Here is a 72,089-nt window from a genome sequence, read left to right as displayed (position 1 = left end):
TGAGATACCGGTCTGACTAATATCAACACAACTGGCATATTCAAGGGGACCAGTGGCCGATAAACCTAACTCTAGGTCAACACAACTGGCATATACAAGGGTACCAGTGGTCGACTTTATTGAATTTATTCCGGTTGGTCTGATGGTCTGGTCTCAATTTTTTTTTATTTTTTTTTGTGGTATCTCAATCACTCTATTTCACCCTAGCAATGGTAACAACTTGAATCGTGTGCCTCACCAAATCACTTAAAAATAAAAACAGAAGGATTAGAATTCAACGAGATATGGCGAAACTATCATTTTTTTTAATTATTGAGCTCTGTGCTTTTATGAATAGACTCTTTAGATGTTTCCATCTAATCAGATTGGTTCCTCAACTCCTATAACCAAGATGTTCCCATCCACTTAGATTGGTTAGTGCCAACCTTAATAAACATAAATTTCTAGGCTTTGGAGTTTTTTTATTGCAACTAAAAAGTTTCCCCCATACCCCCAAACTTAAATCTAACATTGTCCTCAATGTTCTAAAGATAAAATTAAAAGCATGAACAACGAGAAACTGTTACCACTCGAAGCAAAAGAGTTAAGGAAACATATTACCATGTTGCATGAGATTGGGTTACCTCCCAAGAAGTGCTAAGTTTAAAGTCTTCAGCCATACACCGGAAGGAATTAATCACCTCATAGAATCATAAAGTAGTAGCCGGAATAAATGTGGGTCATCTGGATCAAAAAGTGCTAACCACAAGAAGAGGAAACTACAACAAACCAAGAAGACATCGAACATACCCTTGTTTAAGACAACTACATCTAGTTGTGGTTCAGGTTCAGGCTCAGGCTCTATAAAAGGGTCTAAATAAAAAGATTTCATCGGTTGGATTTCCTCAAAGGCATTCTGAAGATCAGGCTGAAGAGTCTGGAAATACTCAACTAAGAACTTATAAGCGCATAACAAAAGCCTGAATAATTGGGGATCCTCTAAGTCAATCAGATTTGACTCACACAGCTGACCACAATGAAAGAGGTGGTCTTCCTTAAGAAAATGTGTCGACCCTATTTTCCTAAAGTAATTAGGTTTAGTCTCAAAACTTAATAACCGACACATCTGAAAATTATATGTTCCCACAATTGGAAGAAAATTTTTTGGTGGGAAAACAAAGTCAATCTTGGTATCATAGCCTGGGTTAACCACATCAACCAGAGGATGGGTTTCTAACAACTGAGCTCTCTTATGGACACAACTAGGTTCAGTAAAAAGTGTATGAAGATAATCTTGTAAGATGGTTGAGGCACAAATGTCAATTCCTACACGAGGGAACTTTCTAAGAGTTAAAGGTAAGGCACCAGGAAAGTGATAATCACCCTCAAACTTAGAGTTTTCAGTGTCTCTAGGTAGACTAGTCACAATTTCCCTAATTTCTAAATCGTTAGATTCCTGAAAATGGTCAGTTGATTCTTCTAAGTTGTAATCAGGTGCATCCTCACTCATTTTTACGAGTTCACTTTCTTTGTCTAAAACTGTTGTTTCTAAATCGCTAGACTCAAAATAAACTCGTTCCTCTAAACCATCGTTGTCTTCGTAATCAAAAGGAAGTACAACTTCGTCTAAAATGGTATTATCTCTAGTCAAATCCCCGTCCTTTTGAATAGGTGGATAATAATTAAAATTATCGAGATTTAAACCAGAAATATCATTATCATTATCAAGATCAATAGGAGTAACAAATTCCTGATCACCATGCCTAAATACTTCAGATTCTTCATCAACATTGTCCACATCATACTCATCATTATCATAACATGGAAATGGTTGAACCTCATCTACAGAAGGAGTGTCACCAATTCTAACCTCGATATCTTGATTATGCAAATAATTATCCTCATTTTCAAGAGTATTATTGGATACACTATATTGGAAATTCAAGTCATTTCGAGCAATACTTTCGTTCGTCTCTAACTCAAGTCTATGTGTCGACTCAACTATCCTCTCAAGGGTATCTTCTAAAGAAAGCTCCCTAAGTGTTGGATCTAAGTTTTCACTTAACCTATTGAGGATATCTTCCAAAGAAGATTCAGTCGTTGCTGCAGTTCTTTCGTCCATAACTACGTTGTTCACCTCATCTAACTTGTATGTCGATTCAGCTAACTTACGTGATGACTCAGCTAAATTCTTGAGAGACTCTTCTAGATAAGGAATAGGAACTGAAGGATCATAAAAAGGACTACTTTTCAATAGTTTGATTGTATCCTCTAAAGACGAAGAACTAGTATTATAATCTTCTTGCCCGTATGACAGATGCGCGTGTGGATAGTAATTGGGCTCCCCATGGTATGACCCAAAACCTTGAAAAGGTTGGCGTTCCCAACCACTATTCACACTATGATCATAAAAAGAGTAATGTCCATGTTGTTCAATTGGATAATCATTGTATTGGCTATGCCAGTTCGACATCCTAACTGCAAGGGAATTCTAAACAAGCACAAACAAGGCTGATTCGATCACAACAAGCCTATTTTATCTGGTAAAAAAAAATCATGATGGCTCCACTTAGATTGTTTATAGACCAGCTTCTATTCTTTCGAAAAGGAATTCGTTACAATCTGAGCAAACCTCTCTGGAATCAATCCGAGTTAAAGTAAGTTGAATAGAGACGAGGGAATCTCAGTGGAGCTTTGATACCCAAGGCCTCACCGGCGTTACAAGGCGGCGTATTCAACTCACAAAAACCATCATGAACTTCAAAGTATTCTCAAAATAGTAACCAATAGTTTTCGAACGACTTTCCTAATAAGCTTGTTACCCTATCGGTCTCGTTCTAGACCAAATTTTAAGGCTTAGGTTCGCGTAGGTTAGTGTTCCTAAGGCGGGCAAGAAGGAAACGGTGATGAAATCCGAGTCCTTATCATTATTTGGCCAGGCCTTGCCCTTTACTAGAAAAATAAATCCGATTTCAGGTCCTCAACATATATGCATACAAAATCATCCAGTAAATCCGCTGACAGGGGATTCGCGGGTGTTTAGAATTATTACCTCCCGTTCCAGACGGGGGATGAACCGTTGAAGTCGACTCGGGCCACCGACTCCAATGTCAGTGTACGAACCCGAGGGGCTAATCGCCGTCCTTCCCTGTGCAGTTTATATTTAAAACCCTTCCTTAGGGTTTTAAAAATAAAGTCCAATGTTTAATGTCCAAAAGAAAAGAAAAAAATGTCCAAAAATAAAATATTACAAAAATAAAAACCTTAATTACAGTTTCTATTTACGAAATCTTCTTCTTCACTCCTTTTGGATTTCTCTTTTATTTTCTTTTTGGGCTTTTCCTTTCTTTTCAGCACTTTGTCTTTTCCCTTTAGCTTAGCTCCAAATCTGAAAGCAAACAAAAATACTAAAACGCGTAAAAAAGAACAAATAAAATAAAACCTAAAAAAAAAACTATACACAAGTCCGCGTCGGCGGCGCCAAAATGATCAGATTTTTAATTGTTGTTGTAGTAATATAAGATTCGAACTCTAAGATTTCTGAAGACTAAATTTAAAGGTTTAACGAAAATAATAAAAGAGATCTACTGGGACTAGGATTCCAACTAATTCATATCATAAGGATCAATTATTCATTCTCAACAATTATCGCTCAATAAAAATAACATCGACTCTTATTTTGCCAAAGTAGATTCTCAAAATATTAGTTATAAATCGTAAGCATGGGACATAAAACATTTAAGCAAGCATGACCCATCAAATAAAATAATAACTAATTAATTCAAATCATAATTCTATTTTAATTAGTGCAAAAGTCATATAGAAAATAAAATAAATTTACCCATGTATGAAATTCGGCTTCCTCTATCATACCGGTGTTGGGGTTTCGCTCATTAGGTTGGAAACACGCTCAAAAATATAATTCATAGCTCAAAAGGTGTCTTTATTGAAGAAGAGTAGTAATATAGTGAATATACAACACTATATTGGCGTTACAGACGTCACCGTTACAAGAAATTGTTGCAAATTCAAAACAAGCGTGCCAAACTGACTGTTACGAGTAATGTTAATAGACGACAGTTCTCTGCGACAGTCTGTAGGCGTCAAATGTTCTTCTTCTTCTTCTTCTCTGCAGCAGCAGAGAAATCTTCTCTGCAACCCTCTGTTCTTCTCCCCAACTCTCGATGCCCATCTATGACTCCAGTAAACTCATTATATAGTCTCAGCAACACCCAATATCTCTTGTTCAATGCGCAAATATTCTCTCTTTACTCCATTATTCTCCACGGGAATATTTTCCATTATTATCACGCGATTCTAAGTTGTTTGATTCATCCCAAAACCCCTCATTAGACAACCGCAAATATTAAAATAATATCCTACGTAACTTCCTATTATAACTCAGAGAATCAAATCACTTAAACCCGAAAATATCTTCTTTTGACTTCTCTGCCAAATCATGGAGATTTTATTCTCCTTCCCTTTTCTGTTACGTGTATATGAGTTGTTGAACTATCTTCAGGATAATAACAAATCAAAACGGAATATCTTCTTTCCATTTCCTTCCATATAACTCCTCCAATCAATGCAGAATATACTCCCACCGCAAATCTTCTCCAAATCAGCATGTAATAACACAAACAATATCTTCACCTCTATTTTCTTCAAACCGAGAATATATCCTTCCTTTTACAAATCAAAGGCAATCACCGCTCCCGTTTTAATGTTACAGCCCATCAACAATCAATTCCCGTGCCAGAAAACTCCAAGAATCTCGTAAAAATCGTGGCCAAAAATACGCAGTTGAGAACCAAAATTTTCCCTCCAATTTTTGAATTCAAAAGGTTGGAAATGACCTCCCCTTATCCATTCTGGTAGTGCGAATAGCAATTAGGATTCCCCTTAGTAATTGGGTACCCCTTATCCAAAACTGAGAGTCCGAATAACATGTGTCCTCCGGGGTACAAAAATCACTTTTCGAGCAACTTTCTCCATAAGAGCTTATTTCATAAAAACACCTACAAACAAGTTTATTAGTGATAAAATGAGTCCCAGCTAATGTATTTATGGGTGAAAATGCTTCGCACTTTCGTGCTCATCATCAGTCTCGCTGTTTAGCAGACATATCTCCTTATCCAGTTGTTAAGCGAATATAATATTTGTTTTGCTCGAGGACTAGCAAAATATAAGTGTGGGGGTGTTGATAAGCACGTATTTGCTACATTTTATACCAATATTTATATTATCTAGGATTCGAATTTTGGCTAATAACATTATTTTAGTGCTTTTGTAGAAAGTACAACAAAATATGATCATCTGAGCAATAAACCGCTAAATGGAGAGTCATATAACATTTACGACTCAAAACACCAACGCTGCGTCTCATGACCAAAGATAGGAATAAGTATGGACACCTGCTTGGTTAATCAATTACACCACATTTCTTGGTGGCACATCAACAAAAAGAAATCAAGCAGCTAAATCCGATTGTCAGTGGAGAAGTAGGGGTTCTGTATGGGTCTGTATCTCGAGTGAATGAAGAACAGAAGTAGGTCAGTGGTGTACTTAGTTCTCTACAAGAACAAAAGAACAAAGATTGCGGGTTGGATGTATGTGGTTTGTGGATATGTTTCAAGGAGATGGTTGCAGGTGATAAGTTGGCACTGTGGCCGGAAGAGAAAGGTGATGGTCGTGATGACAGTATACAGTGGTCTGAAGTGGAGCTTGTTGTGCAAGCTGGGCAGTGAGATGAAGAAGTTCAGAGAAGATGCATGATTTATCTCGGTGGATTCTATGGTTGTGTTTGGAGCTAAAAACTAATGCAGCCGGTGATGATGGATGTTGTTAGAACTGATGATGAAGGGTGATGACTGAGACGCAACACGGGTTATGTGAGATTCGAAATGGTGAGCAGATAGGAAGACAATGAGTGAAGCTTGGACGTGACTGAAACGTGGATGGAAAAGAATTGTTTTGGTTGTTTTGAATGGTTGAACATCTTCCGGTGGGTGAAGGATTAAGGTATGGATTCAAGCTGAGGAGCCATATGGAAATGGAAGAAAGATGGCAGAATTGTCTCGAGTTGGTGGTAATATTGGTGACAGCAAATAGAAGACGCGAATGGAGATAGAATCTGTGCAGCCGATGGCTGAGAAGAATTGCAGTCATTGCATCGTACCGGAGTTTGCCAGTAGCCTGAAGTCGGGGCTGTTGGTTGGACTGGGCCTGGCAACTGCTAGGTTTTGATTGTTAGTCTTATTTGGACTCTCGCTGCAGTATAAATACAAAACGACGCAGACTTGAACCAGGGGAGATCGACCAGAGAGCCGTGAACTGAGACACCGATAAACTTGAGAAAGTTGGCGGCCGTGGAGGTTATTTTGGAGCAAAGAAGAACCAGGGACGGAGGAGACCCGTCTATATTTCGGTTTAATCCTCTAATTCTCATTTTTATAGATTTTTAAGAAATCTATGCCTATGTCTTGCTAGATTTTTTGTAACTAGGATTCTAAGGAAGAAACTACTTTGAGTTTTAGACCACTTTGGTTTTGAGGATACTATGATTTGAATAAATTAATTATTGATTATTGTTTATCGATTAATTGAAAACATGAGTTGTTGCTTCACGGGTTTTGAAAACCTATGCGCTTAATTTATTGGATTGAAAATATATTTGTCTACTTATTTGATATTTCATACTTGGGTTAAATCCTTTGATGGGATATGCTTAGAATAGCCAGGTATTATTTGAGAACCTAAAATTTAGTTTCGTATTATTTTCTCGCTAACGCAATTTGATGGTGCATGCTTTGGTTTAGTCTTTTGATGTGTCATGCTTAGGGTGTCCCAGCGATATTTGAGATTCTAATACTTATAATAGGTGATGTCGATAGAACGTAGATAAACAAATATTTCAGAGTTATGTTTCATTTCAGTAATTGAATAGAAGTAGTGGGGGACACCATAAAATCCTAGTTAACGGCTTTCCCATTGGATAAGTTTATTAGTTTAGTTTATTATTTGTTTCATTTCCAATTCTTAAAACCCAAAAATATTATTTCTGTTTCGTTTATTAGAGATACTGATTATTTGTATTTCCACCGCTCCCTGTGGGTTCGACCCGTACTTTCCTCTGTCTACTAGTTAGACACCGTGCGATTGCGGTTTATCACATATAGGGTTCTTCCAGAATCCTATCATTATATAATCTAAACTCTCATTTCAATCATTGAAACATTCTCAGAGGACGTTATATAATTGTTATTCACAAACCATTTTTTGTCAGAGCAATTTTCAAAGTGATTGAAACATAACATGACTTTCGTCACTAGGTAAAGATGAACTTGGCTAAAGCGAAAGCTTACCAACACATATTTCGAGAAATAGATAGGCGAGATAAACTCGGCTCGAAATACAAAATGTGTATAATCTAATTCTATATAGCAAAACAACTTTTGTCTCAAGATAGGAGATAAATAGACTTTTTAGTGATAGATGAGTTCAAGTATCCACATACCTTTTAGTCGATGAAGATCCACCAGTTCCTTGAGTATTCCTTCGTCTTATATGATGATTGCCATGGAGTTCTTGAGCTCAACTACACTTTCTATCCTAGTCCGAGACCTTATCTATAGTAGATTAGAAATCAAGACTTACAGTTTTGATCACTAACATTGAAAAACATGCTTGAGATAGCAACACATGCGAGTTCGACCGAGCAATGCTCTAACAATCTCCCCCTTTTTCAATTTTAGTGACAAAACTATCAATACATATGGAATACAAAAAATATATAAATAAACTTTTGTAGCTCTTATTCCACATGCCTAATCTTCAACATTACTCGAAATCTTCGTCACTTCCAAGTACTCCAATGATCCCAAAGGTTGTAAGTTTAGCATCATCGTTGTTTAAAATCCGTAGCTATAACAACGAGAAAACAAGAGTTCTCAATCATTGTTATACAGTGTCATAGTATCATTACACAACTTCAAAGTTCAATTGTATCACAACTTTAACAACAATACTATGGTGATATGTCACTCCCCCTTAGTCAATACTCTATCTCACATGGAAACCACTTCCCCTTACATAATGATCCGAAAACCATATGTATTTGTAGTGTGAACTACATATTAATTCTCCCCCTTTTTGTCAATAAAATTGGCAAAAGTACAAGAACGGGATCCTAATGAAATTTCCGAAAGAGACATTTCATGACCAAAAGAAAGCATATATCATCTTATTTAGATGCAATCATAAAGCCGAAGCTAAATGCATTCATCAAGGAGTCTATAAAAATACAAGATAACCCCTATAATATTCCACAGCCGCACTCCCCACAAAGATTTGGCAATTAAGCACAAGTTCAATTAAGAACTCTCCCCCATAAAATGTCATTCCCGAAAGAATAACAAGAGCGACCTTAATTTCAATAATAAAAGAAGGATTTCTTTGGACATAACAAATCACATACAAGTATGAATTTGAATCCAAAATCTTTAATTAAATTAACCATAAGAGAACCCATGATTAATTTAATCAAACATGCTCAACATAAGTAAACTTATGGAGACTTAAAAACACTCAATTAGATTCATCACAAGAAGTCCCGTAATTAATCTAATCGATATACACAACTAAACTAATCAAAAAAGTAATCAATTTAATTGGTCATGCTCGACACAAAGTATCTCATAGAACAACAACTATGTCAAAACAATGACTCAGTCGATGGAGCTCAACATAAGACACTTTATGGAACAACACAGTATGTACACAAAAATATGGATCACGAAAGATCAATACTGCGGAATACACAAGGATTCATTCTATTTTCCATCACTATTTTCATAACGACATTCAATAGACATAATCCTTGTAAACAAAATATTCTAACCTATCTTCCATCAAAAATTGACATAATAGGCTTAACTTTTGTATTTTTCAAAAGTCCATTCATTCTTTTATCAATACATGCATATCAATTCATGAAAGACTTTACTTTTGACAAAGTATGGGACAATCAAGTTCACGGACGCAAACATACATATCCCATAACAATATTGCAATATATAAAACCATAAAGATTAATACTGAAAAAATCATCTTCCAAGTAATTTTATAATTAAACCAATAAATCTAAAAACATGAAGATGAAAACGTTGGACATAGCTATGTGTAATCACAATAATGGATATTCCAAACTCTAGTTATTCTTCTAAACAAAACAAGAAAAATAGAAGATTTACTAGGCACTGTAGATCTTTCTCAGAGCATCTACCGAGAATTCCTTCTCATTGTTGAAAAACCCATTGATTATGGGATCATTCAATTCCTCCAACTTTTCAGAAATATCAGTCAACTCACTAAGTTCTCTTTTTAGCTCACACAAGGTGTTCTTGGTTAGAGACAACATTTGTTCATAGTGAGTTATTTTCTCCAAAGAAGAAACGATTTGAGATTTTAAATCATAATGACAAAAAGACAAGAGACAGTTAGAGGGAGAACTGAAAAAGAGGGGATCTAACAACACCACCCAATATTTCGCTTAGCAATCTGTATGGACAAACTCGAATATACTTTTAAGAGAATCAACAAGTCTCAATCAACTAAAAGTATATCAACGAGTTTATATCTCTCTTCTTGATTTGATTTACTCGAGCAGGAACTGCGAGTTCTAATCAAATGCAAGGAATAACTTGGATGGTACCAAAAACCAATATCCAAGGATCAATCAATGACAATCAACAACCAAAGGTTAGATTACTCTAATTGATGATCTAATGCACAACCTGTATTATTTCAATTATAAAGACAAAACAATATAATGCGGAAATTGAAATAACACAGACACCAGAAATTTTGTTAACGAGGAAACCGCAAATGCAGAAAAACCCCGGGACCTAGTCCAAATTGAACACACACTGTATTAAGCCGCTACAGAAACTAGCCTACTCCAAGCTAACTTCGGACTGGACTATAGTTGAACCCCAATCAGTTTCCCACTGATCCAAGGTACAGTTGTACTCCCTACGCCTCTAATCCCAGCAGGATACTGCGCACCTGATTCCCTTAGCTGATATCACCCACAACTAAGAGTTGCTACGACCCAAAATCGTAGGCTTTGACAATAAACAAATCTATCTCACACAGACAAGTCTATCAAAGGATCAATCTGTCTCCCAAAGATAAACCCTAAAGGTTTTGTTCCGTATTTTGATAATAATCAAGGCGAACAGGAACCAATTGGTAATCCGGTCTTATATTCCCGAAGAACAGCCTAGAGTTATCAATCACCGCACAACAATCTTAATCGTATGGTAGCGAAACAATATGTTGAGGAATCACAAACAATGAGACGAAGATGTTTGTGACTACTTTTGTATCTTTCCTATCGGAGATATCAATCTCAATCCAATCAATCTGATTGTACTCGTACGATAGAAGATGCAAGATCAGATCACACAACTACGATAAAAGTAGTATCGGTCTGGCTTCACAATCCCAATGAAGTATTTAAGTCGTTAACCTGGTTTTAGAAGAAGAAAACCAAAGGTTAAAGGATAATCGACTCTAGCACGCAAACTAGTATCACACATAAGGTATGGGGATTAGTTTTGCACAATACTAGATGTCTATTTTATATAGTCTTTCAAATCAGGGTTTGCAATCAATGTTAGCTTAGTAACAAAGCATTCAATAATCATCGTTAGATGAAAACCTGATTTAGATTCAAGATAATATTTCTCAACCGTTAGATCGAAAACATAGCTTGTTACACACACTTGATAATGCACGCTTCTAGGTTTGTTAACCGTACACAAACGTATGCACTTGTTGGTTCAACAATAGTTAACCAAATGGTTAGCCATATGAGAATTTCATATCAACCATGTTATTCTTCACCATAACTAGTTCAAATGACTTCAAATGAACAAGTTAGAGAGTTTTTCAATTGCAAGGAAATCTTATGTACTACACAAGACAGAATTGAAGCAAAGATGATTTGATTCACTTGAATCGGTTCATGAACTTTTATAGCCACGGTTTGCAAACTGCATTCCTTAGTCTTTTTAAGTTTACGTTCAGAAATCATCTTCAAATATATAACCTTCTCAAGTTCGCAGACTAGGTTCGCGGACTTAAGTTACCGGGCAGAGTTCACAAACTCCAGCAGAAATTCTCGGGTATGAGAACTTCGCCGGTTCGCGGACTGGGTTCGTGGACTGAGTTCGTGGACTTAGCTTCACGCAAGTAGTTTGTCAACTCCAACAGAAATTCTCGGGTTTGAGAACTTCGACAGTTCGCGGACTTGTCTCACGCCATTCTTCCGGTTCTCTTGATCAACAAAGTTCACAAACTTTGGTTCAAGGAATAAGACTTATACATAAATGTGTTTCCCCAACAATGCTTATGTCCACCATTGGTTATGTAATCTAAAATCTCATTTCAATCATTTAAACATTCTTAGAGGACGTTATATAGTTGTTACACCATTTCTCATCAAAGAAATTTTCAAGATGATTGAAACATATTATGACTTTCGTCACATGGTAAAGATAAACTTGATCGAAGCGAACAGCTTACCAACACATATTTCGAGATATAGATAGGCGAGGTATACTCGACTCTAAATACCAAATGTGTATAATCCAAGTCTATATATAACATACGACTTCTTGTCTCAAAGAGTAGGAGATATAGTAGATAGACTTTTGAGTGATAGATAAGTTCAAGTCTTCACATACCTTTTTGTTGAGAAGTTCCACCGGTTCCTTGAGTAGTTCTTCTACTTGTATGATGAATCTCCATGAAGTCCTTGAGCTCAACTACACTTTCTATCCTAGTCCGAGACTTAGATATAATAGACTAGAAATCAAGACTTATAGTTTTGATCACTAACATTGACAAACATGCTTGAGATAGCAACGCATGCGAGTTCGACCAATCAATGCTCTAAAAATCTCCCTCTTTGTCAATTTTAGTGACAAAACTATCAATATATATGGAATACAAAAATGATAAAGAAACTTTAGTAGCTCTTATTCCACATGTCTAATCTTCAACATTCCTCGAAATCTTCGTCACTTCCAAGTACTCCTATGATCCCAAAGGTTGTAAGTTTAGCATCACCGCTGTTGAAGATCTGTAGCTATAACAATGAGAAAACATAGTTCTCGATCATTGTTATACAATGTCATAGTATTATTACACAGCGTCAAAGTTAAATTTATTACAACTTCAACAATAATACTATGGTGATATGTATCACTCCCCCTTAGTCAATACTCCATCTCACATGGAAACCACTCCCCCTTACACAATGATCCAAAAACCATATGTATTTGTAGTATGAACTTCATATTAATTCTCCCCCTTTTTGTCAATAAAATTGGCAAAGGTACAAGAACAGGATCATATTGAAATTTCCGAGAGAGACATTTCATGACAAAAGAAAAAAAAATACATATCAACTAATTTAGATGCAATCATAAAGCCGAAGCTAAATACATTCATCAAGGAGTTTAAAGATACAAGATAACCCCTCTAAAATTCCACAGCCGCACACCCCTCAAGATATGACCATTAAGCACAAGTTCAAAAGAAATCTCCCCTATTTGACGTCATTCCCGAAAGAACAACAAGAGCGAGCTTAATTTCAAAAGAAAAGAAGGATTTTTATTGGACACCAAAAACCATAAGAATGATTTTCTATATCCAAAAAAAACTCAATCAAATTAATCACAAGTAAACCCATGATTAATTTAATCGGAATACGCAATCAAATTAACGACAAGAGGTGATCAATTCAATTGATTGTTCTCAACATAAGAGAACTTATGGAGACACGAAAGTACTCAACTAGATTAATTAAAAGAGAACCCATAATTAATCTAATTTGAATATAACCAAACTAATCACAAAAGTATTCAATTTAATTGTCATTTGTTTTGCTCGACATAAGAAAACTTACGGAGCAATAACTAAATTACCAAACAAGATGATTAATTTAATTCAATATGCTCGACATAACATATCTCACGGAATACCAACTAAGCTAATAAATCAACTTTGTTGTATAGTGCTCAACATAAGATACATTACAGAGCCTCACAGTAATACATAAAAATATGGATCAGGGATGATCAATACTGCAGAATACACAAGAATTCATTATACCTTCAATCACTATTTGATAACTACAATTAATAGACATAATCCTTGAAAACAAAAGATTTTAACCTACCTTCCATCAAAATATTTGAAAATATAGGCTTAACTTTTGTAATTGTCAAAAGTCCATTCATTATTTTACCAGTACGTGAATACCGAACACGAACGACTTTACTTTTGATAAAGCATGGGACAAACATAATTCACAGACGTAGATACCAATATCCCATAACAAATTGCAATATATCAAATCATAAAGATTAACACTGCAAAAACACCATCCTCCAAAAATTTTTTAGAATTTAATACCAATAAACCTAAAAAAAAGATGAAAAATAATAGCTATGTGTAGTCACAAACATTGCTATTCAAAGCACTAGTTATTCTTCCAACTAAACCAAAAAGAATACATACTAGGAAACAAATAAAACAAGCTAAAGGAAAACAGACTCCAGTAATATTCTGAACACGAACTAGGATCATATGGACGGTTCAGAAACCTCATGAGACAACTGGTCTTTGAGCTTGTGATTGTCAGCATCCATTGCATCATCGGAGAGGTGATTCTCTTTACGAAAATCATTGATGTGAGATTTTATGAGATCAAGGTCAGAGGTAACCTTTTCCAACTCAGTTTTCAGCGTATCAACACTTTTCAGAGTAACAATAATCTCTTGTTTTGCTTCCCCAAAGTACTTAAGAAAGTCATGAACAACTTCAGCAGAAATCATATCATCCCTTTTCAGCATCCTCATGAATATAGGCAAAATAACATGAAGCATTAGGATGATCTTCATCTACAAAGGTTCTTTTCTTCTTGGACTCAACAACACCTTTGCCAAGGAATCCTCCTGCAAAACTACGATAGCAAGATGAAGAAGAAGACATTCTTGACAACCCAGAAACCAACCTAGAGTATGCGTACGTGACTTTTGCAACTCAATAGGTAAGTATATAAGGGTTTCCCGAGGAAGGGATATTAGGGTTTAAACAGTTGACTCGTGCCAGAACATGGATACATGTTCGAGTGCAACATTACCCAGAAAATAAAGGCCCACAAACAAAACTTTTGCTACAAAAACAAGGTTTGAAAAACTCCATAGCACAGAAAATCACTTTTGAGCATAGTTATAGCAAGAAAAAAGATTCAAAATAAGACTTCTTAAAGATGATGAGAAGACACCTTAGACACAAACAATACTTTAAGCACAGTAAGTCTGCAATCAAGAAGCTTAGCTATGGACGATAAGAAGATAGCTCAACTCAACAGACGCAGATGCCAAATGTATACCTGATTATTAGCACATCTTACTCAACAGGGTTTTTATGAGTAAGCTCTTCAAACCTTGTGATTAATTGGCACAAGTATGAGCTACATGCTCATCAAGATATTTGTGTTTATGGACAAGTCTATTTTCCCTCCTGAATCTAGAGAAGGATCCCTTTTTTTGTGAGAAATTATCATAAAACTTACTGTCATCAAAATACGAGACATAGTTTGAGTTCTTACCAGAAGAATTTTGGTTTTAGGAGGAAGACAACCTGTTGACGAATTCTTTATACCCTTCAATTATCTTTTTCAGATTATCTCTTATTTCATCAATTTTTCATCTTTCTTCTGAACTTCCTTTCTCAACAGGAGCAGCGTTATTTCCAGGGACCACGACACGATCTTCCTTTAGACGATGTTTATTAAGACTTTTGTTTTTGTTCTTGAGTGTTCGAGGAACTCATTGAACTTACTTTCCTGGTAACATACACAGAGTAGGTACGAAAACCAATTGGTTTAGTCATACGAATGTCAGTTACACCTTTAAGAATTAAATCTAAGGTGTGTTGAAGTTTAACCAAGGAGTTTTTCTTCAACTTAGAGGTTCCCTTTCGTTTGATAGAACTCTTTGTCTCACAGACAAGACATACTTTCTGATCATCAGAATGATTAGATAGTACAGTCTTAATATCATCGTTAGAAGATTTCTTCCCTCCATTTCATGTGCAACATCCTTGAGTGATGGTGACTTCAGTCACATCTGTTTTACTAGAAGGGCTTCCGTTTGTACTTCTGAGCATGAACCATCTTTAGTTGTGTCATAAGTACTTGGCATATTAGATTGCTATGAGCATCCTTGAATAGAGAGCTTACTCAAGCGATGTTCAATTTCCAAGGCATCTCTTCTAAGGCTAGATTCAAGAGACGTACACGGAGAATGAACTTTAGTATTACTTTTGGGTTTGCAATATCTTATTACACCAAGTAAAACATTGACATGGTGCTTCAACCGATTGAATCTATCAGCTTGGATTCTAACAATATTTAGAATCAATTCACCCTCTTCAGCTGAATCCCGTTCATTAATAGAGAGGCTCACATTTGAAGGGTAATCGGAAGGACACATGTCAGTGTTAGTCTGTCTCGTCAGTACAAAAGTTTCATCTATATTCGAGATTGTAGAACCCTTCTCTTTAATAGAGTTAGACGAGATATACTTTTATTTCTAGTAAAGCGTTTATCAGAGATAGTACTCTTGTCCATAGAGTCAGATCGCTACAAACACAGACTTGTAAGGTCTTAAACGTGTTTGCCTTCTCTGATACCAAGTGAAAAAGCGGGGATCTAACAACACCACCCAATATTTCGCTTAGCAATCTGTATGGACAAACTCGAATATACTTTTAAGAGAATCAACAAGACTCAATCAATTAAAAGTATATCAACGATTTTATATCTCTCTTCTTGATTTGATTTACTCAAGCAGGAACTGCGAGTTCTAATCAAATGCGAGGAATAACTTGGATGGTACCAAAGACCAATATCCAAGGATCAATCAATGACAATCAACAACCAAAGGTTGGATTAATCTAATTGATGATCTAACACATAACCTGTATTATTTCAATTATAAAGATAAAACAATATAATGCGGAAATTGAAATAACACAAACACCTGAAATTTTGTTAACGAGGAAACCGCAAATGCTGAAAAACCCCGGGACCTAGTTCAGATCGAACACACACTGTATTAAGCCGCTAAAAACACTAGCCTACTCCAAGCTAACTTCGGACTGGACTGTAGTTGAACCCCAATCAGTCTCTCACTGATCCAAGGTACAGTTGTACTCCCTACGCCTCTGATCCCAGCAGGATACTGCACACTTGATTCCCTTAGCTGATCTCACCCATAACTAAGAGTTGCTACGACCAAAAATCGTAGGCTTTGACAATAAACAAATCTGTCTCCCACAGACAAGTCTATCAAAGGATCAATTTGTCTCCCACAGATAAACCTTAAAGGTTTTGTTCCGTCTTTTGATAATAATCAAGGTGAACAGGAACCAATTGATAATCCGGTCTTATATTCCCGAAGAACAACCTAGAGTTATCAATCACCTCACAACAATATTAATCGTATGGTAGCGAAACAAGATGTTGTGGAATCACAAAAATTAGACGAAGATGTTTGTGATTACTTTTTATATCTTGCCTATCGGATATATCAATATCAAGCCAATCAATCTGATTGTACTCGTACGATAAAAGTAGTATCGGTATGGCTTCACAATCTCAATGAAGTCTTTAAGTCGTTAACCTGGTTTTAGAAGAAGAAAACCAAAGGTTAAAGGAGAATCGGCTCTAGCACACAAACTAGTATCACACGTAAGGTGTGGGGATTAGTTTTGCACAATACTAGATGTCTCCTTTATATAGTCTTTCAAATGAGGGTTTGCAAAATGTTAGCTTAGTAACAAAACATTCAATATTCACCTTTAGATGAAAACCTGATTTAGATTCAAGCTAATATTTCTCAACCGTTAGATCGAAAACTTAGCTTGTTATACACACTTGATAATGCACGCTTCTAGGTTTTCTAACCGTACCTAAACGTATGCACTTGTTGGTTCAACAATAGTTAACCAAATGGTTAGCCATATGAGCATTTCATATAAACCATGTTCTTCTTCACCATAACTAGTTCAAATGACTTCAAATGAACTAGTTAGAGAGTTGTTCAATTGCAAGGAAATCTTATGTACTACACAAGACACAATTGAAGCAAAGATGATTTGATTCACTTGAATCGGTTCATGAACTTTTATAGCCACGGTTCTCAAACTGCATTCCTTAGTCTTTTTAAGTTTAAGTTCAGAAATCATCTTCAGATATATAACCTTATCAAGTTCGCAGACTAGGTTCGCGGACTTAAGTTACCGGGCAGAGTTTACAAACTCCAGCAGAAATTCTCGGTATGAGAACTTCGCCGGTTCGCGGACTGAGTTCGCGGACTTATCTTTATGCAAGTAGTTTTTCAACTCCATCAGAAATTCTCGGGTTTGAGAACTTCGGCAGTTCGCGGGCTGAGTTCGCGGACTTGGCTCATGCCATTCTTCCGGTTCTCTTGATCAACAAAGTTCGCAAACTTTGGTTCAAGGAATATGACTTATACATAAATGTGTTTCCACAACAATGTTTATGTCCACCATTGGTTATGTAATGTAAACTCTCATTTCAATCATTGAAACATTCTTAGAGGACTTTATACAGTTGTTACACCATTTCTCGTCAAAGTAATTTTCAAGATGATTGAAACATATCATGAATTTCGTCACATGGTAATGATTAACTTGATCGAAGCGAAAAGATTACCAACACATATTTCGAGATATATATAGGCGAGGTATACTCGGCTCGAAATACCAAATGTGTATAATCCAAGTCTATATATATAGCATACGACAGAGTAGGAGACAGAGTAGATAGAATTTTGAGTGATAGATAAGTTCAAGTCTTCACATACCTTTTTATCGAGAAGTTCCACCGGTTCCTTGAGTAGTTCTTCTACTTATATGATGAATCGCCATGAAGTCCTTGAGCTCAACTACACTTTCTATCCTAGTCCGAGACTTAGCTATAATAGACTAGAAATCAAGACTTGTAGTTTTGATCACTAACATTGACAAACATGCTTGAGATACCAACGCATGCGATTTCGACCGAGCAATGCTCTAACAAGATCCTTCTTCATTGATTGTTGACTTTGCTTTCTTTACTCTTGAGGAAGAGATTCCTTCACAAAGATATACATCAACTGCTTCAACTGCATCTCTTTTTTTGATTCCTCTGGTTATAAGAGCCATGAGTATGTATCTTTTGAACAGGAATTAGAAAGAGAACACACAAGAATAAAAGCATATTTATGAACCCACAAACCCTAGAGACATTGAATAAGTCTTTCAGGATTTGTTATTTACCTTCCCATCTTTTTAGGAGAGTATTTTCTTAACAAACATAAGAAAAAGTTTTACAAAAATGACTTGGGCCATTTTTAGTGCAAACCTCATTTTTCCCAAGCTAAACAATGAGGATTCGAACGTCTCTGAAACTAGACAGTGACGTTGTGATCCAAACGCTCCCTTTGTTTATCACATGGTGATTTACCAAGGTTTGTCGTATAAACAGACATCCTACCTCTTCTGATTCTGGAAGCATTGGTTTTATGAGACCCATGTTGATTTTCCAGAATCATCTTTTGCATGTTTCTTTGCAGTCTGGAAATTATTTTGTTGTTCCTCTTGAATCTCCAACACGTGCTTTGAACATGATTTGCATTTCCACAAAACGAATAAATCAAGGGTCCTCTGTCTTGTTGAAGTTCCTTCTGTTTATCACAACCTTTATTTTTCCAAGACAAGTAGAAACAACACGGTTGACAATGTCTACAGTCTTGTTTTTAAATCCTAAACCATTTGTATTTCCAAAGGATTTCTGACCAAATAACATTGTTGAGATTTTGTCAGAGCTTCCTGATAATCTTTGTAGATCATCCTTGAGAGTATTAGTCTCTTTTTCCTTCAGAGCAATGATTCTGGTGAGTTTATCATTAAGACAGTCTATCACAAGATCTTTCACCTGGATTAATGATTCTAGTCTCTTGAAATGAAGCTTTTAATTGAAGATTTTCTTGAAGAACCTCTTTATTCAAGAATTCAAAAATCTCCGTGTTAGACTCAACTTCTGAATCAGATTTTGAGTATATGGATGTTTCTGCTGCATGAGCTGAGAGTTCATCACATCCATCAGACGTATTCAAAACGTTGACACATAAGGATTTTTCTTTCTTAGAATTATTAGCAGCACAAGCTGACAGTGGATGTTTATCACATCTAATGCTCCTTTTTAAAAATTCATTGATCCTTTCTGTTATTAATGGTTTATCAAACCAATCACCATTTGAGCAACACTCATCTTCCCAAGACAAGTTAGAGCTTTCACTTGCGTCGGAACAACATTGAATGCAAAGGTTTTAGAAATTTGATCAAGAACTTTTACCTTTCCAAGAGGAGCATTTTTGGAGAGAGAGTTGAGGTTATTTCCTCCATAGATGGCATGCTTCTTAGAAACGTATCTATTGTCTTCAAATACAGTTTCTAAGATATCCCAGACATTTTTAGACTTAGTGCAAGTAGACACATAGTGCTGAAAGTCTGGGGCAATGGCCTGTCTGATAGCATTTAATCCTTCAGAGTTTTGCATCGCTGCAAAGAATTCTTCAGGAATGTAACTACCAACATCCTTAGGTAGAGCTACATCGCCTTCTGTATTAACCGAAGGATCATAGCCATTAACAACACGTACCCAGGTTCTAAAATCACGTGCTTGAAGGAAAGCACACATAGCAATTTTGCACCATGGGTAGTTTGAGCCATCGAAGGCTGGTGGTACGTTTATAGAGATAGCATCTCTGTCCATAGAGTCAGATCGCTACAAACACAGACTTGTAAGGTCTTAAACGTGTTTGTCTGCTCTGATACCAATTGAAAAAACGGGGGTCTAACAACCACACCCAATCTTTCGCTTAGAAATCTTTATGGACAAACTCCAATATACTTTCTAGAGAATCAACTAGATAGTCAGACTCAATATAGGGGTGTAAATTCGGGCAGGCCGGGCCGCCCGGCCCAAAAACTAAGACAGGTCGGGCAGGCCAGACTTAATATTTATAAGCCCGTAAACAATTTCAGGCCGGGCAGGCCGGGCAAAAGTAGATAATTTGCTACCCAAAGACCGCCCAAAGCCCGCTTTTTATACGGGCAGGCCAGATCGGGCCGGACATGCCACTATTTTTTTTTTTCAGTTTAAATTTTCAAATGAACGATATTAAATTTATTTACTTTTGATACGATATCCTTTCCTTTCTAACATTGCATACCGTAAGTGATAGTATTATTTTATATTTAAATTACAATGACAAATTTTAAATCTTAGCCTATAATAATTAATTAATTAGAGTACAGTAAACTTTCTATAATAAGAAAATATATTACCATTAATGTTTTGAAAAGGTTAATTATAAGTAAAAACAATTATATACTTTATTTTTCTTGACACAAAATTGACAATTATAAAATTGTAACGTTTAAGTCTTTTTAAGAGGATATCAAATGATTAATGGCACATAGAAGGCTTTCAGGCCGGGTACCAGGCCGGGCATCATAATTAATTGCAAAGCGCGGGACCGCCCAATAAATTAATCCAGGCCAGGCCGGGTGGCCCATGACGGGACATAACAGGCTTTGGGCTACTTCGGGTACAGGCGGGCTCGGGCGGGTACAGGCAGGCTGAGTATTTTCGGGTATTACTTACACCCCTAACTCAATATAGATACAAGTACATCAAAGAGTTTTGTATCTCAATCTTTCGATTTGATCTATACTCAAGTAAATAGAAATCTGCGAGTCTTTATCAAAGAGAGATAACTTGGATGGTACCAAAACACAATATCCAAGTGTCAATCAATTTAAATCCACAACCAAAAGGTCGGATATTCTAATTGATTGAACAACACACAACCTGTGATATTTCAATCATATAAAAAAATATATTGCGGAAAAGAAATAACACAGACACCAGAATTTTTTTAACGAGGAAACCGCAAATGCAGAAAAACCCCGGGACCTAGTCCAGATTGAACACACACTGTATTAAGCCGCTACAGACACTAGCCTACTCCAAACTAACTTCGGTCTGGACTATAGTTGAACCCCAACCAATCTCACACTGATCCAAGGTACAGTTATGCTCCTACGTCTCTGATCCCAGCAGGATACTACGTACTTGATTCCCTTAGCTGATCTCACCCATAACCAAGAGTTGCTACGACCCAAAGTCGAAGACTTTAATAAACAAATATGTATCACACAGAAAAGTCTACAGTAATAGATAAATCTGTCTCCCACGAATATACCTACTAGTTTTGTTCCGTCTTTTGATAAATCAAGGTGAACATGAACCAATTGATAATCCGGATTTATATTCCCGAAGAACAGCCTAGTATTATCAATCACCTCACAATAGTCTTAATCGACGCAACGAAAAAAGATATTGTGGAATCACAAACGATGAGACGAAGATGTTTGTGATTACTTTTTATCTTGCATATCGGAGATAGAAATCTCAAGCCAATTATTACGATTGTACTCGTACGGTATAAACAGCAAGATCATATCACACAACTACAAGAAAGTAGTATCGGTCTGGCTTTACAATCCCAATGAAGTCTTTAAGTCGTTAACCTGGTTTAGAAGAAGAAACCAAAGGTTAAAGGAGAATTGACTCTAGCTTAGCACAACTAATATCATACAGAATATGTGGGGATTAGGTTTCCCAGTTGCTAGAGTTCTCCCTTATATAGTCTTTCAAATCAGGGTTTGCAATCAATGTTAGCTTGGTAACAAAGCATTAAATATTCACCCTTAGATGAAAACCTGATTATATTCAAGCTAATATTTATCAACCGTTAAATCGAAAACATAGCTTGTTATACACAAACGAAATGCACGTTTCCAGGCTTGTGTAACCGTACCCAAACTTGTACATTAGTTGGTTCAACAATAGTTAACCAAATGGTTAGCCATATGATCACTTTCATATCAACCATATTCTTCTTCACCATAACTAGTTCAAATGACTCAAATGAACTAGTTAGATAGTTGTTCAATTGCAAGGAAATCTTATATACTACACAAGACACATTGAAGCAAAAACGATGTGATTCACTTGAATAGGTTCATGAAATATATAGCCAGGCTTCGCAATTGCATTCCTTAGTTAATATGAATAAGTTCACAAACATAGCTTTTAGATATAACCTACTCAAGTTCGCGGAATGAGTTCGCGGACTTAGCTCAGGCGCTACTCCGGTTCACTTGATCAACAAAGTTCGCAAACTTTGGTTCAAGGAATAAGGACTTATACATATATGTGTTTCCACAATAATGCTTATATCCTCCAATGGTTATATAATCTAAACTCTCATTTCAATCACTGAAACATTCTCAGAGGACGTTATATAATTGTTATTCACAAACCATTTTTTGTCACAGCAATTTTCAAAGTGATTGAAACATAACATGACTTAAGTCTCCACATACCTTTTGTCGATGAAGTTCCACAAGCTCTCCTTAGTAGTTCTTCGTCTTAAAGTGATAAACTCCATGAAGTCTAAGCTCAACTACACAAACTATGTCCTAGTCGGAGACATCTATAAATAGGCTAGAAATAAAGACTTATAGTTTTGATCACTAACATTGACAGTCATGCTTGAGATAGCAACGCATGCGAGTTCGACCGAGCAGTGCTCTAACAATCTCCCCCTTAGTCAATTTTAGTGACAAAACTATCAATACATATGGATTACAAAATAAATAAAAATTGTAGTTTCTCATCCAAATGCTTGATCTCCTTGGCATCTTCAACGCGACTCGAAATCTTCGTCACTTCCAAGTACTCCATGATCATAAAGGTTGTAAGTTCAGCATCACAATTGTTGAAGATCCGTAGCGATAACAATGAGAAAACAAAGTGATCTCAAACATTGTTATACAGTGTCATGGTATTATTACACAACATCAAAGTTCAGTTGTATCACAACTTTGACAACAATACTATGTTGATATGTATCGCTCCCCCTTAGTCAATACTTCATCTCGACATGAAAACCACTCCCCCTTACATAATGATCCGTAAGCCATATGTATTTTTAGTATCATACTACACATTAATTCTCCCCCTTTTTGTCAATATAAATTGGAAAAGGTACGAAAACTAGTGGGATCCTCATGAAATTTTCATAGAGATACTTCATGACCAAAAGAGAATACCATATCAATTTATTTAGATGCCATCATAAAGCGGAAGCTAAATGCATTCATCAAGGAGTTTATAAAAATACAATATAACCCCTATAATATTCCACAGCCGCACTCCCCACAAAAATTTGGCAATTAAGCACAAGTTCAAAAAGAACTCTTCCCCATAAAATGTCATTCCCGAAAGAACAACAAAGGCGACCTTACTTTCACAAGAAAAAAAGGATTTCTTTGGACATAACCAAATCACATGAAAACATGAATTTGAATCCAAGGTATTCAATTGAATTAACCACAAAAGAATCCATGATTAATCCAATCGAAATGCACAATTAAATTAACCACAAGAAAACTCATGATTAATTCAATCGGAATTATACAACTAAATTAACCACAAGAAAGTGATCAATTCAATTGGCCATGCTCAACATAAGAGAACTTACGGAGCAACACAGTATATGCACAAGAATGTGGATCAGAGACGACCAATATTGCGGAATAAACAAGCATTCATTATATTTTTCATCACTATTTGCAAAATGACATATAATAGACTTAATCCTTGTAAACAAAAGTTTTATCCTTTCTTTTATCAAAATAATGACATAAAAGGCTTTTAATTTTTGTTTGTCAAAAGTTCATTCTATCTTTTTTCAATACTTTCATATCGACATAATAGAGATAACTTTTGAACAAGTACGGGACAGTCACAGGTTCACAGACGCAAACAACATATCCATAACAATTTGCAATATATAAAATCATAAAGATTAAAATTGCAAAAATCACCTTCCAAAAACCTTAGAATTTAAATAAATAAATCTAAAAACATTGAAGATGAAAACGTTGGACATAGCTATGTGTACTCACAATATTGGATATTCCAAACCCTAGTTATCCTTCTTAAAAACACAAGAATAAATTCTCGTAAGAAGTTTCCTAGACAAAATCAAGAGATACTCGTAATGCACATACAAGATGATTTGTCCTTACGGGGTAGAATCAATCTCGCACGGATTTACACCAAGAATAGCTACCAAAGGCGTATAAAAAGATTTTCTTAACAAATAAGAATATACAAAGTCATTAACGACCATGCATGCACCATAGTTCACATAAGATGATTGTGAACATTCAAGAATCCCATAGGAATGTGTACTACTGCCCATCCTTGAACTTCCTTCTTTGTGATTCACCAACAACATTCTTGTAAAAGCTACAAATGAGCTTAGAAGAGTAGTACTCCACGAATCCAAGTTCCCAAGTCCAAGAGAAGTGGAACAAGTGCGACAAAATGGAGCAAAATACTCAAAAACAAAAGATGGGACAAATACCAATCTTAACTCATCCAAATTCAAGAATTCTCATCTCCATTTTGAAGAGAATTCAAAAAGAATGAGGCCGTTCCGAGTTCGGACGAAGAAAGTACGGCCAAAACAGGTTTACCGAATATCGACGTCTACAGGCAAGTACGCATACGGGTATGCAAACGGATTTTCAGTATGAAAAGTGGTATGCAAACGAATTTCCCTGGATTTTATTACAAAAACTCATTTGTAAACTGGTATGCATACCTGAAGTGTACCATGAAGGCCAAAACATCCCGAACAACTTTTTGAACCGGAACATTTAAGAACCTTAAATAAAAATCAAGTTAGGTAAACATGAAGGAGACTCAAGGTACATAGATCATCATAAAACTTGCTCAAGTATAGGGACATACCTTTTTAGAAGAATCCGATCGAATTCTACAACGTTACCAAACATTCAAAATCATACCCAACATAATCTGTCTCACACAAAAAAGTATATAGGATTGAATAAATCTGTCTCCCACAGAAATACCCAAGAGTTTTTGTTCTGTCTTTTGATAAATCAAGGTGAACATGAACCAATTGATAAACCAAACTTATATTCCCGAAGAACAGCCTAGTATTATCAATCACCTCACAATAAAATTAATCGACTAGCGGAACAAGTTATTGCGGAATCACAAACGATGAGACGAAGGTGTTTGTTACTACTATTCTATCTTTCCTATCGAAGATATAAATCTCAAACCAATTTTACAATTGCACTCAATCACTATAGAAACAACAAGATCATATCACACAACTACTAAGAAAACAGTTGGGTCTGGCTTCACAATCCCAATGAAGTCTTCAAGTCGTTAACCTACAGGGTCTCGAGAAGAAACCTAAGGTTAAAGGAGAATCGACTCTAGTTATGCAACTAGTAACACACAGGAGGTGTGGGGATTAGGTTTCCCAGTTGCTAGAGTTCTTCTTTATATAGTTTTTAAATCAGGATTTGCAATCCAAGTTACCTTGGTAACAAAGCATTCAATATTCACCGTTAGATGAAAAATCTTATTCAACCAAGCTAATATCTTTCAACCGTTAGATCGAACTTAGCTTGTTACACACAAATGAAATGTACCCTCATTTAGGTTATGTAATCGTACCCAAACATGTACACCATGTTGGTTCACAAATAGTTAACCAAGGTTAGCCATATGATTACTCTCATATCAACCTTATTTATCTTAACCATAACTAGTTCAAATGACTTAAAATGAAACTAGTTAAAGAGTTTTTCAATTTTTATATTCTCATGGATTTATACAAGAACACAACTGAATCAAAATCGGTTTGATTCACTCGAATCAATATATGAAAATTATAGCCACGGTTTGCAAAGATTGCACTCCTTATTGGTAAATGTTTTAGATTCATGTACAACCGATTTTATACAGTAACCTACTTAAGTATGCGTACGGGTATGCGTACTTAAGTAACCATATTTGAGTTTGTTTTAGTTTTCAAACTCAGCAGAAATTCAGGGACGTGAACTTTCCGCCAGTATGCGTACGGGTACGCGTACTTTAGGTAACCGGGTGAGTTTGGTTTTGGTTTTCAAATTCAGCAGAAATTCACGGACGTGAACTTCCGTCAGTATGCGTATGGGTACGCATACTTACCCAGTCTCCTACAACCTTTTTGTATACACACAAGTACTTATACACTAACGTGCGAACACACTATGCTTATATCCAAAGATGGTTACAAGATTCTAAACTATTTATTTCAATCATTGAAACATTCGTCTATAATGACAATAGCATTTTTCACACAATATTAGCATCAAAACAATTTTGAAGATATTGAAATAATCATTATCGAAACATTCCAAGTCTTACACCAAATGATTGTATCACACAAACCATGTAAGATGTTACTCGGCAATTTTCTCATGATATAAGATGAACTTGGTCGAAGCGAAAGCTTACCAACACATATTTCGAGAAATATGTAAGCGAGGTATATTCAGCTCGAAATCTCAAATGTGTATCGAGAAAACTATATCGTAGCACGAATTATGTCTCAATATAGGAGATAGAGTAGAATTAGACTTTCCAAGTGATAGATGAGTTTAAGTCTCCACATACCTTTTTTCGATGAAGTTCCACAGGCTCTCCTTAGTAGTTCTTCGTCTTCAAGTGATAAACGCCGTGAAGTCTAAACTCAACTACACAAACTATGTCCTAGTCGGAGACATCTATAAATAGTCTAGAAATCAAGACTTATAGTTTTGATCACTAACATTGAAAAAAATGCTTGAGATAGAAACGCATGTGATTTCGACCGAGCAGTGCTCTAACAACTTGATTATTTACTAGAGTCAACTTCGTATAGGCTAGCTTGAAATTATTAGGATATGAGACATTACAAGTATTACATGAAAACTTGAAGAATGTGAAGAAGTAAGGAGCTACAACGACGACATAATCCTTACACTTGAGGTTAGTAATATTTGACTTGAACTGTTTCATTCCCTAATGTATCTTTCGTGACTGCGAAGCTGTAAATGATTATACTCTAGTTAGACGTAGTATTAATATAATACGAAGTATAACGCTTATCTTTTGAACTTAGTATATAAGACATCGACGTAATCGTTCGAGTGCTATTGTGATTATGTATGGGTATGAGGTGAAGATTTTATCCTAGGAAACAATGTTTTACGTTCGTTTAAAGGAAGTACATTCATAAACTTGTTTTGTGAATCGAAAGGGAAATCGCTAGGCTTATTGGTATTTGTTATTCATTGCAAATCTTTTGAATTACCAATATGTATGTTTAGTATAACCGCTCATGACTTGCTTATGTTCTTGGTAAAACTATTTACAAGGCCCGACTTATGTATTGGTATAACTTTTATTAGTGAAATCGATCTTAAGTAATCACCTGAGATGGTATGATCGATTTATTATAATTGGTATGACCAACTCTAGTCATTGGGGAACCGATCCTAGTAAGAGGTGCAACCGATCACAAAAGGGGAACCGATCCTTGTAAGAGGTGCAATAAGTTTTTAATTATTGGGAACCGATCCTATGAACATGTGCAACACGTTTTTAGTTATTGGGAAACGATCCTATGGACATGTGCACCAAATATAAGTTAGATACCATATATATATAGGAACCGATCCTAGTACCTAGTCAACCAAGTTTTGGTAACTAGCCTGACTAATTTCAGTACCCACATGGAGGTAGACCCGAAACTTGTTTTGGTAGAACCGTGAAACCCATGTTTGGTGATTTGATAGGATAATCAATCACATAGTTCTTGGAAGTCAGATGAACCAATTCTAAACTCGTTTTGGAAGTGTGGCAGATCGATTCCAAGATAGTAAATATGAAAAAAGATTTACTAAGTAAAGATGTCGACATACTTTGAACATGTGCAGTAACACTTATCTTTTATTGTTCAAAGATATTCCTTAATAGCTAAAGGAGAATCCCGGATCGAAATAAATTGAGAATCTTTTAATTAAGGATTTTTAGTTTTATATGCTTTTAATTTTCAGCAATTAAAATGCATATCTTTAGAAAATAAAAATTGGTAATGTGCATTTACTAATTGGAGATTTTCTACTGAGATTTCGGTCAATATTTGGACAAAGATTTCCAGGAATTGTGTATCAAATTCTATGTATCAATTTCTAAACAACTTCATTTTGATGAAGATAGTTTTTAAATTTTGTAGTAATTGTGTATCACATTCTATGTATCAATTTCTTACATTTGTAAAAATCTTAGTTTCTACAGGTCTTACTCATCTTTAATCTTCATTTTCATATCTACAACTAATCTTGGGCGCCTATCCAGCTCTTTGTTTAGTCTGCAACAAACAAGGTTCTTTCTGCCTCTCAACTTTCATTTCTAAACATCTCCACTTTATCGAACATAGTGCCTTTACTTTTTAGTAATGGTGTATGACTTTGCATTTATCAATTTTTACTCTTTTAAAATGCTTGGCTTACTCTGAAGCTATGTATTGACCAATGAGTCATGTTCATTCAACAGGTCATCCCTACTAATTTATAAGACTGGATCAAGATATCATGTCACCTCTTGCTGGGAAGAGAAATAACTTTATACTTATGAACGACTATATATCTGAGAACACATCAAAACTCATGTGTAGACCAATCTACAAGTAAAACAATGTTACATTATCCATCTTTTTTCCTCATTTCATTTTTTTTAATATGCAACAATCGTTTATTGGAAACCCAGAACGTCTTGAATTTCTGTTGTGTTTAGTAATGTAACCAATTGCTTAAATGTCTTGTAATTCTTTTTTGAATGAATAAACGATGTTATTCGAATGATTGCAGCCTAATAAATCTCATTTCCAGGTCAATTTGGAACTAATAAATACTTATTTGAAACTATTAAATACTAAAAATTATAACCGAGATGATCTCTCATGTCAACATAATGGTGGAAAATAGTTGGACCAATATCCACGTGCTAGTAATATCCGTGGTGAATTACCATAAACGTGTGCATCTTAAGTCATAATCAGTCACGGTCGTACCCGTGGCAAATGGCCATGCACCAATAGAGACGGGACAAAAGCCGTGGCAAATGGCCATGCACCAATAGAGACGGGACAAAAGCCGTGGCTGATACGATGGAAAATAGTAATAGCCACTGGACAATTTGTTACGGGAAGCCTGATGTGGCAAATTAACTTTTTCCACGGTTTTTTGATCAACTGCCGCGGTAATTTGGCGTCACTAAAACTCGATATTTTTGTAGTGTTGCGTATCTTGAGAATATTTTCGGTTTTGGAAATTCCTTGGTGTCCAAACATCCTTGGTCTATAAATATTGAAGTTTGCATTTCAAGCAAACTAATCCTCAGAGACAGCAAAACTACCTAGTTATGTTTTTACTGGTGGAGCCGCCTATTCGGAGAGGAAAGTAACATAATTAGGCGAAATCTCTTACAGCCGCTCCGTTTAAAGACTTCTTTGGGATTGAGAAGCTCTATTAGTACCGTTGGTGGGAAACTAGATAATTGCAGTTTATTATTAGTTTTCGATTGATTTGATTGACTAACAGTTGTTGAACTTTGATTGCACCTAGTTTGTTTATGCTTGAGAATCTTCTCTTCTGATATAAGATTCACTCAAACTAGATTGAAGTTTCGATGGGGATCTTTAGACTGTTTGTAGTTCTAAAGACGTCTTGTGATAATCTATTGTTAACAGACTCCGTTCTGTGTGTGATTGATCACAAGAGATTCAAGTTGATTGTGTGCAGGTTTATTGAAGATCAGAGAAGATTTGAAGACAAAGAAGATATTTGGGTCATAATCTTTGGTATGCACAATACTTGTTTCGGCTGGAAAAGGATCCAACTATAATCGGTTTATCTTTGTGATAGATTTGATTGATTAGTTGAGTAGATCGACATCAATACAATTTTTTGTGATTCAAAGTATTGATTGCAAAATCTTAACATTTAATTTGGTAGTTGTTGATAAGATAGATCTAAGGACCTGACAAAGGAGTTTATTGGGATAAACAGAAGATCCTTTTGTCGAACTCATATCACTTGGTTGAAAAGAGTTGTTACCGAACAGATTTGTTGTTCCTTTACTGTTTGGAATACGAACCAAAGGAATTTTTCCAAGTACGTGACTTATTCATAAGTTGGAGGCGTGGGAATACAGACGAAACTAGGTGAAATATAGGTTTAGTTTCTTGGTCTCAACTATACGAAGTTGGTTTGATTTTATATAGCGGCTTAATCCTGAGAGTATTCAATTCTGGACAAGGTCTCGGGGTTTTTCTGCATTTGCGGTTTCCTCGTTTACAAAATATTGTCGTGTCATTTACTTTTATGTTCCGCAATTATAATTGTTTGTTATTATAATTTAAAGTAAATTACACAAACGTTAATTCCTATTTTACTTGATAGTAATCGTATTGTGTTTGGTTAAGTCCGAACCTCTTATCAAGTAAACATACTTCGTTGTTATATTGTCTCGATCTCGTATCCATAGACGATCACACGAAGTGTGAACCGATTAGTTGTATTCTCTCGACTCAGTCCATAGACAATCACTTTCGGAGAAAGGACTTATAGGTGGAAATTTTTTAGATTGAGGTATATTTGGGTACCCTCGTCTTTTCAGTTGGTATTAGAGCAGGCAAACACGAAAAGATCTAACAATATGTGTTTGGTGCAATCCAACCTATAAGAAATTGAATCTTATGAATGATTCATTTAACGTAACAGCAGGGTTTGACTACTTCAAAAAATCGTGGTGGAAGACACGAGTGAAGTATGTAATACTCTTATTCCTAATTGTATTAGGAATTGGAATTATGTCTATGTATGTCTTGGGTGACTTACATAATCCTTTGGATCTAATAAAGTTGTATATCATTGTGTTTGTCACTGACTGTGACAATGATACAATTCTATATTAGACAGGATGTATCTTGAAAATGCATAAGATTCCTCTCAAAAATTTTCATTACTATATGAACCATGGCTATTGTGTTCTTGAAAAATCTGGAATCTTAAATATATTTTGGATGAACTACCAAAGTATCTATATGTAAATTTTCAGAACAAAGACTGTCAATATATTGCTATCTAGGATGCGATTTTGGAAAATGTGTAATCCTACAAGGAATGAGTTTTCGGTTAATAATTCTATTAACAACGGATTGCTTCATACACCTCACAACTTTTTTAATGAAGCAGGTGATCTTTTGAAATATTACAGGGATTGTGATTCTAATGGTATTTTTAATAAATATCATATTTTTTTCAAATTTATCTCTGCATACTCTAGTGGAAAATTCTTGAGTCAATTTCAAACGATGTTATCAAATCTTGGTAATAATAGAGTGACTAAGTAGCAGTCAAAAATTTGTATCCGTGAACATATTTTTGGACAAAAGCATAGAATCAATCTGTAATAAAGGTCCAGACCATGAAAAACAGGTTTTCCAAAAGAAATACCTAGATATAAAATCGGAATTGTTCCCCCACAAGTCTTGATTTCCGATTTTGGTAGAATTTCCTAAAGCTTGTTATTTCTGGTTTTTTGATATTTATTCTTCCTATAAGGAGATTTTGGTAGATATCTATTCTTCCTAGTGTTTATGGCAACTTCGTCAATCTCGAGCTTCATCCAAAAAGCAGTTAATTGGCCCATGATTACAAATTTGGAGTCAAATCTCCAATTAGTCTAAAGATCCCAATTTTTATGGTTGCCTGTCATGAAACTTGAACTAATAGCCATCTTAAGTCTAACCACCACAATTTTATAATAGACCATATCTGGAAGGAGAAATTTATGAGTGAAAATCCTTTTATTCCTTTCTCCCCAAATGTGATAGACAAAAGCATTGAAACAGAGTTTACGTATAATGTCAATTCCCTTATCTCCTCTAATCCACACTCACCAGTCGAAATGGTTTTCCTATCATCATGAGTACCTCCTCTAAGCTCCATAAGTAAGATCAGTTTATACCATATTAGAGAAGAAAAACTACACTTGAATAACAAGTGATAGCTATCCTCCAACATTAAGTTACACAAGAAAGCTTGAACCTAGTCTCCCAGCCTTTATTCAAGGAAATCCAAACAAGAAAGCTGTATCTGGTATGCTATAGGGACCAGACAAGACAGTGCCACCCTTTTCTATCCTTATAATGCCTTACAGCATTATAAGTTCTCTCGAGGTTGTACTCTCTCGATTTACCACTCAATTTTAACTATATTTATATCTAAAATAGTGTTGTCCAATGCGTCAGCAAGGTTGGGAGAGGAAAGCCACTTGCTAATTTACTTATTTATTTATTTATTGGTCGGTCAAATAGAAATTCACTGAATAAAAGTATTTAAGAGGGGTATCTTAACCCAATAATTATAACCGAAGAAAAAAATGAGAACCGAAAGGGGATTCGGTTGCCCAAGTAAAAAACTACAAAATAATTACAGAGGTCGGTATAAGGAATTCCATAAAGAGATAACTATATTTGCCGTAAGCCCTATCATTTTTGTGTTCGACTCTGTCCAAAAGAACGCTTGTAATTTGATATCTCTAATAAGGCTTGCAAAAGTTTTCTTTTTGTTACTGAAGATTCTTGCGTTTCGCTCTTTCCATATACACCACTATATAGCAACCGGGATGTTATTTCATATTCGACTAAGTCTTTCATCTCCCCAGTTAAACTTCCAAGCCTTCATAGATGTAGTGACATTAGGATCATATGACCATTGAAAGTGGCAACCTTCAACAAAGTAATCCCATATTCTCCGAGTTCTCCAACAACCATAAAACAAGTGTGAACTCGATTCATCGTCTTCCTCTCAAAAACAACATTCACTAGGGGCATCCATATTTCTTCTTAAAAGTTTATCCACCGTCATTACCCGATCATGAAAAAGAAATTAATTTTATGGGGATATTTATGGCTCCAAACAACATTGATTGGATAATCCGGGTCACCTTGATCCTTGCTTTCCCTTGCACTTGCTAACTATAGCTTTAATGTAGCGTTTGGAATCAAAAATGGCTTGGTAGGAGAATAAGCCAAAAAGATTGCCTTGCCAGAGCCACTTATCATTCCAAAATTTAGTATTTTATCCAAAACCCTCCGCTAGCACCAAAAAAATGGAAATAGGAGCCTTAAAGTGTGGAATGTCTTTATTCTTTAGAAGATTCTTGTACTCCCATTTAGGTATTTATTTATTTGGAACATTTAAAAATCTACTCCCTCCGTACTTATTATATAGGCAGAATTTTAAATTTTACTTGTACCACTAGATAGGCGGATTACTATTTCCAAGATGAATATTTTCATACATATCCTTATTAATGGTACATAGATAATTGGGTTATTAATAGGATAAAGAATAAAACATAAAAAATTATGAATCCAATGTATTTTTCTTAATCTAAGAGAATTTTCTTTCATTGCCTATATAATGTGGTATATAGGAAGTAAGAATTTGGTGCATCATAATTAAGAAAATCAAGATCTTATGGCAAGGGTTTTTACTTCAAAGACATTTGACAATTTTACGCATTACAATAAGGAAACACTTTAAAATCTTCACCACCATTTCGTTACTACTCCCTCTGTATCTATTATATAGGCGGAGTTTAAAAAATTTGTAGTACCATTAGATAGGCGGAGCTCCACTTCCAAAGTTGTTTTTTCCACATACATCCCTATTAATGATGCATGAGTATCATACAATCTAGTTTTACATGTGAGATAGAGATATATAAAATAATATTTGTATTGGAACAACGTAAGGATAAATTTGGAAAGTAGAAGGAAATTTATGAAAACTAAACATTTTTTTATTCCAAGAAAATATTACTTCTCTGGCTAGGTAGGGAGGGAGTATTTAACTTATGATACAATGTTTCACAGCCTCCCATGCAACACATATGTCAAGAACTAATACATAGGATATTCAGAATAGAAAAGACGATGCCGGAGAAAAGGCTTGAACAGTCGAGAAAGACGAAGATCGCCTGTAAAGAAGAAAACATTCATGTCCATCAGTTCAAAAGTTACTTACTTATTTTACGTATTTTCCAATGAAATGTCAAAAGCTATATTTGCACTCAATTGTTGTGATTTGGATGCCTATCCAATTGTCTTTACATGCGCCAATAGCAGAAAAAGAAGAAGGAAATATAAAAATCTATCTTTGTGCACAAAACAATCACTAGGAAATCCATCTTTGTGCACGATATATCTTCTTTTCCACCGATACAAGTTACCACCTATACCAGCGTGCACTAAGGACCTTTTCGCATCCACGGTGTAGGGTCAAACAATGTTTACATTTATCGGGTTATGTATTTATTTATATTTTCTTTTGGCAATGGTGGAATCAGTGTCATTACGAGGATGAAAAAGCTCTCCATATCAAGAAAACTTGGAAGTTTTTCATTTTTTTTGATCGTTTAGTAGCAAGTTTGTCACCAATGATTCAAAGATTACAAGCATATAGGAGTATAGAATTGCATATCCGGCTAAATCGTACCTTAGTTCAACGTGGTTGTTTCCCTTAAGCCGAATATCAGCAATGGAGATGGATCTCCCAACCCCGCTTTTCTCAGATTTAACGGTGTGTTCCTTACCGGTCTCCGCTCCAATCACCATAGTAGGCAGCACAACCTTGTCCTCCATAATTGCACATAGTGATGGCTTCCAGTTGGTGGCGGTAGCAGGAAGCGATTTCGATCCTTGTAGTTTCCTGTGTTTCCAAGCCGAAGGAAGAGAAGACTCTTGGTTGAACAAGGCAACGGTGGTAATGGTAGTTCTGGAAGCTGGAGTGTTGGATGCCCGCATGAGTGAGTGGTACTTTTTTTCTTCTGTGATCACTTGTTTTACAGGCATCACACGCCAACATGAACAAAGTTGTTTTATGAACTTCATTATTACTGTTGACATGAGCAGATTGGAATTTGTCTCTACTTATTATATACCACTCTAATTGTATTTAGTAGTAACATAACGTGAGTTTGTTAAATAGCCCCAGCTTCCGATGCTTGTTTGATTCAATTAAGCAAAGAACGTGTTGCACATAGGTGAGAAATAATTTTTAAAAGCATAGCCACTTGACTCCATCTTATTTTTTAGCCATGTTATTATTATTATTATTTAAGTTTCAGTTTTTTTTTTTTTTATGTATTTTTCTATAAACAAGAAACCTTTTCATTAATAGAAATTCGAGGTTACAATGAATTTAAGATCGAGAAAGAAGAAAATACAAAGTAACAAGGACATACCGTAAAAGTACAATATCGAGAAATCCGATAAGAGAAAGAGAAGGATTGCCGGAGTAAGACATATACAAAAATATAAGTATGAATAAGATTCGATTAAATCGGAGGAAGAATATTTTTTCTCGGAATTAAATTCCAACCATTTAGTTTGTTTTTCTTCTTTAGAAAGATGTGCTCCCAAAGTGATTTGTTCAAATCTCTTGTAACTAGTGATGAAGCTTCCATCGTCAAAGAAATCACCGATGGAGATTTCGTCGCCGGATAAGTTGATGATGAAGATTTTGTCGCCGGAGACAACAAAGATGAAGATTTCGTCGTTGGAGAGCATCACTATTGATCTTAAAACCCAACCCAAGAACCAAGAACCGCCATTAAAGCGAAGATAAATCTGAGTAGATAAAACCATCATAATGGTGTAGATAAGTAGAAAACATGATATTAACTAAGTTAAAACTACCAATTAACTTAGAAAGCAAGAAATAGTGAAGAAATCTGCTCAGATCCGGTCCAAAAAATCATATCTGCGCAGACAAGGGTTGTTGGTGATGATTTTGTTGAAGAAGAATAGGGAGAGAGAGAGAGAGAGAGAGAGAGAAGAATTAGCTATATTATTATACTTTGTGATAAGGGTTTTAGCTGTTTTGCGGAGCAGATGAATCTTTCAACAACACCAAAAGCAGGTAAATGGATTCAGGGGTATCGCCGCAATATAAATAGTCACCTTGGTAATAGTAAAGTTTTTGATAAAGAAAAACTGGCCTCCAATGCGAATGAGAGTGTTAGTAGAGAGGTGAATGAGGAGATTACCTAAATTTAAGTTGTATTTATATATATATTTCTTTAAAATACACTAATTTTAACCATTTTATCCTTTTACATCATTCCCAATGCAAAGGTTAAAATAGTCCTGGATGGAGGTCTTAACTCCAAAAATAAATTTGAGTCATTCAAATTTGTCGAAAAATATAATACTTTGATCTTTTTTGTTTCTTTTGGCTCTAATCATGTCCAATAGACATGATCTTATTTAACAAATACGATTTTATTAGGACAATCTTATTTGGGTTTATATACGTTGCTTAAATTTTGAAACAAATATGATGATATAGACTTAAAATTAAAGTTTTGGAGAAAGTATTTGAAGAAAATTGACACACACTTGTGAGATGGCTTCCACATCTATAGCCCTAATAGCAAGGACCCTAGTAACAAGGGCCCTAATAACAAGTACCATAGTATTAAAGAAGATTGTTTGGCATCAAAAATATTTAACCCTAAGTTGGAATCTTTTGAAGACCTTGACCGTTAGAGCATTCCAGTAGAAAATGTAAAGACACATATGATTTCAGATCTCTATTTATGATAAATTTATTTCCAATAGTTACATCCTACAAGGTATGAGCGATGATATATTAAAGACAAAGGTGTTGAGGAAAGTTTTAGGTTGTGTTTGATTGGATTTAATTCCATGGAATTAGTCATCTTTCCATGAAAATAACGTGTTTTCCATCATTTGATTACACATTGAATTGTGGTCTCATTTATAACAATAAATAAATAAATCATGGTTTTTTCGTATGTTTTAAACTTAATTCCATGCAAAGTCTTTCCTTGCTTTCTCAGGATACTGATTCCATGGAATTGTTTCCTTTTATTGTTTTCAGCACAACCTTAACTTTTTGTTTTGATAAATTCGTGTCAGGCTAGAAGAAGTGAAACAAGATGTCTTTAACTAATAAGGCCTCCCAGTGCCCCTAATGTTTGATTAAGAAAACTAGTAGTTGAGAACATTGATCCAAGTATCATCAATAGAATTTATAGCTCCATCTTTGGCCAGAAGATGTACCACATGATCAACTTATCTATAACGTTGTTTGAAATTGATGCATTCAAACAAAGCCTTCAGATAATTAGTCTCTTGTGTATGCCCCCTCAAACTCCAAGTGGGATTGATTTCATCATTACAAAGTTGGATAACATAAGTTGAATCACTCTCCACTTCTAGTTTGCGATACTCGAAAAATAGCCAATTTGAACCCATTACGAACTGCCCACACTTCTGTCTTATTGGAATTATTTTTTGTAAATATGTTTCCCAAAGCAAGTAATATATTTTCCAGCATCATCGTGAATAACGCCGCCAATACCTTCACAACCAATATCATTAAAGGCATCGTCAGTATTTAACTTATGAAAATTTATAGGAGAAGTTTTCCGAGCTATGTTGATATCCTTAGACCTTGGCCCATGAGAATCTCTATTTTGCATAACAAGATTGTATTCTCCATCAGCTCTGGTAACTTTTGCAAGCAACCAAGTGTCAGAAAATTGAACACTCTCGAGTACAAACTTATTCGTTCAAATTTATATCCACCAGAATAAAAACGAACATATACTAGACGTCCATTCAAGATTGTCAATTTTTCCTTTGAGAGTACAAGATTGTCAACATATACTGCACCCTCTTAAGTTTCTCCAAATAGGCTGCACCTTCATAATAATTGAAAAACTGATTAACAATGGTCTCCAGATCCTTCTATTACACAACTTACACCCAGGATCATCACTAATAACTTTCCTATAAAGAGGTCCATTCATATTGATTTTATTATGAAAAAACTGTCACAAAAAGAATTTAATTTTGAAAGGACACTGGAGTTTCCAAATGATTCTCCACTTCATATTTAAGTTATCCAGATTAGTCATATTTTAACTCAAAAGGTTATACATATTTTTCACATTTACATTACCATCTTTACTACCCTCCCGAATCAGGATATCATTAACACCTGGTCAAGAAACAATAGGAATGACATGAATATAACACATTTGTCTGAGATAAATCCCAAGTGTGGCTGTCATTGTTAATAGCATAACTCATTGAGGGTCAGGCACAGAACTAGCACAAATTCCAACCATAGAGGCTAGAGAATCCTTATTGAAAAGACGAGGGTACCCAAATACACCACAATCTTTTAAATATCAACCTTTAAGTCCTATATTTTGTGTGATTTTCTATGGACGATGTCGAGACAATACGACAACAAGATACTTGATAGACAATATTTACGGTAGTAAAACCGATTGACTATTAGGATCAATGTCAAGTAATTTGGATTAACGCATAATAATATTATTTATTTAATTATAATACTAGTATAACACGCATGCGCGATGCGTCTGCCATTCCATTCGTTCCGTAATTTTATTATTTATGTGTAGTAGCCAACGATCAAAGTCAACACTCGGTCAATGATGAAAATCAATGATCAATGTCAAGTGGTGAAAACTCATTTCAAGCTAAGCTGCAAAAAATAATTACAGCTCAACTCGAATTTTCCATTTAAGAATTTTTCAATCCTAAATTTCCTTTTACATCAAGAATGTGTATTCGTAACTCGTAGTTTTCTAAGACAGGAAGACTTCTTCATTTACAACATTTTTCGTGTATGTTCCCTTTTTTTCTTCTTGCAATGGTGCCTTTAGTCACTAATACTTTCGTAAATTTGTACACGATTCGCCTGCCGTTTCGTTAGAAAAAAGAAAAACTGAACTCTTTATTCAACAATCTTTAAAATTAAATTGCAATTCTACAACAACATGCTGCAACAATTGCACTGAGAAGAGTACAAAATGTTCTGGTTTTTCTTTATCATTTTTTGGCTTCACTCGGATGAAACAATTGTACTGAAATCCATATGCAAACACCATGTCAGAGGGTTCCTTGCAACCTGTAAAACAAAAGATTTGTTATCCTTACTAAAGTTTCTCGAGTAGCTTCCGTGGTTCTAGAAAAACAATATTCGCAAGCATACAACACAATATCAGCAAATCCTATAAACCTATAGTAATACAATATGTGGAATTTTAATCTCTAAAATGCAAGAACATGCATAGTAAGGCAAATACCATTCAACATGTTCAAGTCAAGTACTTCAGTTTTACTAAGATGGATCTCCAAGACAGGCTTACTACGTAATTATAGAAAAGATATTGGATGGTGAAATTCCATTTACTTCGATAATTTACTTCATCTCTTGTTCATGGACTGATGGTCATCAATAATTTACTATACCTAGTGGGAACATTTGGATATAGCTTGGGACCCATGAAATGAACACATTGACTATTTTCATAAACACTGACCTTATTATATTCATTGTAGGGTGTGCAGCCATTTCTATCGCATTTCAAAGGCGATGGTGATGGCATTGCATTTGTTTAGATTATTACCGTTGCATTTCATGTAGACAAAATGAGACCAAAGAGTACTAACAGCCATAAGCCAAGGTAACCCATGCATGCAAATTTAACTACCAAATGAGGTACTACCATTTGGTTCAATTTAAGCTTTTATTTATAGGGGCGACGACCGCCAAATCGAAATTACCGTCCATATAGTTTTGAAAATTTGATAGTTGCAGTTACTTTAAATATATTAGATGGAAATTTATAAATCCCATCGCAAGAAACATGATTTTAAAAATGGTGCGATAATCATCATCTGGCATGAAATATAAAGCACTGTCTGGCAATTTTCAGGAACTTCAATCTCAGGATATTCTACACTGTCGATGCCAATCTCAGACTGTGGTTCTACTCTAATGTAATAAACATGACCATACTACCACCCTTTAATTCAGTCTAACACGTGCGGTGCAATTTGCAATCAGCTAAATTGAGACATTGTCATATTCACTATTTGGCAAGTTCAACCTTAGTTCAACCATGTTGAGACATTCTACTCTATTGACACCTCAATGCCAGTACACTGGTCTATTGATGATGTTCCAAGCACACTAAACTGCTTACTTATTGAATCTGAATTTTGGTTTGTAATAAGAGTGGAGAAACACTGGTTCCTCAAAGTCAGATTCAAAAAGATATCAGCAGCTGTGAACTTATCACCAAAATTGAACTTTAAACATGTTTTTTGTATTAGGAAAATTGACAAACAGTTGAAGTTCATGAATTATGGCGTTCGGCATTTATTGAAAAATTGTCAATTTAACTAAACCAATATTTTCATGAAAAGCCAATCAAAATTAAAGCTTGAATTTCATAAAAACCCATTCAAGCTAAAGTCACTAACTTGAACCTCGCTCCTGATGTCTTCGATTTCTTTGACGTCGTTCTATGTGTGAAAATAAACAAACTATTAGAATACGGGCATCCAAATCAAAACTAATTAGCAATGAGTGGAGAGGACCTGACAATGAATGGAGAGACCCTAAAAGATTATAAATCGCAGGATTTTAGATAACCCAACCATGTGGGACTAATAGTCTCAACACAAACCCATTACTAATTTAAACCTAACAATCAAAAGATAGTCGGCAAAGAGAAAAGAAAGTAAAAGAGAAAAATACCTACCCACTGACGACTTCTAGAGATGGATGAATTAAGTTTTTGCCCCAAACTTAATGGTTCAATCAAGTGAATTTTGAAGCAGAACCCCTAAATCTGGTGAAGTAACTTGTTTCAACCAAACCGAAGCATCAACTCAGGTGAAGTAACCTAAAAAAAAGATAAATCGAAAGAGGGAGCTAAGATTTTGTATGAAGAAGAAAGAGAGTAGAAGGAATTGAGAAAGGAAGAAGCAGAGCGAGAGAACGAAAATCAGAAGTGGTTCTGTAAATCCAATGACATCAATCTGTCTAGTGCCAGCAAAACCCACACCTTTAACTATGAAATTTTTCTCAATTTCATAGTTAATCGAGGAGAACAAAGAAGATTCTTTCGTGGATGAACTACCCTTTCTGACTAAAGGAGAAGAAGTTTTTCTTTTCTTAGATACGAAAGAAAAAAAGATGGAAAAAATGGGAAGGAGAAAACAAAAGATAAAATGGGGACGTCGGGATTTGAACTCTCAGTCATCGTGTCCACGTTTGCAGATAGGCCTGTCAATGGATACCGAGTTTCCGTTAGCCGATACCGATAATCCGTTAGCGGTTACTGCTACCATCCGACATAGCGGTAAACGGATATCCGATACCGATAAGCTAACGGATAATCCCTTCTTAACGTAACGGTAGTGGAACCGTGTATTTCCGTTAGGTTTAGTTCCGTTATCCGCTAACGTGCGTACCGCATAACTGGTTATGCACATTTTCTTTGTACTGCATAACTAGTTATGCACATTTTCTTTGCATCTGATCATAACCTTTGATGCATCTGCATAACTAGTTATGCACATTGTTCTGTACTGCATAATGTCTTATGCATCTGCATAACTGGTTATGCACTTTTTTTTGTGCCACATAACAAGTTATGCACATTTTCTTTGTACTGCATAACTAGTTATGCACATTTTTTTTGGGCCTGCGCCTAAGTTCCCCTTTTTATACGTTATGTATTGTTTGGTTTATCTCATCTCATTCAGTCATTCTTCTGTTCTTCACTTCGACACAACAGAGAAGTTCTCAGAGAGAAAAAGAGAGAAACTACGGATGCTGAATCAAGCATCGTCTTCTCTGCCTTAGAAATCATCATCTTCTCTGTGTGATTACTGATTAGAAATCATCTTCTTTGCCTTAGAAATCATCATCTTACCGGATGGCAGCGGAAAAATATCCGTTATCCGGTAAGTCCAACGTAACGGTAACGTTTTTGAATTTCTTATTTCCGCCGGAAATGAACGGTAACGGATATCCGCTAAATTTTAACGGAAACGGCAGCGGCAGAGCCTATTTCCGTTACGTTAGCATCCATTGACAGGCCTATTTGCAGATCTATCCTCTTTACATTTCTTTTTTTACGCGATTTTAGGAAGAAAAAACAAAAATCCAGAGGGGTATTTTTGTGACCTGAAAAAGCTTCACCAAACAATTGGGTCTTTTATTTATATTAGTAAGATAAAATAATTATAATGCGGAAGTAAAGTAAATAACACAACACAAAATTTTGTTAACGAGGAAACCGCAAATGCAGAAAATTCTCGGGACCTAGTCCAGTTTTGAATACTATTAGAATTAAGCCGCTATACAAAGAACATGAGCCAACTTCGTATAGTTGAGACCAAGTAGACTACCCCTGGATACTTAGTTTCCTCAGTATCCCTGCGTCTTCGACATTTTGGTCACGCACGTGAATCTCAAGACAAAAGTACTATCTCAAGTTACTTTACCCAGTAATGTCTTTATATACTCAACTCTTTTAGGTCGTATTCCAAACAGTAGAGGAACAAAATATGTTTGGTAACCATTTTAATTATCTTTATAGTTATGTTGAGTAATCGACAAAGCTCTTTCGTTTAATCTAATAAACTTCTTTATCGGATAAGCTCAATCTGAATCAGTAACTTAGATTCAGATTCACAACTATCAGATTCGGATACTGAAAAATGCCACCAAATGTTACTGATCAATCTTAATCAGTAACATCCACCTTTACTTCGAAATACATTAAAGTGATGCATAATCGGTACACAAGACAACGAAAATAATAGCTACACATTATAAAACTACCATTAATTGGCGACGCGGCTTAATGATTCTTCACATTAAATATGTTTTATTAGGCAAGCAACAAAACATAATGATGCTTTTGTAAAAAAATATACTTATTGAACAAGAACCTTAAAAAAAATTATTTCTTAGAGATGCAATTTTGTTATGCACCTTTAACCAGCACCTACTATAAGTCTTATTTGTAATTCTACATATAGGAATTTTAGAGATGTTTACTATGTACATATTTTTAGTATATACGTATTTGCAATATATGAATACCGTATAGATGCATCTTTCGGACTTACGATACATATTTAGTTCTCGAGCGATGCCAACTTACGAAAATGCACCATAGTGATGCATTTTAAATCTCGGCCAATGCTCCTAGTCTTATTCGCAATTCCATATCCGAAAATTTAGGACATGTTTCCATGGACCAAGTCCCGCCTCTTTGATGTATTTTTGAGTAAGCTTCATGGCCAAGTGATGCATCCTCGGGTAAGCATCATTTCACACGGTTGCCCAACTTTGGAAGGGACCAAGCACAAGGAAAAAAATAAGTAGCACCGCACAGACAAACTAAAATGCCCAAGCCCATAATAATAACAGCACCATCATATTAGTAGACTCAGACCTGAAATAACAAGCAACGGGCTAACCCAACTAGAATTACCGCGACCTCGACCCAAACTGATGAACAAACCTTAGCCGCGACATCAACTATGTAATTTTACTTCGGTAGTAAGGGACTGATATGTGATTGTATATGTCCTCATGACGATCTAGGAGGTATTACAACCAATAGGTTGCTTTGTTTTGAGGACTTGATTGGATACTTTGTTTGCATATATAACATTAGCACAACAGAATCAACAATATGGATCAAATTAACATTAATCGAACAGGAACAAGTTAGGAAACAAGAGCTACACAGAGCCTTTTTGCTGATAATGTTTGGGATGAGATATGATCCTGTAACGAAGGAATACAAGTGCATTGTGGAATGCTATTGAAACTAATGAGATGGTTTGAGAGGTCTTAACTGGAAGACATAATTCTTGGAGAAGGATTGATTTAGTTGGTATCGATCTCCCACCTCTTTGTCGAATGTATTATTACTATGTCTATGTAGAATTTGTTCATGTGAATGGTTTTATTTATTGGATACATTTTCATTATCACTGGGAAGAACCAAGTTTTATCCAATTCGACGAGTTAAAAGTTCAACAAAATTGACATAATCGACATAGATGGACGCAATGAAAAGTTCAGCACTGGCTATGTGCCAAAACCACTAGCAAAAATGTTGAGTACAGGATTCAGGATTGGTCATGGACTCATGGAAAGTTTAGCATGTCTTATGCTTCAAAAAAAAAAAAAAATTAAGCATGTCTTGATTTGCAAGTAACTGTTTCTTGAATCGAATATACCAAGTTTTGATATTACTATATATCTATAACCTTGTGGGTTATAAATGTTATATAATTTTTTTAGTTTCAACGGAAAACTTTAGCATAAGATGAATAAGCATAAAAGAGGAAGAAAAGAGGAACACATAGTAATATGAAGTGTATAAAACAAAAGAAAACTTTTTTTACTTTTTTTTTATATTACTTTTTTTTTTTTTGATGAAGTTGTCAACACATAGTTAGAAAAGAGGAAGAAGGTATAGCCTAAGATGATTAAGCATGGCAAGTGTATAAAACAGAAGCAACAGAAAAAGAAGAAACAAAAGCAACGGAACCAACACAAGAAAAAACTAGAATTAGCTCGCGGTTATCTAGAAAAACTAGTTAGTGAGATATCCCCAGTATTATCAGATGTTCCCGAAGGGATAGTTTGTGAGGTATTGAGTAGACTTCATGCGAAATCATTAATGAGGTTCAAGTGTGTGTGCAAGCATTGGAAATCAATAATCCAGAATGATGACTTCTTCGTTGATTTACACTTATCTCGTTCTAAAGCAATTTCGCTTTTGCGTATCGGGTCGCTAAAGTCTGTAAGGTCTTTGATATCAATGGAGTTACTTTTTCCGTCTAAACAAGATGGGCGTGTAGCTCCAGCAGTCGGAGCCATATCTGCATGGAAATACTCATTTCCATGGAAACACCCCTTTCCAGAAGAGAAATATAGTTTTTATACCGTCGACGGGTTGATTTGCGTCATGGACTTGATTAAATACTGTCTTTGCATATATAACATTAGCACCAGAGAATCAACGCCATGGATCGGATCAGCATTTACAAAAAAACCAGCAAGAAGAACAAAGGTACGTTTTTCTATCTAGTCTTGGTTTGGGATATGATCTGGCAACAAAAAAAACATAAAGTGATGGTAATTTGGTGTACCCGAACTAAGGAGCCGGGTATTGTAATGAGAACTTTGTTGTTTAGTCCACCAAATCCGACCCGGGTTAATGGCTAGTTCAGCGGGAAACGATATTTACTCGCTAGTCCAAAAAATGTTTGAAAAGAGTAAAATTGCTCTGCCAACCCTAACATATAGTACTATGTAAAAACCTCTTTTATGCTCTCCATAAGCATCACTACATACCAATATGTGTTATGTTATGTATTAACTAGTATACTAGTATGTTACTACTAGTAACATATATTACTACATATTAATATGTTATGTATTGACACTACATATTAATATGTAGTATCAATATGTTATGTATTGATACTATCATGTATTAGTACTACATACCAATATGTGTTACGTATTGATACTACATATCAATACTGTTATGTATTGATACTACATATGTTACTACCAGTAACATATGTTACCAGTATAGTACTAGTAATACTAGTTACTACTAATATACTAGTATGTTATTACTACTAACATATGATATTATATATGTTACTACATATTAATATGTTATGTATTGATCAAGAATATAAAGCATAGTATGGATAACTTAGTCTAGATAAAGAGCGTTCATGATGCATTTTGTGGAAAACTAAATCCATGGTTGTGGGTTGCTCTAATTAAAATTAATCATTATGAGTGTTTTATTAGTTAATGTCTCATTAATCTCTCATAATGAATGATTTATTAAAATTTTCATCATTTAATGTCCTCTTAATTAATCTAATAAATATGTATTTTTACATTAATAAATAATTTTAATAAAAATTAGATCAATAGAAATTAATGGTTATAGTGGAAGAAGTAGTGGCTGGTAGAAGAAATGGTCGTGGAGGCGATTATATCAGCGGTGGTGGAAAAAATAATGTTGATGGGTGGTTTTATAGTGGTGGATAGTCGTAGACATTATTAATTCTGTATATTTACAACACAGAAAAAAAAAAAGATGTAGTTGGTCATCACGATCGAAAAAACATATATCATATTTTGAGGATGAGACCATACCATTTAGAAAAAAAAATTATCATAACCACCGGGTCACCTAAATGGAACCCTGCTACCTTTAGTGCCTGGTTGTATAAATTATGGTGCTAACTGCTAAAATAAAATTGATTGCAATGTAACCGAATATACAAGAAGTAGTGGCTGGTAGAAGCAATGGTGGTGGTACCGATGAGTGGTTTTATAGTGGTGAATAGTCGTAGATATTATTAATTTTGTATATCTACAACACAGAAAACATTGTATTGTGAAAGATGTAGTTGGTCATCACAATCGAAAAAAACATATATCATATTTTGAGGATGAGACCATACCATTTAGAAAAAAAATTATCATAACTGTCGGGTCACCTAAACGGTACCCTGCTACCTTTAGTACCCGGTTGTATAAATCATGGTGCTAGCTGTTTGTTCGACCAGAATATATAACCATAAAAAATATAACGGAATAAATTAATTAACGACCTAAGTTTGTCGGGCCAAAACTTTACTCATGATGTTTGTGATTCAAAATTAGAAGTAAGACAAACGGCCAACGGGAGATAGGTGGTGGTTGTAATGGAGAAATAAATGGTATTAGATGGCTTTGTAGTGGTGGCGACGGTTGGTGAGTAGCAATAGGCTATGTTCATTTTGTGTCGCTAAAAAATGGATAACATTATAAATTAAAAGTTGTGGTTGATCGTCTTATTAGTAACATAAACTCTGTTAAAATACATGAAAGATCAAAAAAAACAAAAAACCATAAAATGTCACGTTATATAATTACAACAAACAAATGGGCACAAGTCAAAATCAATAGACAAAAATTACTTATTATCGAGATGTATCGTTATGGTAAGGGTTGTACCTTAGCTATGTATACTTTTTGCCTATTTCTTTTTACTGTATTATAAAATGAAGCTTCGGTAAGTTAGCAAAGATAAAGATCAGTCATGATTTTTCTTCCCAATTGGTAAATTCACGGTTTCGGTCGATCCCATGAATACACTCTTTAATTGGGAAAAATTCATTACATATTCTCTTATTCCCATCTCAAAAGTCTAAATCAAAATGAAAAAATTTGGTCAACTGAAAATAACAAACCTACTCTCCCATAAAACTGAACAATTGATTCTCTCGCTCACATTCGGTAGGATGGGTGGGTTTGAAAGCTCTAATTCCTTACTGTGGAGCAAATGAAATCAGAAATAAAGTTGGGAAGGGAGATAGATTGCGGAGAGGAAAAAACCCAAATCCGAGAGTATAGTTCCGAAACGTACATCTGTGACGAGTTAAACTACTCTGAGCTTACAACATCTGAGAAAATCCTTTCTTTTTTACATGGTTTCATATTTTTGGGGTTTCTATCATTTTCTTAAACAAAGCATGGACAACTTAGCTTAGGTAAAGGACGGTGAGGATTCAGTTTTAGAAAAGCTAAATCTATGGTTGTAAAATGATAAATTTAATTAACTTTCTATTATAAATATTTTATATAATAAATGTTTCTTTAATTAATCAAACAAATATATTTTCATTAATACTGAACATAATAAATTTATTTTATATTAAGTCAATAGGTATTAATGGTGGTTGTGATGGTGGGCGGGATGGTGGATCAGCGGTGGGGATAATGGTGGTGGGTGATGGTGAGAATGGTGAAGTGATGACGTTAATGGTTGTGGTGGTGGAAGAAGTGGCAGTGGGATGAGAAAGGTGTATTAAGGTTGATAAATTATTTAGTTACCCTTGGTTAAATTTTTTATATTTTTTATTTGATATTAGTTTTTAAAAGATAGAGTTTAGACAACTTAGGCAAGATAAAGGGCGTTCTGAATTCATTCTTGGGAAAGCTAGATCTACCGGTGTAAAATGATCAGTTTAATTAACTTTCAATACTAAATGTTCTTTATAATAAATGTTTCTTTAATTAATCAAATAAATATATTTTCATTAATACAGAACATAATAAATTTATTTTATATTAAGCCAGTAGGCATTAACTGTGGTTGTGATGGTGGGCGGGGTGGTGGATCAGCGATGGGGATAATGGTGGTGGTTGTTGGTGAGAATGGTGGAGTGATGACGTTAATGGTTGTTGTGTTGGAAGAAGTAGTGGTAGTGGGATGAGAAAAGTGTCTTAAGGCAGATAACTTATTTAGTTACCCTTGATTAATTATTTTTTTATTTGATATTAGTTTTTTTTTTTTAAATTAAAATAAACATCAAAGGACAAATTTTTTTAGGGAGAAGATAAATCAATAATTGTAGTTTTAAGATTTGTCGGATCGGGGCAGGAAAGAAGATAAAACCTACAAAAAAACAATTGATCATATACAAGGCTACACGCGATTCAACTGCAAATGATTTAGTTTCTCATATTTCTCTTTATTCCCATTTTTTGTCATGATATCTGTTTTCTGTCATTTCTCCTCGACTTCATGTGATTATGCATGCGTGAGAAATAGTTCATGGTAATAGGTGAAGAGAGAAGATAAGTAGATAAGAAACAAAATGAATCAAGAATTATAGATTATTAAACTTTAGGAAAATGAATAAACACAAATCTATATTAAATTTGGAATAATATATATCACCAAAGGGAGAAAAGTAATTTATGAAGCTAATAAATTTAGTGATTGATTTTGAAGTAATTTCGTGTTTTTAGTTTTGTTACAAATTTAGTGAACGACCTTTGATGATTTATTTATTTTCGAAGTAGGGACACTACTTTGTTTTGAAGAAGTGAATGAAGCAGTGTTCTACTACCCATAGGCCTATAGGATTTTCAGGGGTTGGTTAACCATTAACTATGTTTGTCCCAAAGGATTGACATAATATTAATAGATTTGAGGCTAAGGACATGTTTATTAACCAACACCTCAAAAACATTTAAACTTGGATCGACTGGATTGATTTTTCGCAAACAGTTATGATATATATGAAACGATGGATATATTTGAAATACATATCCTTTCCCGTGCCGTAACGGCACGGGTTAAGCCCTAGTACTACATATGTTACTACGTATTAACATATGTATTGGTACTAATTAGATCTGGAAGGGTGTTTTAGGCATTTAAAAAACACACTTTATAATCTCCACAAAGTCTTCGGACCAATGAGTAAATAATCTGGTCCAAAAACATGTTTTTGGACTAGCGAGTAAATTAGTTTCACGGGTGGACTAGCAATTAACTGGGTCATGAAAACCTGGATTAAACACTAATTCCTACGTTGTAAATTATGAGCTGGATTGCGAGGTCTTGACCGTGAGACATAATACATGGAGAAGGATTGTCGACGTCCCACCTCTTGGCAGAGATTGCGGCTACTTGGAATCTGTTCATGTGAATGGTTTTATCTGTTGGCTGCATTATCGCTATGACTCCAATGAAGAAGATGCATGTATTATTCAATTCGAGGTTGGCAGTGAAAAGTTTAAGAAAATAACCTTACTGCTTCCTCATCCAATCTTCTGATAACTTCTCTATCGTCTTAGACTTATCGACATGGATGGCCTGCTAGCTATTTTAGCTTTGGGGACAACATCAACAAAGATGTATAAATTGTATCAACAAAACAAGGAAAGCAACTCTGGTACTAGTAGTGCTGCAAGTAGTCTTAGTTGTAATTATTATTGCAGGGAAAGAAAGACCTTATCAAACCCGCCTTTTCACTGTCAACCACCATGGAACCTTAGATATCAACACGTTCCAGGAACAGACTTGTTTTTCATGGGGAGATGCACATACGATCATTTCTCATTGTCTTATTACAACTGGAAGATCGAAAGTTACAGCAATTGCGAGATTGATTTCGCAACCTCACCATCGTTCTATTACTACAACCGGAAGAAGAAGAGTTACCGCAGTTGCAGGCCTTACTTTGAAAGCTTCTTATTATTTAAGAACATGGAGGATGTTATTTTCACTCCAAATCTTTTCCCTGTGAATTAAGTAAGTATTCCTAAGATTTTTTACTTTTTTTGCATTATTTTGCATCATCTTAGACTCGAATTATCTTTGTCTTTATGGCATTGGTGGTACCATATTAGCAGTTATATCCACTAATTAGAACATGTACCAATGCTTTGTAAACCAAATATTCATTGAAGAAGAAGGAAAAATAGAGCAAAGTCCCCGAGAAAAAAATAAACTCACACTAACACAGAGTATCGATTTCTTTTACAGCCTATGTTCACAGTCTAAAAGATTATCGGTTACCACCTGTTGTGCTGCCACTGCTATGTCGGTTTGATTCGCCAACTCCAGCTGCAGCCAAAGCAAGAACTTCGGGGGATATTTCCCAACTTCCGCTTTTCCTTCCCCAACTAGATCGCCTGGGATGCGTTGGAGCACGCCCCTCAATGTTCTCAGTAGGTAGTGTCCGACTTAAATCGGGAGAGGCATTCCCAAATCCATTATCTTTGTCATGTCCATCAGTGTTACTAAGACGCCCCTCAAATTCGTCTAATCCAGCCCCAGCTTCTGCCCATCCTGCTTTCCTACCCATTTCTATATCTCCTACAGCTTTTCCCATATTTGGACTAATGAAACCCCCACCACTCACTGTTCTTGGGGGTAAGCTGGACTCTTGAGGCACCATATCCCTGAATTTATTCTTAGATGGAGCTATGCTATTGCAGAATGTATCCTTAAAGTTATTAGCTACTCCTTTGTTGTATGGGTTTACTCTCCGATCATATCGGTATCTGAAGTTCTCATAGGTAGTCTGCCAGCCAAACAAAAGCGAAGAGATAAATACTGGAGCCACCATACAGTATCAATACCTTTAAAGAGTTTCTATATTGAATTTTCACCGAAAGACTCGAGTGGAGCAGATCATAGTTACCTGGTTTGTACTTATGAGATACAAATGGAAGACGGTGAGACCACCAACAAACCAGACTGATATGAAGGTGTAAATTATCAGCACTATGGACGCAGGAGTCTTGGTCATTGCTTTCCAGACAGTAATTTGCTCCGCATCCATAATCCTCTTTATGTATACCCAGCAGAATCCAAAAACATATACGCAAAGAAGAGTTGTGGAGAAAATAAACATGAAGAAGAATCGGTAATTCCTCTGCACATGTAATAAAGTTTTAGGTCAGACGTGCAGTATAGTAAAGCCTAAGGAAACAGGTCAATCGTTTGCAAGAAAGAAGATGATGCTCATAATGAAATAACGCATGTTGCCAAACTTCACATAATGTTTGAAATGTATGTTGCCTCCACTTACCAGTCCAATACACTGTCCAACCCAGGGGCAGTGGTGGTCAAATCGTTCCACACAGTTATTGCAGATTGAGCAGTGTGAGCAGCGTGGAGGTCTATACAGCATGCAGGTATCACAGTACTTGACCTTTACAACGACCCCATTCGCCAGTGTAACATCTTTCATTCGAGGCAAACGTAAATGAGGGGTTTGTCCACCCCCAACTTCGGCATTCCCGTCAAAGCCTTCTGGCTCTGGAGGGTGTGCATTGCGAGGTATAATACCAGGATCTCTTCCAGACGTAAGCAAAAGAAGAGCTAAATCCTGTAACAAATATCAGCACATTCTGTCTTAAATATCAGCAAATTAACACAACAAACAAAAGCCAAAAAAAGGTTATGAAATTAATTATACATGTTTTCCAATGATCCAACTCCACGAGTCATTTTTATAGTCATGGGCAAGAAATTACATAAAATGAACTCAGGTTTGTCATGGATGGGGGAAACATAGGATATTCAGATAGAGAGAATACTCACATATAATGTGAATGCCACAGCAACCACCATGATTGATATTCCAAGGTGATGTGAATAAACATTCATTAGCTTTTTGGCAACAAACACACAGAACACTGCTACAGGTGCTGCAATGAGGAATATAGTCAACGCCACTGATCTCACATCCGGTCCAAATATAAACCTCCCTTGGAGAAAAAATCTCTGCAAAATACCAAACAAATTTATTGCATAAGATCGCCTGACTTAATATTATGACCACATTCCCCCTAAATAGCTGCCCAGTGAAGACACTGAAACAGTTAATATGTGTTTTCTGCTCCTGATGTGCTTTAAAGCATGCATTTTCTACTTCGCATTATAGTTTCCAAATAAATTAGATTGATTAAACGCCAACCAAAATAATCCTTTAAATCAAACACCATTAAAGAAAAAGAGAGTATACCAAGTACGGAAAAAAGGACAGCACAAAAACACTGAAGAGAAAATGCCAATAAATCTACTATATATGGACAATGAACTGCATGCTTATCTACTCCAATGCGCTAGTTCATTAAAAACCGAAAGAAATTGCAGTTCAATGTGATGTTTAGCCCACTGTATTGGCATGGCAAGTAGTATGATCAAAAGAACATTTCAATAGCAGTTTAATAAAAGAAAGGAACACAGGCAAGCACACATAGCGCTCCCAAGAACTTAAACGACGGAACTACATTTTGCTTTCTCTCTGCAGCATTTGGAATGATTTGAGCTAAACAGATTAGACAAGATTTCTTTCATCAGATCTAATACAAGTCCCTAATTTCTAGAGCTACCATGAATCGCTTTTGCATTATGTAAATTGGCAAAAATGTAGAGCTACAAAGTGATGGAAATATAAGTAAATGTTCGAGCTCAACTACACAGGATTAGCTTCCTATCATTAGTAATCAACATACTAACAACAACCCCATTAATTTGAAACCAAGTAATTACTACAACTAAACTTTTCCACATGATAAAATCTCAAAATTTTATCCACCAAGTTTGAATTCCCAAAACCACATAAAGAACACATTCAGCATAGCAAATACGGAAATTTTACCACAGTTTACAGAGAAACAAATTGAACCCAGAATTCATAATTGTTATTGAAACTGAAAAAAAAAATCCAAAATCATCTCAATTCTGTAATTCATATGATTAGATTCCCATAAAATAAGAAACCAAAAAAAAAAAACCTTTTTCTAAAACAACAGAGAGAAGCAGAAACGAAACAGGATGAGAATGAGAATGAAATGGTCTTCATCTTCTACTAGTACTTACATTGTTTCCTTTCCAGGTCTGATAAACCCTAGGTGTGTCCATTCCATTAGTAAGTCCTCTTGGATCTGATCCCTGAGGAGGTGGAGGAGGAGCTGAATACATCTCTATGTATCTATCTATCCAGTGCTTGATCTTTTTTCTATACAGTTTGAGAAAAAGTGATTCCTTTTTTTGAAGGGTATTTTTTAATTTTTTTTCAGTAGTAGAAAGAAAGAGAAGCTTGTTAAGGAAAGTTGTTGTTGTTGTTGATATTAACGGCTACTTTCTCGTCTTCCTTTTTCTCAGAAAAGAAATGCTGAGTAGCGCTGATTGGATTTCTCCTCCTCCACCACCACCACCACCTCCTCCTCCTCCTCCCATAACTCTCTCTCTCTCTGGTTTTGATTTCTACAACTAAAATTAAAAAAACAAAGAAGGCTGCTTTACAGGTAAGTTGTGGTGGTGACGTGGCAGACACCCATTAGGCTAACAGTAAGAGAGAAGAAGTCTGAAAACTCATAGGTAGAGGTAGAGGTAGACAGACAAAGAAATTGACACTCACCACCACTCCTATAAAGGGTATAGAGAATAGACTCACTAGGCCCTGTAGGCTACTTCTTTTGTTTTTCAGTATTTCCTGATTCACCCCTCAGGTTCTATCTGTCCAATGTGTGGTACCACCAATTAGAGGCAGCTGTCAACCTTATTTATGGAAGGCTTTGCTTTTAAAAGAATTTGGTCTGCATAAGACACTAATCTAGCCTCAGTGACCGCTAATACCGAGTTTCACCAATGGCTTCACAATTTGTTTGTTGCAGATCGATTTTTGACTAATATGAAATAAATTTATTTATGACTGTGAATGAGTTATTTTATTTCCATCAATGACTTTACCACCGTAAGGTCCAAATAGCCCCTCTATAGAGATTTGGAAACCACCCGTCTCACTAAACTTGGATAAGGGTTGTTCATGATCGGTTTTGGTTCGGTTCTAAAAATCTAAACCAAACCAATTAATTAACCATTGGTTCGGTTTTTAAATGGTTTTAGCCGGTTTCGGTTTGTTCTATTGGATTAACGGAAAACCGACTGTTCTTAAACTGACAGTTCAAATATTTTAAAAAAATAACAGTTGAATTTTTTTAACCTACCTGCAGAATGTAATTAACACACAAACGTAGTTCATAACTCAAGTTTAAAAGCATAGTCCAAAACATAAACATTATAGATTCAAAATACATAAACTCCGAGCTCTGCATGCTCCAAATTCATAACTCAGTTGAAGATTCTGGCGAATGCCGACTGGAGACGAAGAAAAGAAGAAGAGAAAATGAACTCGTCTGGGATAAGGATAGAACTTAGGTTTACAAAGAGTGAGATGGACGGGGTAGATTAAATCTATCTGATTTTAATCAACGGCCTATACTTATCGATTTTCCATTCGTTTTTGGTTCGGTTTTCAGATCAAACCAAAACCGAACCAGTAATGTCGGTTTCCAATTTTCTTTACCATAACCAATCCATTAGTAAATGGTTTGATTCGGTTTTTTCCTAATCGGTCAGGCTCCGGTCGAAAACCATGTTCAACGCTAACTTGGATACCTCTTTTATTAATTTTGGCGAACCCAGTACTCAATTTTGCTTGTGAAAAATGAAACCATGTCATTTTAAAGCATGCTGGCAATTCGGAATACGACATACGTACAGAACGACAAACGTACGAGTATTATACGGATTCGTGAAAATCAAATTCGGTCAAAAATCCGGTCAACGGTTCGTGATTCGGGAGTAATACGGAACGAGATACGTACGTGTATAATTCGTTTTTGAGATACTAATTCGGTGCTCAAAATTCGGCTATGTTATATTATATGAAAACAACTTTTACACCGGATAATAGGTAAAAATTATGACGAAACTGTATATATTTGTAGTATATGGAAATAGACCAACAATCAACGCAGAGCCCAATGGTTCTAGGTTAGTCTATTAACCTAGAGGTCATGAGTTTGATCCTCTCCTATGCCCTAAATTTTTAAACTTTAAAATACTTACGCCCAACTCACCACCAGGTGTCCGTAGTGTCCGGGAAGCTCATAACAGACGCGTACCATGTTCGGTGTTACAACAATTCGCCAAACGAACGCGGATTAATGCGGGAACGAACAATTCGCGAATAATACGCGTATTATTCTGCGAATTACTAACTAGGTGCTGGTCAAGGGCATTATAACTTGCATCGATTTTGACAGAGCAAGAGCTCATGAGAAGCAATCCCAAGTTGGCAGTGGGGCCCATGCTGGCCCCTCAAATGGGTATCTACTTGTGGGTGGTACTCGTATGCGAATCCAAAAGAACAACAGTCACATGCCATATCAAAATCAATCTATAACATTATCCCTTTGATCGCAAATAACAACAACAATCACAATGGCCTTAGACTCTGAGAGAATGTACCAAGGTCCCATCCCATCATACAGATTTCAAGAAAGGACTTAAAAATGTTAAAGTTTGAGGACGAGAAAGGTAATTTGGCAAGTTAATGATGGAGTGGTGTTTTTGTAATTATGTAGAACAGTTAACCTTTAGCACTCTCTGTATGTATGCTTTATGCAGAGAGAAAGCTGCTTCGTTGATCGTGCATAGTACATTGACGCGGTCTAACCTCTACGTTAACAGCTTTTTCCACATCAATTTTTTTATTATAAATCGACAAGTGCTTGTCAAATCTCCTTTTACTTAGGTAATTACATAATACATCCTAGTAACTCCAGTTTTTAAGGCATACCCCTATCATTGTCTTCAAATACTTGGCCTTTTGTTACTTGGGGGAGGACTTGTTGTTTGGGGGAGTGGAAAAACACGATGGAGGACTCCAATTTTTTAACCACAAGCCTGTTATAGGTGCGGCATGGTTTATTAGAGGGACGGCGTTTTAATAAGATAAAAAGGATCATTACATGATAATTTAAGTGTTCCTTATTCATAAAAAAACGGAAATGACAAATTAACTCTTACATAGTTTAGTGTTGACAATCTAGTTTAGTGTTAATGATTAAGTTTCACTTCAATTAACTCTAAATCAAAACAAAATCAGATTGTATAGTTTAAAAAGAAAATCCATTTTCTTTTTACATTTTCAGAGTTAATTACGGTTAGAATTTTGCTCGTAATCAACCGTAAATCTTAGTTATGGTTCGTAAAAGATGAACTACCAACCGTAACTGGTTAAATTTGAAGAAAACCAGATCATAAAACCAGTTACGGTTGGTAACTAAATGCTCGATACGAACCGTAACTCAGTTACGGTTGGTAACCAAATGCTCGATACGAACCGTAACTAAGTTACGGTTCGTAAACTAAAATGGTTATCAACCGTAACTGAAGAAAATTCTCAGATATAAGAACATACGGTTGGTAGTTGAACTATTACCAACAGTAACAACATCAAAATCTCCAATTACGGTTCGTAATAGAGTTAAAATCAACCGTAACTCACATAAACCCAGAAATTTCAATTTTCATCTAAAACCCTAATTTTTGATAGAAATTAAACTTAAATCGAACAAAATAAACTAAACCGTAATTGGGTTTTTCAAAACATACTTCATATAAGTCATTACACTACGCTTGATTAGTTTTCGAATCGTCGATTGATCGAAGATGATGAAATTTTGAGTTTTAATAGAGGTTACGGTTGATGGGAGGAGGAGAAGAGAAGAGGAAAGAAAACAAATTTTCAATTTAGTTTTGATTTAGGTTAAAAAATGGGGAGGATGATATAGTCAATTTACATCCCCTTTAGGACATCCTCTAACCAACTAAAGGGACATTACTATCACACTGCCGCCCCTCTAATAAAACATGCCGCCCCTGGGCTCTTTAACCAAAGCTAGAACTAGTGAAGCTGGGAACTTGGTTGCCGTTATCGACCAACTTAGTAAGTTTTCTAGACGAGATGTTAATTTTGCTAAGTTTGTCATAGCTTTAAATCTAAAGTTCCTTTCCTTCTTTTTCTTTTATTACTAAGAGCAAAGTCTATGGTAGTCTCCAAATGGAGACTAACTTACTCAAATGAACGAGGAGGACTTAATCAAATGAACGAGAGAATCCACTACGGATAAATAGAAAGCAGACACCACACGGAAGACAGTCTCTCGTGTAGCAAAAATAAATAAATTGGAAATTGAAATAGATGGAGGAATGTCTCCCGTCCAAAAAAAATTCATCTAAATGGGCGATTGTCCCCCATTTGGTGCAAAAAAGAATTCTACACGGGAAATAGCTTTACTTTTTCCTGACGGGGATTCGTCCCCCGTCTAGAGTTAACTACAGACCGCTCTTTCATTTGAACGAGTGCTCGAAAATCTTGGGGTTGGACGTGGGGTGAAAGACCCCCACAGTAGGGTCTAACTTGATCAAAAGGGTAGTCGCCTTCATCATTTGATTGAGTAACACTACTCATAACCCTTGCTCTACAAAACACATCATTCATTTTATTTTATTTTATTTTATTTTGATGGTTAGTACAACTGTTAGTTGTGGCTCCTAAATACTACTAGCAATTACAAGGTTTAGGGTCCAAATCCTTATCTCCTCCCAAGGGAGGGAGTATGAGAACCATCAAGTGGATCAGCACATCATTCCCTCCTTACAAGACTTGCAAAAAAAAAAAAAGGAAAGATACCTAATTATCCTTAATACATTACTTTCTAGCTCGACGAGCAAGCTGGTCAACTAAATGGTTTTTAACATGCTTAACATAAACAACTTTAAAACTACTATTACCAGATAACAATAGTCTACCAAGACATCGTTGCACCTCCAACTGATATTTTTACAATCTTCATTCATATAATTCACCATTTGGAGACAATCACTAACCAAAAGAACCTTGGACAGATTCATCTCTTGAGCACAAGAGATAGCCAAAATAAGAACAGTCGCCTCGGCACTAACCGCTTATGGAATCGTTCCAAAGTCTGCACGAGAACCCTTTATTTTACCTGCATTATCACACCAAATTATCCCTAGACCCATATTAAAATTCTTGGATCAACCATCTATGAACACAAAATGATCTACAAAATTAATGGAAGTCTTAATTCCTTTCCTATCTACTTGGACGGAAAAGGAAGGAGCTATATATGTGTGTGTGTTTATCATTCTTCTAGCTTCAAGAATAATCTTATCCAGATTAATAGAAGTATAATCTAAAGTTCCTAAAATTGCCAACATGTGATGTCACTAATATTCATTCAACTTGGGAGTTCCTTTATTGGTGCACAAAAATAAAATTAACTCATTTTTTTATCTGTTGGATAATTTTGAAACAAAATTAGCTACGTGGAATATAAATTTTTTAAGCTCAGCGGAATAAAATATTCAAAACCAGACTATATTGGGAACTATATCTGACCTCCATTTGGTTGTATTCCCAATGCCAGAGAACTTGACTGAAAAAATGAATCATATTCAAAAGAAATTTCAGTGGGGTAAACAAGAGTACGAAAGGAGTCTGGTATTTATAAAAATCTTGGTGTTCCAGTATTTTTGAGAATTTACAGGTGGGGGTAACTTTGATAGTAAGGAATATTGTCACCCATATTATTAGTAAATGGAAAATGTGTTGAAGTACTGCTCGGTCGAACTCGCTAGTTTTGTTATCTCAAGATTGTTTTGAATGTTAGTTAATTGCACAAAATTATATATTGATTTCTAGCTTAATAAAGTCAAGCCTCTGGCTAGGATTCGAGTGTGGTAGTTGAGTATCAGACATCACTGAATAACCCTCGAAGATTGAAGACGTAATAAAAAATGCCGACATTGGTGAGAATATCATCAACAAAGGGTATGTGAAGACTGACCTATCGCATTTACTCACGACATTTACCATTCTATCTTATGAGACTATGTTGTATGATTTTAGCAGATTTAACATTGCATATAAGAAATTTTGAGTCCAGGCTTTCCTTGATAAATTTCTCGAAATATGATTCAAGCGATGGATGTTCTTAGTTCCTTAACAATCTTGATTAAGAATAATTCATTGTTGAAGAACTATTTTTGTTTCAAGTTGATCATTTGGAAATTGCCCAAGCAATCGCATATTGTGTATGATTATTGGGAATGTTTCAAATTTTATTAAGAGAGTTTTGAAAACCGTATGGAGCAAGGTACGCATACCCTGATTCGATATGTAGGTGAGCCAATTGGAATATAGGTAATGGTTTGTCCTATCTTAACACCGAGGCCTGATGGGTTCATTTGACTCAGTTATGGGGAAAACTTCTCATAAGTGTGCTCGGACGGAAGCAATCACATGATGAGTGATCTCTCAGGAAGCTGTTGTTTGATGACTGCAGTAGGTGTCGTTAAAAATCCCTCACTGTTGGATAATCGCAGTGGGTAAGTTGGAACATTATTGTTGATAGTTAGGATACAACTAGGGACGGGTCGCTTGTGCTCGGGTGGGAGAGTATGTTGAGTGGTTATGACGAATAATGGTCTCATAAGAGATAATAAGCGTCTACATAAATACCGAGGCCTTTTCATCACAATTAGCTCCAAAGTTGGCAGAAAGTCTGTAGTTAAGCTTATTCGTGCGTGAGCGATCCATGGATGGGTGACCTCTCAGGAATCTTCTGCTGAATAATCACAACGGTTGAAAATCGCACTCTGTCGCTAAATGGGGACAATATCGGTGGAGGGTCGGGGAATTACATGCATACCTAAGTCAATCCAAAATTCTGCAAACTAGATATGAGTTTGAGAATGGGGGAAGGTACACATACCTGGTATGCATACCCCTTGGATATGACTTCACGAACTAGCATAGGTACGCATACTTTTTGAGGATGACTTCTTGAACTCCTCGAGTATGCTTAACTACCCAGTTCTTATATAACAGAAGATCACGAACTGCTTCACTACTATGTTCACCTTTGCTACAACTCTCAAAGACACTTTTAAGATAATTTTATTCACAAAATCTTTTAGGCTTTTGGATTATGATGCAAATCTTGAGTGTTATTGAACACCACTTATGCTTGAAAGTTCAAAATGCATACTCACCACCATGAACTATCATTGTGCAATATTCCAGAACCTTTGACCATAATACATATTCTTTTGTGTAGTTTCAAGGAAGACATCTCACATGTTTACGTGGATTCCTAATAAGAAGTTCATATATAAACTGAGAAAGTTTTGCTTGAATTCCAGCAACCCTAGATTGAATTAAGAGCTACTTGGAGAACTGAAAATATATAAAGCGGGAGACTCTTGCAACATGATTTTCTGTCACTCTTGTGTCCTAATTGCTAAGCTAGAGTCTTCCTCTAAAACCTAGGTTTCCTTTGAGAAACATAATTAGGTTACGATATTGAAGACTTCACTTAAGAATTCGTGAAGCCCGGACAGACTATCCTTTACTTGATAGTTTTTGTATCTGGATTTTTTTTTATTGATCTTTGAGGTTTTCATTATCCTAGATCAGGAACAAGATAAATAGAAATCCCAAAGTTCTCTTCGGCTTATGATTTCTCAAGATAGATGTCTGACTCTTCTTTGGTTTGTTTGGATTGTTCTTGAGAGGTGGTTAAGAATCCAGGTTTCTCAGCTAACTGAGTGTAAATTACCAAATTTGTGAGGTTTGCTGGACTTCGTCCGTTGCAAACAAATTTCCAAACCTAGATTTAAAAATCAAAAGGGAAATCAATTAGGCTTGTCTGTTAGAGGAAGATATGGAAGCAACAATTGTTGAATCTATGACAAATTGGAAGAGGAATCTCTAATACAAGCTCTGGTCTTTAACCAGATCCAGCTAGAGGAAAGTATGGGCCACAATCTTAATCCATGAAAGTATTCACTAAGATTGAAGTTACTTTTGGGTTATAAAGGACGTCAATTAAGAAAATCAAGTGCGTAGAAACTAGCAAGGTTCAAGAGACGTAAGGAACGCGACTGCAGCTGAATTACTTGGAGGGTTAATTCGGTCTCAGCTACATTTTAGTCTGAAGAAATATTATATTTTTAAGATACAAATTATCTCATTTATTTTCTAGAGTTGAAGTTGATATTCTAGGCAGTTACATTTAATGTAAAGTTCTTGCAAGAAATATTATATTTTTAGTAATTTGTATTGAGCTTGTATATATCATGCATATTAGATTATGCTCCTTCATATTTCAGATTTGATAATGTTGATGGTGGATTTTCGACGAAGGCTAAAATTATTGTTTTGTATATTTCTGACCCGGCTTCAGAAGAATATATGAAGTTCATATTTTATAATTTAGACATGTAAACTCTTTTTAGGATGATCTCTGACTGATCATATAGCCTCTTCAGAGTATAAATATGCAAGGAAAATATTAAAGTATCAAATAAGCTTTCAATATTCTGCATATATCCACAATTCGGTGCAGAACCTTAATGATTGGATGCCTCCTAGATATATTAGCCACTGGTATAGAGTGGTAACGTCTTTATGATGTCACTGGTGTTGTTAGGAATTCTCCTCTAGGTGTTCCTTGACTATATAGAACGAGTATGATGCTTCTACCATCTCATACATTGGTTCTCGAATCATTTTAATGCTCCTAGACAGATTGTCTGCTAGTATATAGCGACTAATTAATTAGTTAATTCTAGTGTTATTTCATCTATTGAATTCCTATAAGAAATGTTATTTTCACCACAGTATTTTATTACTTCAATCCACGGCTTTTACCAACTGAATTTCGTAGATTAATAATGAATATTCTCCTTTCGGGCATACGGGCCACCACCGAGTAAGCCCTGAAAAAATGGCATGTGCGTATTTAGTAATAATGCACGAACTAGCATCCAAGAGCATGGACGAACGAGGATATGGAAAATTCATCAAAGGAGTAGAGAGAAAATAATAAAAGAAAATGAGGCGCGAGACCACCAGCCGACCATGTCGCTGGTGCCATGGTCGGTCCCTTACCTTTTACTTTTTATTTTATTTTATTATTACTTCCTTGATTCATGACTCCCTTAATTCATGACTTTCTCATTCAAGCAAACTCTTGGTTTTCCATATCTTATCAAATATTTCTCAATCCACCATATTCACAAAGCCCCCGTAACCACTAGGTCTTTACACTATGTAATATATTTAGATATTATTATTTTAATATTTCTAAAATTCTTTGCCGTTCAAAAAATTCTACTTCCTCATTCGAGCAAAGTCAAGAGTTGCTGTCAAGATCAAACTCTTTTGAAATATAAAATAATGCTCGAATAACCATCAAAAAATACCAAATTTTCAGAGTGGACAGCCATCGACATAGTGGCCCGTGCACAACCGCCGGTCCCACCTATTTATTAATTAGTTATTTGATTAATCTCCATATGATGTATCCTCCATATGGTGAATCCTTCAATTGGACAATCCTTCATACACCTCCTAGCCAGTCTCACCACAACCAATGGTACGTGCCCATACCTGTCGGTGGGTTGGTCTCTACCCATATTGGACGATCCCCCATCTCCTAGATCCCTCACTTCTTAAATTAGGGTTTCATCTAAGTATAATCCTAACTAGGTCTGAATATTTTTGTATTGATCCAGTTATCAATATTTTAATTGAATATTTAAAGTTCGGTCCTGCTACCAACATTTTTGTTGGTCGACCATCCAATTGGTCGATCATCCAATTGGTCTATCATATAATATATACCAATATAATAACATTGTGATCTCTCTGCTTCACCATTCGATGACTCATGACATGGTAGATCGAGATGTGTATTTTATAATAACTCAGCAATATCTGATTTCCTGTCAAAAGCTTGACATATCAAATACATATTAGTCAATAATCGATCTAACAATCTCAACATGACTATGTTCATCAATCCACATCGTTCGAGTATCATCGTTGTATTACCTGGCAGGATGATATATAACAATTATCAATAATTCATCACATTCAACATCTAAGGATTATTGTTGTATCAACGTACACTTTATGATCAATTCATCATAATGATGAGTCACCGAGCATATCACATTTGTCATTGATAATTATGCTCGACTCATCAAGCTAAGACTCACGGTCTAGCCAAGTCAACGATTGACGAACTAAATACACATATGCAAAGCAGACTTCACATGAGACATCAATCATGTCACATGGGAGATATTCATTATGGCTTTGGTCTGGCGGCTCACACCACGTGCGATCTAGCAATATATCAATGATAATAAATGTGAGTAAGTCGTGTTAGCAGTAGAAGGAGTAAATGAATTAGTGGATGGACGATAAACCAAGTATTCCTCGCAATGCGAACTGGTTCAATCATGATTTCCCGCTTCTCACTCTTCCGCTCCTCCTCAACTGACACACTTACTGGAGATCCATGTATTAACCACTTATGTAATAAATAGGTTCCTCAACCTATGATATGTACAACTTAGAAAAAACCTAGACTTATCATAACTAAACAAGAAACCTAACTTACAACAGTCCATCATTATTAGAAAGCTTTTCTGTCGGTCAAACACGGAGAATTCAACACATACACAATCCATCAATTACCATCGATCTCACATTCTCAGCTTCCCTCTCTAAAGATCGACCCTTATCCTTCTTTTATGACCGAATTAACTCTGGAACGACCATTTCTTGGTTAGGACGGAGTCTTACATATTGATCTCTCGAACTCAAAGCACTCCCGTGCAGTGCATCTACTAAAGGTTTTGGACGGTTTGCTTAATCGAGGATCCGTCTACTCCACAACTTTTCACTTTTACTCAAAAACCAATAAATCATTTTACCCATGAACAGATAGGTTTTTGCATCTAAATTGAGCTTATATTCATGAAATTTACTCCCTCCATTTCAAAATGACTGTCCTCTACTCCGTTCTCGTCAGTTTCAAAATTGTGTCCAGCTTCCGTTTATAGTCATATTTTTCAATAAACTCTCTAATATACCCTTAAATTTTTATATTCCATAAATTTTAATCGATGAGACCCAATTTAAAACATTAAATAAATTTATATAATTAAGGAAACATATATATTATTTATTCCTTTTAAAAGAAAATATATTTGACTCCAAAAATTAAATTCCTAAAATAGTTTATACTCCATAAGTATTTTTTCATCTCTATAATCTTTTAAGTGGTTTTTATTACTAGCTAACATTTTTATTAAAATAAAATTGGTAAGTAACTAAGGGTGGTCAAGTAAAATACTATGGTCACCTTAATATTTTGACAAAGTCAAAGCGGACTGTCTTTTTGAAACGGAGGGAGTAATATTTATCGCTGCTCAAGGCTCAACTTCAGATTTCGTCTTTGATTTGGAGCTTTAATTGAGATTGTTCTCTTGTTATCAAGTGACTTACTCTAAATGAGAGCTATTGAAATAGATATTAGTACTTGTTACTTACATGCCATAAAATGTAACAGACTTAAATCAAGTATATTCATATGAGCAATTTTAGATGCTTAAATGTAAATCAATGTAAAGATATGACTACAGATGTCAACTGAGACGCAATAAGCTTCAAGAGCTGGAAAAACTTAGTTTCTGTGTATTAAAGATGGGATTTGGCCTATGAGTCATGATGGATTTGATTTTTCTTTTAGCAAAACTGGTGCTAAGGTTTTTACAACAATCACAAAGCGTATAAGAAATTTCAGATCATGCATAATGGATCATAGGCATATAGTTTGATGCATTCAAATATAATGGATCATATCCATATTATACGCCTTAAAAGTTCAATCTGGACTAAAATATCATCTTTTAGCTTCATAAGCTGGTGACAAGGTTTCGAGTTGAGAAGCTCTCATATAAGATATACTATTCAATATGCTCAAGCATGCATTCAAGTGTGATTTTGTGTTGTATTAGAGCTTTAATAGCATGTTATTTTGAGACAAGCTGGATATTAACCATGCATAAAAGCATCATTTATAAGCAGTTAGAGATTGTGATATTTAGAGTATTCAATATTAACTGTAAATCAACGTAAAAATATGACCATGGATGTCAATTGAGACACAATAAGCTTTCAAGAGTTGGCAAAACTTAGTTTGTATATATGTATTAACGATGGGATTTGGCCTATGAGTCAAGCTCGATTTGATTTTTATTTTAAAAAAACTAGTGTTAAGGTTGTTATAACAATCACAAATTGTATAAGAAATTTCAGATCATGAATAATGGATCACAGGAATATAGTTTGATGCATTTATAATATAGTGGATCATATGGATATTGTATATCTTAAAAGTTCAATCTGAACTAATATGTCATCTCTTTGATTCATAAGTTGGTGATAAGGTTTCGAGCTGAGATACTCTCATATAAGATTCATTACTGAAAGTGTTGTTAGGTAAATTATTGAAAGTAAAGAACACAAAGATTTACGTGGTTCGATCTTAAAGATTTACGTCCATGGTGGTTTAGGTTACCGAGAGTTTACATTCTATCTCATGATAGATAAAGTGTGGAGAAGAAGATCCATCCCTTGTCTTTGCAAGGAGGTTACCTTTTGGCGGTTACCAAATAATAATAGTTAAATTATAGTTTTATGCTCGACATTCTTTTTCAGACCTCAGCTTCCTCATCATGGTTCCAGGTCTTCACTTGGTACGGTTGAACTCAGGTCTTCACTTGGTTTGTCTGAACTCAAGTTTCCATTAGTCAGCTAAAAACAAGTTTTCTCCAACAAATTTTATGTTCTTTCTCAGTTCTCAACACTTGAACTCTCCAGCTGCCAATTATTAGTAGATATTATATTTTGTCATCTACAACAGAAACAAGTCATACTTCCAACATATATAATAACGATTCACCCAGCATCATCAAGTTACTAATCACAAAATGAGCCTCTGAATACCTATGGGCACAACCACATCGAACCGCATTAGTTCTAGGAATCTTCTCAACAGTTCACAACAACAACCATCGTGCTACTCACTATACTGCTTCTATGGGTTGGACTCCTCAACCACCAAGTATCCTTAAACTAAACTGCAATGGAGCGTATAAAAACAACCCAAGTATATATGAAGCTGGAGCAGTGTTGCACAATGAATAAGGAAAGGTTCACTATGATATAGCAGAACCATTAGGTTATACTTCAACAATTATGGCAGAAATGAGGGGAATGCTAGCTGGAATTTACCAGGCTTTCCTAATGAACATCACTTCACTCATCATTGAATCAAATTCATTGTTACTCATGCACTTCATCACCACCAACCACTCCACCATGGCACATTCAACCGCTCATTCATAAAATCAAAGAGTTGTTACAACAAATAACACACTTAGTGATTTTTCACGTGTACAAAGAAGTAAACGAACTAGCTTTAGAAAACGTTGTTGCTAACAAGGCTCACGCACTCGGTTACTCCGCAATGAAACACATTTAACTAGACAGGTATCCTCAATTTATTAATAGTCTCGTAATTCGAGACCAACTTGGCCTGACTATCCAACGTTTCTTACTCTCGCTTAAATTTAGTTTCAAAAAAACAACTACTCATGTTAGTACTTTTAGTTTTATTTTGAAATTTGTTCCTAATGTTATTGAAGTCCTTGTGATCTCTAATTCATCATGAACGAATAAAACTTTATAAGATTTATAAAAAAGATATGTCTTTAGAAAATAAAAAAGATCAAATTTATGTTTTAGGAAATAATATTGTTTCCTAAGAAAAACAGATTTATGTTATTTTTTTTTATGTTTTTTTAATATATTTTTTAATATTATTTTTAAGAAACAATGGTTTATAAATATAATTTTCTTTTATCTATGTTTTTTTTTCTTGTTCCCATTTTCGGTAATCAAATAATCGTATAGACGAAGTCACCAAAATTTGCACTGCTTTCCAAATCCTCAAAAAAAAAAAAAAATCCAAGGAAAGTAGGAAAAAAAAAGCACTCCTTCTGGACAAGCCGGCATTTTGACAGTTGGTCTCTTGATCATTTTTGTTTTGGGTAAAATTTATGGGGAATATATCTAAGAGATCAGTTTTTAGATTAACAGTAGATAAATCTAGAAAGTTCAATTATTAAGTGAAGATGAGGTGGAACCAAACCCAACGTGCGTATGTATGTGCTCTCATCACCTTACATTTAAATTTATTTAAGACTACAAAGTACAAACAAAGATCAAAGGTAATTATAATCGCATTGGATTGTTTCTTTGACCGCAAACTGTTAGACGAATAAGGATTATGCAATCACATTAATATTAGGCTCAATTTTCACATCTCTATTTGTACTTTAATGCAATGCGAAATGTGAATGCAAGGAAGTAGGGGTACCTCTTCTTATAAAAGATAGAACACAAAACCAAGATAACATATTCAAGTTTGACAGACCACAAAATCCCATATGTCTGCCCTCAAAACTATAAAAACATAGGGTTATTCAAATCATGTTTGGACGGTGAATTTGTGCACCATGATATGGTACTTGGAACGCTGCAAAACCAGATTATTTGTACAAGAGATGCGATTACTGAAACCATCATTTGTTTGTTGTCTCCCTAAATACTCATGGGCCAGCTTAAAGGTACCGATATAATAATTCCTTGGTGAGTGTTGTTTCCCACTCTAATTGGAATTTTCCTAGAGAAACTGTATAGTAACGGTGGACCAAAAGGAAAATAATATAAAAGAACAAGTTTTAATCTCCCATGAAAAGAGTCAAATGAAATCGTCTGCAATTTGAGGGGAAAGAAAGACAATCGTCTGCCATGATCAAAAAAACTTTTTTGGGTCAATGTTGGATACAATTTGCAGTATCTTTCAAAAGTTGAATGGTGTTTTGGTGTTCAAGAATTTAGAAAGAAACCTTTTCTGTCTACTGGGCATACACTGTAATGTCACCGACTCACCATGGAAATAATCATATCCTCTAGAGTTGGGGGAAATAAGCAAGAGTTCGAGGATACATGTGAACAACACTGGCAGCATCCGGAGGTTTACAATTTCGAGGAGTTCTAGCAAACATCTCTAGAAAGGAAAATTATTAGGAATAATGATACTGTTTGTCAAAGTCAAAGATTATTGACTTTGACATTCTTAGAAGTCAGTGGTCATTGATTTAGTCATGTTATTCAGACACATTAAAGATGTCCAAAATACTATTATCTGTGTATCAGTTTTATTATCATTAAATATCATTTCTCTTTCTCTCCATCATTTTTATTTTACAATCTTTGCTTTCTTGATTATCATGATGGTTGAGGGTAAAAACTGGTTCTGCTGTTTTTGGTAAATTTGGGTGTGTTGATGAGAAGCGAATTCAAACCCTAAACAATGCACTGCACGGGAGTACTTTTAGATTCGAGAGATTAATCTGTAAGACTCTGGCCTAAACTAAGAAATGGTCGTTCCAGATTCAATTCGGTCTCACAGTGAAGCAGAAGGGGTTGATCTTAGGGAGGGAAGCGAAGAATTGTTTGATATCAGAATGTTGAATTATGTAGGTGTGGTTGTTTATGACTTGTATCAGAATGTGGAACTGGCTTGCAGAATGTAAGCTATCAGTTCTTGGTGTTTTCTGGATACTTGTGTTGATAACACTTGTCTTCTTCTTGTTGTCGAAATAGGTTGAAAACCTATTTATACAAGTCATTTGAGCGCAACCTTGATCTCGTAGGAAGTGAATAAGATTAAGTAGTGGGGTTGTGTAAGAGGTGGTGATCATCACGTGGTCACGCCTTCACCCACTACTCTCATCGTTGTTAACCGTTCGTCCATTCCTGACACGTTCTCGTAATGGGCCTGTTGCACGCCGCACGCTGTAAACCGCCAGACCAATACCCCAGTAAGTATCCCCCAGTTTGTGACACGTTTGATGTCTCGAGTAAGTGGGTCAAGTCGTGGGACTAGCTTCAAAGAATAGCGTATGGCGCTATTAGATTAAACAACTGAGTTGTTTATGAGGCCGATATTCATAAAATATCGTATATATTCAATGCATGTGAAGCATCGCTTTTAAGCAAGCAGCTCAAAATAATCGATGTGCATGAAACATCGTTGTTTTAGAGCTCGATTGAATAAGTCGCGGATTAGAGCGTCTTAAAATAGCAGCATGTACGACCACCTTTGGGTGACCGTTTGAGGGCCGCATGGATGAGACACAATTTGGTCGATCGCTCCCTGTGAGAGAGAGGTGGCCAGTGATCATTGAGGTATCTCATTGATCGCCTAATATTTGATCCAAGCCGTCCGACCAAGCTAGCGCAGTTGGACGGACGAGATGGTTTGCGGCAGATGTTTTCCGCCATTGATATAATTTGGGGTTTAGGGGTCATGCAGCCATCCCTATTTTGGCCATTCGAATCAAAACACAGGGCGTTTATTCGAACGGGCCAAATGGGCATGTGTGAAGACGAGCCGATAGTGAGTGTGTTGACATCTCCTGGGTCATCTAAAATCGGATCTAAGCCACTCAAATCGGCTGGCAAAGATGAGCGGTCACGATCAATTTGTGACAGAAGTGTGTTGCCGCAAAGGGTTTTCGAACAGCGCGTTCACGCTACTTTGGGACGACGATTTGATGCGCTTTGGTCTTGCTATGAGTAAGGCGTTCGACCACGTGTGGAGTTGGTTCGATGGTGAACGCGTTGGCATCTCCTTGATCGTTTGAAAAGCAATCTAAGCCATCCAACTAGGATGGCGAAGTTGGACGGACACGATTGATTTGCGGCAGTTGTATAACGTCACTTATTGAATTTATGGTTTTAAAGGCTGCGCGATCACCCTTCTTTGGGCGTGTGATTCAACGCGTTTCTGGTTTGCAGTGGGCAGGTCGATCGACCAAGAATGTAGTTAGGTCTTTGGTGATCACACTAGTACCCTTTCGATCATTCGAGGGAAGATCTAAGACATCCAACTAGGCTGGAAAAGTTGGAAGGATGTGATGCATTTGAGACCGCTTTGGTCGGTCTCAGCTCGTTTGAGCTCTTCTTAAACAACACGATCACCCATGTTAGGGTTGATCGTTCAAAGCGATATGGATGTATTAGATGAAAACCGTTCGGCTAGGGAGTTAGTGGGCCCGCCGGTGGTCATCGTGATGATTGCCTAATTCCGTTAGGAGTAGGCCAGGCCTATTGAATTCGCGCGGCCAAATCGTGAGGCTGTGATTATTTTTGATACTGATATTAATAGTCTAGATTTTACTTAAGGAATTTAAGCGTGTTCGATCGAGCTATCTTAAAAGCGCGTCGAAATTCTCTTTGTTCAGAGAGTGATGCATCCTGTGTGAGTACTTCCATGCGGATCTCAATACTGGCACTTCGGGAGATTCATGCTACTCTGCTAAGAGTGAACACTTAATCATCACGTCATGTCAATAATTAGAATGAACACTTAATCGTCATGTCATGTCAATAATGAGAGTCAATAATATAATATAGGATATTTAATAAGTATCAATAGCAAACTAGAAAATACAAATGTCAGAGTGAAACTGAACAACACTTCAGTTTCAATGTCTTTTTTTCAGAAACAATTACGATCTTACCACCAAAAGGTTTACTGACATTCACACACAAAAGGTATTTCTCCATTTACTGGGTGAAATCAGTGAAACATTATGTTGCTTGATAGTAATAGAAATTGGGCAAACGGAAAATTCATTAAGAATTTCTATCAAACAGTTCGTAGACCCTCTTCCAGTTTCCATATTCGAGTTAATACAAGATTAGTGTATGTACACCTTTTCTCATCCACCACGTGTACAGAAAGAGACACGTGGAAGGCATGCAAAACAAGATATCAAAACATGATAACAAGCATCTCATCAGAAGATGCCACCGGTCAGCAGATCTGGCGGTCAGCGACAGAGGATCACAGAGGTATAATGGCTCAGAGGAGCACCAGATAATACCCCTTGGGTGTTAATACACCCAATCCCGAGGAAGGTCCCAGATCAACGGCTGAGAGGAAGTTTGACTGACAGATGTGACCAGACAAAGAGACACTTGCCTGACACGAGCAGACATCCATCTACCCGCATTAAATACCAAAGAGATATACACGTGTCAATCAGCTCGTGGAAGAGGCGAGGATAATCCTTCGTATTCAAGCTCAGGCCGCAACATATGCCGAAGACCGCTGCGTAATGGGAACAAAGCACAAGAAGATAAGATTACAACGGCACCTCAGAAGTAGGACCCACGTTCCAACCCTATAAATACCCCTCTCCACTAAGAGAGAAAGGGGGGACCAATCCAGAGCAATTGGAGGAGAATATAAGAGACAGAAATATGAAGAGTAAGTAATCTCCCTACTTCCGCAAACCTATGTATACTCTAAAGTCATTCGACTATCTTTGTAATCATTCAATACATAGTGAAACACCAGCCCCGTGGATGTAGGCCTTAGTGCCGAACCACGTTAATCTGTCTTATTTACATTTCAGCACCTTACATTCAGCGTTGAACTTCATGTGCTTTACATTTATACTTGATTCTCGATTTATTCCTTTATACGAACATTATTTATGATAATATTCGACTAGACAATGACAAGCTCGAAGGCTTCGAGTCGATGAATCGATATAATCATCCCCTTCACACATACGACGTATGATTCTATAATTAGAATGTATGCGAATATTGTTTGTGAACACGTGGATGGCTTGTTGATTTATGTGTTCACAATCTGGCGCTAGAAACATGGACTTTGTACCGGTAAAAGATTTATCTTATCCTGTGATTTCACCTTAAACGCGCATTATGGTTGTGCCCTATTCTGTGTTCAGCGTGCTTTCAAAACCTTTTTTATTCTGGGTTCAGCGTGCTTTCAAAACCTTT

The 72,089-nt window shown here is 35.7% G+C and overlaps 2 protein-coding genes across 2 annotated transcripts; both read right to left on the bottom strand.

The window, feature by feature from the left end:
* Positions 1–33,966: 33,966 nt before the first annotated feature.
* LOC113274353 lies at positions 33,967–35,206 on the bottom strand. Its single transcript, XM_026523763.1, has 2 exons — positions 34,684–35,206; positions 33,967–34,165 (listed from the first exon to the last, which is right to left on the bottom strand). The coding sequence occupies exons 1-2, from the start codon at positions 35,091–35,093 to the stop codon at positions 34,105–34,107; spliced, it is 471 nt and encodes a 156-aa protein (XP_026379548.1). The 5' UTR covers positions 35,094–35,206; the 3' UTR covers positions 33,967–34,104.
* A 15,121-nt stretch (positions 35,207–50,327) lies between these two features.
* Positions 50,328–53,654, bottom strand: LOC113271550 (probable protein S-acyltransferase 7). Its single transcript, XM_026521447.1, has 5 exons — positions 53,282–53,654; positions 51,998–52,180; positions 51,483–51,782; positions 51,093–51,326; positions 50,328–50,972 (listed from the first exon to the last, which is right to left on the bottom strand). Exons 1-5 carry the CDS (start codon positions 53,381–53,383, stop codon positions 50,454–50,456), a joined length of 1,338 nt encoding a protein of 445 aa, XP_026377232.1. The 5' UTR covers positions 53,384–53,654; the 3' UTR covers positions 50,328–50,453.
* Between the last annotated feature and the right edge of the window lie 18,435 nt (positions 53,655–72,089).

This window comes from Papaver somniferum, chromosome 4 (assembly GCF_003573695.1).
Source record: "Papaver somniferum cultivar HN1 chromosome 4, ASM357369v1, whole genome shotgun sequence".
Taxonomy (NCBI): Eukaryota; Viridiplantae; Streptophyta; class Magnoliopsida; order Ranunculales; family Papaveraceae; genus Papaver; species Papaver somniferum.
The sequence above is the reverse complement of the archived record's forward strand: the minus strand, read 5'-3'. Positions and strand labels throughout refer to the sequence as shown.

What these genes read in the sequence shown, in the direction of transcription:
- LOC113271550 (XM_026521447.1), bottom strand. Translation starts at nt 53,383, where the DNA reads ATGTATTCAGCTCCTCCTCCACCTCCTCAGGGATCAGATCCAAGAGGA. An exon ending in CTGTGGCATTCACATTATAT is followed by an intron (nt 51,783 to 51,997) that starts GTGAGTATTCTC and finishes TATTTGTTACAG; the next exon opens with GATTTAGCTCTTCTTTTGCT. An exon ending in ATCTCATAAGTACAAACCAG is followed by an intron (nt 50,973 to 51,092) that starts GTAACTATGATC and finishes TTTGGCTGGCAG; the next exon opens with ACTACCTATGAGAACTTCAG.
- LOC113274353 (XM_026523763.1), bottom strand. Translation starts at nt 35,093, where the DNA reads ATGTCAACAGTAATAATGAAGTTCATAAAACAACTTTGTTCATGTTGG. An exon ending in AACAACCACGTTGAACTAAG is followed by an intron (nt 34,166 to 34,683) that starts GTACGATTTAGC and finishes TCTTCTTTACAG; the next exon opens with GCGATCTTCGTCTTTCTCGA.